This window comes from Zophobas morio, unplaced genomic scaffold (genome assembly GCF_036711695.1).
Source record: "Zophobas morio isolate AGI-343-1 ecotype UQ-CSIRO unplaced genomic scaffold, CSIRO_AGI_Zmor_V1 ptg000031l, whole genome shotgun sequence".
Lineage (NCBI taxonomy): Eukaryota > Metazoa > Arthropoda > Insecta > Coleoptera > Tenebrionidae > Zophobas > Zophobas morio.
In genome coordinates, this window is record NW_026972136.1 from 4,586,736 (window position 1) to 4,658,824 (window position 72,089).

At 31.3% G+C, this 72,089-nt stretch overlaps 3 protein-coding genes across 6 annotated transcripts; 1 reads left to right on the plus strand and 2 right to left on the minus strand.

Annotated features, from left to right (window-relative positions):
• Positions 1-2,649: 2,649 nt before the first annotated feature.
• Positions 2,650-46,161, minus strand: LOC135139246 (F-box/WD repeat-containing protein 7-like). Of its 4 annotated transcripts, XM_064069404.1 has the most exons (11): positions 45,667-45,992; positions 45,486-45,604; positions 45,265-45,435; positions 45,011-45,219; positions 44,848-44,958; positions 33,458-33,584; positions 18,774-19,378; positions 18,541-18,722; positions 11,196-11,421; positions 10,759-10,969; positions 2,650-3,886 (listed from the first exon to the last, which is right to left on the minus strand). In XM_064069404.1, exons 3-11 carry the CDS (start codon positions 45,416-45,418, stop codon positions 3,597-3,599), a joined length of 2,115 nt encoding a protein of 704 aa, XP_063925474.1. In that variant the 5' UTR covers positions 45,419-45,435; positions 45,486-45,604; positions 45,667-45,992; the 3' UTR covers positions 2,650-3,596. The 4 variants fall into 4 exon arrangements, with proteins under 4 accessions (XP_063925474.1, XP_063925473.1, XP_063925476.1 ...); XM_064069403.1 differs by lacking the exons at positions 45,486-45,604; positions 45,667-45,992 and adding an exon at positions 46,061-46,161; XM_064069406.1 differs by lacking the exon at positions 45,486-45,604 and having other exon boundaries at positions 45,850-45,992.
• A 10-nt stretch (positions 46,162-46,171) lies between these two features.
• On the plus strand, positions 46,172-47,392 carry LOC135139248 (methylosome protein WDR77-like). Its single transcript, XM_064069407.1, has 4 exons — positions 46,172-46,545; positions 46,585-46,796; positions 46,842-46,966; positions 47,016-47,392. Exons 1-4 carry the CDS (start codon positions 46,267-46,269, stop codon positions 47,375-47,377), a joined length of 978 nt encoding a protein of 325 aa, XP_063925477.1. The 5' UTR covers positions 46,172-46,266; the 3' UTR covers positions 47,378-47,392.
• A 5,346-nt stretch (positions 47,393-52,738) lies between these two features.
• Positions 52,739-66,487, minus strand: LOC135139318 (exosome complex exonuclease RRP44). The gene is made up of 9 exons (XM_064069514.1): positions 66,301-66,487; positions 66,089-66,253; positions 65,876-66,033; positions 65,006-65,822; positions 60,113-60,259; positions 59,562-60,058; positions 59,257-59,500; positions 53,237-53,626; positions 52,739-53,186 (listed from the first exon to the last, which is right to left on the minus strand). Exons 1-9 carry the CDS (start codon positions 66,352-66,354, stop codon positions 52,803-52,805), a joined length of 2,856 nt encoding a protein of 951 aa, XP_063925584.1. The 5' UTR covers positions 66,355-66,487; the 3' UTR covers positions 52,739-52,802.
• Between the last annotated feature and the right edge of the window lie 5,602 nt (positions 66,488-72,089).

Here is a 72,089-nt window from a genome sequence, read left to right on the forward strand (position 1 = left end):
TTTCAACTTTTCCATTGTCCAGTTTTTCGACTTTTCAATTTTTTGTTTTCTCGAGTTCCCGATTCATCGAATCGGGATCTCTTATTTTAGCAGGTGCTAGCCCCGCCCACCCGCCCTCTATTTTCTTAGAAGGATCTCATTTGCCAAAATCAGTCTTATCTTACCAAGTAATAGCCCCGCCCACTCACACTTTTTTTCTTAGAGGATATCTAATTTGCCAAAATCGGTATTATTTTAGCAGGTACTAGCCCCGCCCACCCACCCTGTTTTGTTAGAAGGATCTCATTTGCCAAAATCAGTCTTAAGTTAGCAGGTACTAGCCCCGCCCACCCACCCTCTCTTTTCTTAGAGGATATCTCAGTAGTTGTCAAAATCAATCTTATTTTAGCAATAACCTGAATTTTTGATTTTTCGATATTTCGAATTTTCAATATTTTAGTTTTCAATTCTTTCAATTCCTCTATTTTTCCGTTTTTCGACTTTTCGAATATAAAATATTTGATTTTTCGGTTTTGCGATTTTTAGATTTTCGAATTTTCGGTTTTCCGATTTGCCGATTTTTCAATTCTTTCTATTCTTCAGTTTTTCGATTTTTCAAGTTTTTTACTTTTCGGTTTTTTAATTTCGGGAGTTTTTAATTTTCGTTACACGAATTTTCAATCTTGTCATTTTTCGAATTTTCAGTTTTTGAAATTTCGATTTTTCGATATTCTAATTTTCAATTTTTTAAATTTCAGTTTCTCGATTTTTTCATTTTACATTTCGATTTTCAAATTTTTAATTTTCGGTTTTTAGATTTTAGAATTTTCGGTTTTCCGATTTTCGCTTTTGGAATATTTTATTCATCGAATTTTCAATTTTTCCAATCTTCAGTTTTTCGATTTTTCCATTTTTTTACTTTTCGATTTTTTGATTTTCCGGGTTTTCGATTTTCCTTACTCGAATTTTCAATCTCAATTTTTCAATTTTTTACATTTCTAATTTTCGATTTTTCAAATTTTCAGTTTCAGTTTCTCGATTTTTCAATTTTTCCATTTTTAGAATTTTCGATTGCATATGTATTCGAATTCTCGATTTTCGAATTTTTAATATTCGGTTTTTCGCTTTTCGAATTTTCGATATTTGAATTTTCAATTTGTTTCCTTTTCGATATCCCGATTTTTAATTTTCTATTTTTCAGTTCTTAGACTTTTCAATTTTCAATTTTTCCATTCATTTTTTGGATTTTTTACTTTTCGATTTCTTGAATTTTCGACTTTTCCATTGTCCACTTTTTCGACTTTCACTTTTTTTGATTTCTCGAGTTCTCCACTCATGGAATCGGGATCCCTCATTTGCCAAAATCAATCTTATTTTACTAGATACTAGCCCCACCCACCCACCCTCTCTTTTCTTAGAATGTTTGCCAAAATCGGTCTATTTTAGCAGGTAAGAACCCGAATTTTTGACTTTTCGATAGTTAGAATTTTGGGGATTTCTCATTTTCAATTTCCGAAATTTCGATATTCTAGTTTTCTATTTTTTCAATTTCTTTATTTTTCATTTTTTCGGTTTCTCGACTTTTCGATTTTGGGATTTTTCATTTTCCAGTTTTTCGATTTTCGATTCTTCGATATTCGAAAATGTGTCCTTTCCGATTTGCCGATTTTTCCATTCTTCAGTTTTTGGATTTTTTACTTTTCGATTTTTTGATTTCTCGAGTTTCCGATTTTGCAATGACATTCTTCAATTTTTAGACTTTTCAGTTTTTTTACTTTTCGATGTCTTGAATTTTCAGCACTTCCATTGTCCAGTTTTTCGACTTTCAATTTTTTGATTTCTCGAGTTTTCGATTCATGGAATCGGGATCCCTCATTTGCCAAAATCGATCTTATTTTATGTAGGTAATAGCCCGAATTTTCGAAATTTCGATATTTTAGTTTCCAATTTTTTCAATTTTTATGTCTCAATTTTTCACTTTCGGTTTCCCGCCTTTTCAATTTAGGGATTTTTCATTTTCCGGTTTTCCGATTCCCGATTTTTAGATTTTCGGTTATCCGATTTTTCTAAATTCGAAAATGTGTCCTTTCCGATTTGCTGATTTTTTCATTCTTCAGTTTTTTTTTTTTGTATTTCAACTTTTTTACTTTTCGATTTTCGTTATTCGAATTTTCAATGTTTGTACTTTTCGATTTGTGATTTTATCGATTTCACAATGACATTTTTAAATTTTTAGACCTTTCAGTTTTTTTTACTTTTCGATTTCTTGAATTTTCAACTTTTCTTTTGTCCAGTTTTTTGAGTTTTATTTTAGTAAGTACTAGTCCCGCCCACCCGCCCTCTCTTTTGTTAGAGGGTATCCCATTTGCCAAAATCAGTCTTATCTTAGCAGATACTAGCCCCGCCCACCCACCTTGTCTTTTCATAGAGGGTACGTCATTGCCAAAATTAGTTTTATCTCAGCAAGTACTGATGACCAACTTTTACAAAATATGATCAAAATTTGGAAACATGACAATTTTGACCATATTCTCTAGGGTTGGTTATGCTTCAAAGAATTTTGGTTTATAGGGTATTAATATAAAAAGACGGAGACATCGTAAGAGTAATTGTTTTATAAAATAAATACAACAAATACAGATAAGAAAATTATAACATTAACAACACCAGACTTCAAAATGATTACATTAAAACTTCACCAACTGAAAATGCAGAATTCTGTTAATTTGAATGAAACCGAAAACTCAGATAATTCTAAGCGTTTCTTCCGTAATTAGATACTATTTTTGCATATAAAACATGAATTCCTAAAGTCGTTAAAATTTCGATTGCCGACTAAACTATGATCGTAAACATTTTGACAATTGCTAATTAAAAATACTTAACTTGAGTAAATAAACTGAGAAAATACTAATTTAATTAAACTAGTGATGTATGATGAAACAGATTATGTTTGACTATTTACAATTATGTTGAGCTATGACAAGAATCTTGAGCATGACCACATCTTAGTTTGTCACTTAGATACACTCACGATTCGCAGTAGATGACACTCTACGACGCCATCTACCGCGAATCCAAGAAACGAAACTAATGTGGTTATTTTACTTAAAATGCCATTAACTTAAAACTTACGATCAGTCTCTCTGGTGCAAATCATGTCATCTTAAATTAATATAGGAACAGAAACATAGTTAACACAGACTGTCCTACAGGAATTTTACAAAACAATAATAACAAACATGGAAAATATTGCAAATCGGTGCTCCCGCACCAGTACGACGACAAACTTACAACAATATTTTGTACTTAAACAAAAGAAACTTCCGGATACAAAACGTAACAGCACCAGATTTGAATTAAAAGTCCTCACAGGAAAATCTTAATCTTCAACAAGTTCACATACTGTTGATGTTACCCTAATTAAACGTAATATCACAGAATTACGCAACAGTGAACTGAATGAGTTTTGCCCAGGTAACTTAAAACTAACGGCACTAATCTCAAAGTAGTGAATTTCTGCGTATGCAGCAACATCAGTAGTATGCTTTGTTCGGTTGTTCAAACGTTGTTCTACAAAAACACGCGCACTCATACAATTTTTTGGAGTCTGTAAATTACCTAGAGATTATGGTACTAGAGTTAGAATCGACGTCAAAGTCTAGCACTAGCAGTTTTGTTTCTTCGGTGCCGTTGCGACTGCCGACCGCGCACACTAGCTTCGTGTCGTTGGCGCGGATGCGCCAAACCACACCACCCGAGCCTCCGCTCTCGAGTGCCACGAGGTTCCGTATGAACTCACCCGTGCGTACGTCCCACAGTTTCACAGTCCCATCGTCGGAGGAAGTTATCACAAAACGATTGTTGAATTGGAGGCAAGTAACGGCTGACTGATGTTTGTATGGTCCTAAAGGAGATCACAAACGAAAATTAATTAATACGGTCGAACTTCCATCAAGCGACAACATAATACCATTATTTAAGGATATTATAGTTGGGCAACAATACGAATTTTACTTCGCCTAAATAATACGCCAACGTATTACGTTTATTTTACTCAGATTATGTATAAATTAGCAAAAAAAAGACAAATAAACGCAGAATTAAATTTAATTTGACAAAATAACTGAAACAACGGAATTGTTTTCGCGTGAAAACATCTATTAATTGCCAAACTTATAACCAAATGATGAAAAACACTGTTTACAACAACAGCCTCCTTTGTTTTTTTTTTTTTAAGAAAATATCGTACTTGGTCTGTTTCTGTTATTGTTAAATTAAATTTAATTTTGCGTTTATTTGTCTTCTTTTTTTTTGCTAATTTGTACATCATGTATCAATAAAATAACGATCACTAGTTAAATTAATCATTTTTAAAGTGGTTTTGCGAAATTTTTCCGGGTGGCCGGTTTTTTTGCCGGTCAGTGTAGTATCAGTATTTTAAATATATACTAATATATCGGGTTTTTATAAACTACAGTTTAAATGACAAAGTAGTACTTACCGTTGTACTACTGTCCGTCTCGTTATCGTCAATAAAATTTTATAGGGTAGAATGAAATTTCCAAAACTATAGAAGTAATTTAAATTTTATATCCTCCGTTTACGGTTTATGCATCCGTGTTGAGTTTTCACCTTAGACTTCAAGATTTTTGGAAAAAAATTAACATTTTTCAATTTATAATGTTATTTAAATGTTAAAAAGTAGCATAGTCCTGAACTTATGATTTATAAATACGCGATTGAGATTTTTGGGCTTCTCGATTTTTCAACTTTAGATGTCTCAATTTTTCAATATTTGAATTTTGAGCGTTCTTAATTTTTCCATTCCTCAAATTTTCGATTTCTCGACTTTTTTATTTTTCGATTTCTCAATTTTTTGATGTTTCAATGATACGATTCCTCAATTTTTGTCTCTCTTCAATTTTGCAGGTTTTAAATATTCCGATTGTTCAATTTTTAAAATTTTTACATTTCTAAACTTTCAGTTTTCCGATTTCTGAAGTTTTTTTTTTCCATTTCTCGACTTCCTAAAGTTTCTATTTTTCACTCCTTCAATTCTTCAATTTTTTGATTTTTTAAGCTTACGATTTTTCGATTTTGTTTTTTTTTAGTTTTTCTATTTCTCAATTTTCCAATTTTTAACTTTTCTTTTCGGCTTCCGACTCCTCAGTTTTTCGATCCTCTGATTTTTCGATTTCTCGGTTTTTCGATTTTTTACTTTTGGGCTTTTCAATTTCTCGATTTTCCAATTTTTCAATGTTCCGATTTTTTAGTTATCTCGATTCTTCTTCGATTTTGCGATATTTTAATTGTTCAATGTTTTAAATTTTAGATTTTTGAATTGTTCAAATTTTGATGTTCCTAAATTTTCAGTTTTCCGATTTCCCAATTAATCTATTTTTGATTTTCCCACATCTCAAAGTTTCGATTTTTCAGTTCTTCAATTCTTCGATTTTTCGACTTTGCTTAACTGGTTTTTCGACTTCTCAATTTTCCAATTTTTTAATTCCTCAATCTTCGGATTTTCGATTTTCAGTTTTTCGTTTTTTAAACTTTAGATTTTTCAATTTTTCAACGTTTCCACATTTTAATTTTTCAATTTTCCGAATTTTTAATTTTCGATTTTTCAATTTTTTGAGATCTCGATTTATCGAGATTCGGATATTTCGATTGTTCAGTCTCTCGATTTATCAATTTGTCGATATTTCGATTTTTTAATTATCCGATTTTTCAATTTTCCAATTTTTTTAATTTTCGAATTTCGATTTCTCGATTCGTTGATTTTTCAGTTTTTCGATTTTTAAATTTTTATTTTTATTTTGATGTTTGGATTTCTCCATTTTTCAATTTTACGATATTTTAGATTTTTCGATTGTGCTTTTTTAGTTTTTCGATTTTTCGACTTTTCGATTTTTGGATTGTTTTCTTTTATTTCTCGGTTTTTTACTTTTTTGATTTTTAATCTATTGTTACTTTTCGGATTTTTGAGTTACTGTTAAACTTGGATTTTTCAATTTTTCGACTCTTTTATACTGCGATTTCTCAATTTTTCAACTTTTCGATGTTTTAATATTTCAATGTTTAAAATTCTGGGTTTTTCGGTATCTCGAGTTTTCAGTTCTTCTATATTTCATTTTCCAATTTTTCAAATTTTGAAATTTTCGATTTTCCAGTTTTTCTTTTTTGAAATTTTTCGATTTTTCAATTTTTAACTTTTCTTTTCGGCTTCCGACTCTTCGGTTTCTCGATCCTCTGATTTTTCGATTTCTCGATGTCTCAGTTTTTGAATTTTTCGATCTTTCGATTTTTGGATTTCTCGGTTTTTCGATTTTTTAGTTATCCGATTTTTCAATTTTTTAAATTCTGAAATTTCGAATTCTCGATTTTTCAGTTTTTTGATTTTTAAATTTTCAAATTTTTATTTTTTGATTTTTTGATGTTTGGAAAAATTGGGATCCATTTTTCAATTTTGGGATATTTTAATTGTCCAATGTTTTAAATTTTAGATTTTTCGATTTCTCGATTTTTTGATTTTTCAGTTTTCCGATTTCCCAATTAATCTATTTTTGATGTTCTCACTTCTCAAAGTTTCGATTTTTCAGTTCTTCAATTCTTCGATTTTTCGACTTTGCTTAATTGGTTTTTCAACTTCTCAATTTTCCAATTTTTTAATTCTTCAATCTTTGGATTTTCTTTCAGTTTTGAGATTTTTCAATATTTCGATTCTTCGAATTTTCGATTTTTTGACTTCTGGATTTTTCGATTTTCAGTTTTTCGTTTTTTAAACTTTAGATTTTTCAATTTTTGAATTTCTAGATGTTTCGATTTCTCGAGTTTCCAGTTCTATATTTTCATTGTTCAATTTTCCGAATTTTTAAATTTTCGATTTTTCAATTTTGGCCTATTTCGGTTTCACAATTTTTCGACTCCTCGATTTTTCGATTTTTGAATTATCCGACTTTTCAATTTCTCAATTTTTGATTTTTTGATGTTTGGATTTCTCGATTCTTCAATTTTGTGATATTTTAATTGTTCATGTTTTAAATTTTTGATTTTTTAATTCTCGACTTTTGATTTTTCAGTTCTTCAGTATTTCTATTTTTCAATTTTTCGAATTTTGATGTTGCTAAATTTTCAGTTTTCCGATTTCCCAATTAATCTATTTTTGATTTTCCCACTTCTCAAGGTTTCGATTTTTCAGTTTTTCAATTCTTCGATTTTTCGATTTTCAATTTTTCGTTTTTTAAATTTTAGATTTTTAAATTTTTCGATTGGTTTATATTTATATTTATCAATTTTTCAACTATTTCATATTTTAATTTTCAATTTTCCGAATTTTTAAATTTTCGATTTTTCAATTTTTTGAAATCTTCTATTTATCGAAATTCGGATGTTTCGATGTTTTGATTGTTCTCTCTCTCGATTTATCAATTTTTCCATTTTTAACTTTTCGATTTTTCGTGTTTGGCCTATTTCGGTTTCTCGATCTCAGTTTTTGAATTTTACGATGTTTCGATTTTTCGATCTGTCGGTTTTTCGATTTTTGAATTATCCGATTTTTCAATTTTCCAATTCTTCAATTGTTGATTTCTCGGTTTTTTTATTTTTCGGTTTCTTAATTTTCCCATGTTTCAATGATGCGATTTCTCAATTTTTGTCCTCTTCAATTTTACGGTTTTTAAATATTCCGATTTTTCAATTTTTCAAATTTTCACGTTTCTAAATTTCCAGTTTTCCGATTTCTGAAGTAATTTTTTTTATTTTTCCATTTCTCGACTTCCTAAAGTTTCGATTTTTTTATTCTTCAATTGTTCGATTTTTTAAGCTTCCGATTTTTCGATTTTTCTTTTTCAGTTTTTCGATTTCTCATTTTCCAATTTTTTAATTTGTCAATTTTATAGTATTTCGATTTTTCGACTTTTCGATTTATGGATTGCTGGAATTTTTTTGATTTCCCGATTTTTTACTTTCTGGATTTTTAATTCATTGTTAAACTTTAGATTTTTCAATTTTTTGACTGTTTTATACTTCGATTTCTCAATTTTTCAACTTTTCGATGTTTTAATATTTCAATTTTTCGATTTTTTAATTTTTTGATTTCTCGGTGTATCGATTTTTCTTTCAATTTTTAAATTTTGTCCTCAGTTTCTGAATCCTCTGATTTTTCAATTTTTTACTTTTGGGCTTTTTAATTTCTCGATTTTCCAGTTTTTCAATGTTTCGATTTTTTAGTTATCCGATTTTTAAATTTTAAATTTTCGATTTTTTGTTGTTTGGATTTCTGGATCCTTCAATTTTGCGATATTTTAATTGTTCAATGTTTAAAATTTTTGATTTTTCGATTTCTCGATTTTTTGATTTTTCAGTCTTTAGTATTTCTATTTTTCTACTTTTCAATTTTGATGTTAAATTTTCAGTTTTCCGATTTCCCAATTAATCTATTTTTGATGTGCCCACTACTCAAAGTGTCGATTATTCAATTTTCCAATTTTTAAATTCCTCAATCTTTGGATATTTCTTTCAGTTTTGAGATTATTCAATATTTCGATTCTTCGACTTTTCGACGTCTGGATTTTTCGATTGGTTTATATTTATATTTCTGAATTTTCCAACTTTTCCATATTTTAATTTTTCAATTTTCGGAATTTTTAAATTTTGGATTTTTCAATTTTGGCATATTGCGCTTTCTCAATTTTTCGACTCCTCGATTTTTCGATGTCGCAGTTTTTGAATTTTACGATGTTTCGATTTTTCGATTTGTCGGTTTTTCGAATTTTTGCTTTAAGATTTCTCAATTTTCCAATTTTTTAATTTCTCAATTTTATAATATGTATTTCGATTTTTTACTTTTTGGATTTTTAATTTATTGTTAAGGTTTAGATTTTTCCATTTTTCGACTGTTTTATACTTCGATTTCTCAATTTTTCGATTTTTAATGTTTCATTTAATTAGTAAAATTCTAGGTTTTTCGATATCTCGAGTTTTCAGTTCTATATTTCAGTTCTTCGAATTTTGAAATTTTCGATTTTCCAGTTTTTCTTTTTTAAAATTTTTGGATTTTTCAATTTTTTGATTTCTCGATTTATCGAATTCAGATTTTTCGTTGTGTTGATTGTTCAAACTTCTCGACTTATAACTTTTCTTTTCGGCTTCCGACTCCTCAGTTTCTCGAGCCTCTGATTTTTTGATTTCTCAATGTCCCATTTTTTGAATTTTTCGATTTTTGAATGTCTCGGTTTTTCTATTTTTTACTTTTGGGCTTTTCAATTTCTGGATTTTCCAATTTTAAAAATCCTGGACTTTCGAATTCTCGATTTGTCGATTTTTCAGTTTTCCGATTTTTAAATTTTTAAATTTTTATTTTTTGATGTTTGCATTTCTCGATTCTTCAATTGTACGATATTTTAATTGTTCAATGCTTTAAATTTTAGATTTTTCGATTTCTCGATTTTTTGATTTTTCAGTTCTTCAGTATTTCTATTTTTCAATTTTTCAAATTTTGATGTTGTTAAATTTTCAGTTTTCCGATTTCCCAATTAATATATTTTTGATGTTCCCACTTCTCAATTTTCCAATTTTTTAATTCCTCAATCTTTGGATATTTCTTTTAGTTTTGAGATTTTTCGATCTTTTGATTTTTCGATTTTTCGTTGGTTCGATTTTTGAATTTTAGATTTTCGAATTTTTGTTTTTTTGATGTTTGGATTTCTCCATTTTTCAATTTTACGATATTTTAATTTTGCAATGTTCTAAATTTTAGATTTTTCGATTTTTCAGTTGTTCAATATTTTTTAATTTTTCAAATTTTGACGTTTCTGAATTTTCAGTTTTCGGAATTCTCAATTAATCTATTTTTTTATTTTCCCATTTCTCCACTTCCCAAAGTTTCGATCTTTCAGTTCTTCAATTTTTCGATTTTTTAGGTTTGCGACTTCGCTTTTTTGACTTTTCGGTTTCTCAATTTTGTAATTTCCTAATTTTTGGAAATTTCGTTAAATTGTGTGATTTTTCAGTTTTTCGATTCTTCGAGTTCTGGATTTTTCGATTTCTCGACGTTCTACTTCTTGGATTTTCAATTTCCCGTTTCTTAAAATTTAGATTTTTCAATTTTTTAACTGCTTTTGCTTCGATTTCTCAATTTTTCAACTTTTCGATATTTTAACTTCTCAATTTTTAAAATTTTAGATTTTTCGATTTCTCGAGTTTTCAGTTTTTCTATATTTCAATTTTTCAATTTTCGGAATTTTTAAATTTTCGATATTCCAATTTTTCAATGTTTCGATTTTTCAATTAACCCATTTGTTTAATTTCTCGATTTATTAAATTTTAGATTTTCCAATTTTAATTTTTAGACAATTTTCCTAAATTTGAATTTTTCAATGTTTTAAATTTTCGATTTCGAGGATTGTCATCAAGAACGATTGTTGCTGTGCCTTAAAATGCCTACTGATAAGCACGTACACACAAGACGCATTTAAGGCTGTTGTAAGCCTGCTGCATTTAATTTTTGCAATTTTAAATTTATTTCTTGATGTCTAAATCATATATCTTTAAATGGTGGTAAATATTTTACGATAAAATATATTTTAGTTTCCAAGATAATAATTATTTAATGATTTAACTACTGTTAATAAAAAAATCACCATCACAACGAGGCGGCAAAATTCACGAAATTTCGAAGGCCAACTTGATGTACACTTGCTAAATCGTTACACAGCGTAACTCAATTATTTAGGCGAGGTTAGAAACGAAATATAAACGTGGAAAAATCCTTACCTGAAAGGGTTTGTAGGCACTGACCAGTCACTATGTCCCAAACTTTGACGGTGGAATCGGCATTACCGGAAACCAGAATGTTATTCCGTAATTCCATACCGGACGTAAGGGACTGGTGACCCATAAGCGTATGTTTGCAAGCTCCCGTTTCTACCTCCCAAACTCTTATGCTTGTGTCTAAGGAGCCACTGACTACGTAAACACCATCAAACTGCAATTTTAACCATTATTTACTCACACGTAAACCACACCACACAGAGTTTTCAAACACGTGTTAATGTATGGATCCTCATTTAAATTTGACGTCATATGGTTTACGGGAGCTCAACGTGACTTAACACGGAACTCGACACAAAACCTCAGACCTTTTACTACGTAATCATGGGTAATACACGTATACACTGATCACTGTTTTTGTAGAAAATATTTTTTTTTACCTGTAATGAATACACACGGTTTGTATGCCCCTGTAACGTGTGTAAACACTCTTCCCGTTCCGGATTCCACACTTTTACCATGTAGTCGTAAGCTCCGGACACCACTAACCGCCCGTCGTATTGAACACATCGTACGGCTGCTAAATGTCCAACGAGAACATGAAGACACGCTCCGGTTTCGATGTCCCACACTCGTAAAGTGGCATCTCGGGAACCACTAACGACCCTTGAAAAAATACACTCGATTAGATTACCCCCAAAGAATTTATGTTGCGTTGTCCATAACCACCACACATTTTTTGTTCAACTTAGCCAAAGCAGGAATAAGTTGATTAACGATCCAATATGACACTGCATCTATCCAAATTGATATACGTGTTCCTGCTACATACATACATATCTTTATTTTAATTCAAGGGTTATCATAAAAATTTAAATTCGCACAATCAAATCTTACAATTTTTTGAAAAATCTGGATTTATTTACCTTTGACTAATTTTTTCATTCACAATTTTACGATTTTCCTTTTTCTTAGGTATAACGGTTTTTTGATATCACAATTTTCCGTTTTTTCATTTTCTTTACATTTTTCAAATTTTTCGTATTACGGTTTTTCATTTTTTGGATTTTTCAATTTTTCAATTTTTTAACTTTTCGATTTTTCAATTTTTCGTTTCCTTGGTTTTTCAACTTGTGGATTTTTAATTTTTTCCCGACTCTTTAATTTCCATTTTCTCTCTATTCTTTCGATTTTTAAGTTTCTCAATTTTTATTCTTCCGATTTTACAATTTTGAAGTTTCTCCATTTTTTATTTGGAAAATTCCAAAATCGAAAAAAGTGGAAAATAAAAAATTGCAAATCGAAGAACTGAAGGAACGAAAAAAATTAATAAATCGAAAAATTGTAAAATCAAAGAATTATAGAATCGTGAAAGTTCTGAAGTCGAAAAACTGTAACAGTGAATGATAGAAAAATTGAAAAATGAAATATCGAGAAATCCAAAAATTAAAAATGGAGAAAATAAAAAACGAAAAATTGAAAAACCGAATAAATGAAAACATTTAAAATCCAGTATGTAATTAAAAAATGAAAAAACTCTAAAATTGTAAATTTGAAAAAGTGAAAGATTAAAAATATTATAATTATTATTATTACAACATATTTCAACTGAAAACTAGAAAAACTGAAAATTCTAAAATTAAAAAAATTCAAAAATTTCACATTGAACAGAAGAAAAAACGGATCGAATAGAAAAAATGCAAAGCCGAAAAACTGTAACATTGAAAGATAGAAAAATTGAAAGATGGAATATTGAGAAATTTTCAAACTGTGTACTTTTCGATTTGTGATTTTTTCGATTTTGCAATGACATTCTTCAATTTTTCTATTTTTCAATGGTTGGATTTTATGATTATTCGTTCTTTCAACTTCCTGTTGTTTCGATTTGCAATTTTTCAATTTCTCAATTTTTTAACTTTTCGATTTTTCAATTTTTCGTTTCCTTAGTTTTTCAAAGTGTTGATTTTTAATTTTTTCTCGACTCTTTAATTTCCATTTTCTCTCTATTCTTTCGATTTTTAAGTTTCTCAATTTTTATTCCTTCGATTTTTAGATTTTTCAAAGTTTTCTTTTTTTATACTTTTTCGTTTTTACATTTTTGATTTTTCAATTTTACAATTTTTAAGTTTTTCCATTTTTTATTCGGAAAATTGAAAAATCAAAAAACTGAAAAAACGGAAAGTTCCAAAATCGAAAAAAGTGGAAAATCAAAAATTGCAAATCGAAGAACTGAAGGAACGAAAAATCGAAACATTGCAAAGCTAAAAATCGGGAAACTTAAAAATCGAAAAAAATTAATAAATCGAAAAATTGGAAAGAAAAAACGAATCGAATCGAAAAATTGGAAAATCCAAAAATTGTAAAATCGAAGAATTATAGAATCGTGAAAATTCTGAAGTCGAAAAACTGTAACAGTGAAAGATAGAAAAATTGAAAAATTAAATATCGAGAAATCCAAAAATTAAAAATGAAAATAAAAAACGAAAAATTGAAAAATCGAATAAATGAAAACATTTAAAATCCAATATGTAATTCAAAAATTAAAAAATTCTAAAATTGTAAATTTGAACATATTTCAACTGAAAACTAGAAAATCTGCAAATCAAAAATTGAAGAAATGAAAAATTGAAAAATCGAGAAACTGAAAAATCTAAAATTAAAAAAATCCAAAAATCCAAAAATTTCACATTGAACAGAAAAAAAAACGAATCGAATACAAAAAATTGCAAAGTCGAAAAACTGTAAAATTGAAAAATGGAATATTGAGAAATTTTCAAACTTTGTACTTTTTGATTTGCAATTTTTTCGATTTTGCAATGACATTCTTCAATTTTTAAAATTTTCCGTTTTTTTACTTTTCGCTTTCTTGAATTTTCAACTTTTCGTCCACTTTCGCCTTTTCAATTTTTTTTACTTTTCAATTTTTCTGATTTCTCGAGTTCTCGATTGATCGAATCGGGATCTCTCATTTGCCAAAATGGGTCGTATATTAGCATATACTAGCCCCGGCCACCCACCCTCTCTTTTCTTAGAGGATATGTCATTTGCCAAAATCAGTCTTATCTCAGCAAATACTGATGACTAACTTTTACAAAAAATGAAAATTACCTAAAGCCATTTTTTCGTTGATTTGTTTTTTCAGAAGTCATTTTTCGCACCTAAATAAAATAGACCATTTTTGGGATATCCTAAAAAGTTTATTAATCATAGACCGAAAATTTCGAAAATATTGGTCTAGCACCATCAATAGACTATTTTTTGAATTAGCTCGTCGATATCTGGATCTCAAGATTTTTTTGTGGACTTTCACGCAACTTTGCCAAAAGTTCAAATTTTCAAACTTTTGAAATTCTTTATCTTTTCTTTTGCACCTTCGAAAATTACCTAAAGCCATTTTTTTCGTTGATTTCGATTTTTTTTAATTTCGACCCGTTTTCGACCAATTTCGAAAACGACTTGGAGAATTTTTTTGTGGTGTTCGACCTCCAGAAATTACTTTAGGCCTCATTTCTTCAAAAACTCCCAACATTTTTCCAGAATCGTCTAATAAAATACCTCAATTTTCAAGATTTTTAAAAAAATGATTTTCAGTACCGAAGTAGCTGCCAAGGTAAGACTGATTTTGGCCAATGAGATACCCTCTAGGAGAAGAGAGGGCGGGTGGGCGGGGCTAGTAGCTGCTAAGATAAAACTGATTTTGGCAAATGAGATACCCTCTAAGAAAAGAGAGGATGAGTGGGCGTCATTAGTACCTCCTAAAATAAGATCGATTTTGGCTAATAACATACCCGCTTAGGAAGGAAAGGGTGGGTGGGTGGGGTTAGTTCCTGCTAAGATAAAACTGATTGTAGCAAATGAGAGATTTCGATGAATCGAAAAAATTGAAAAACTGAAGAATGGAAACATTGAAAATTGGGACATCGAAAAGGAAACAAATTGAAAATTCGAATCTCGAAAACTCGATGAATCAAATAAATATTCGAAAGCGAAAATCGGAAAATCGAAATTTCGAAAACTGAAGATTGGAAAAATTGAAATATCGAAGAATTGAAAAATGAAAAATCGGGAAATGGAAAAAGAAACAAACTAAAAAGTCGAATAACGAAAATTTGATGAATAAAATATTCGAAAAGCGAAAATCGGAAAACCGAAAATTAAAAATTTGAAAGTACAAAAATGAAAAAATCGAGAAATTAAAATTAAAATAATTGAAAACTAAAATATCCAAAATTAAAAATTAAAAGATTGAAAATTCGAGTAACGAAAATCGAAAACTCGGGAAATCAAAAAATCGGAAAGTAAAAAAGTTGAAAAATCGAAAAACTGAAGCATGGAAGGATTGAAGAATTGAAAAATTGGCAAATCGGAAAGGACACATTTGAAAATTCGAATATCGAAAAAATGGAAAATCTAAAAATTGGAAATCGAAAAACCGAAAATCTAAAAACCCGAAAATCAAAAATTCTAAAATCGAAAAGTCGAAAAACGGGAAAAATGAAAAATAGAGGAATTGAAATTGAAAAAATTTAAAACATCTAGTTTTCGATAATCTATATCGAAAATTGGAAATGAGAAAAATGGAACATTCAAAATATTGAAAAATCAAAAATTCGGGTGATTAACTGCTAAAATAAGATCGATTTTGGCAAATGACATACACTCTAAGAAAAGAGAGCGCGGGTGGGTGGGGCTAGTACCTGTTAACATAAGACTGATTTTGGCAAATGAGATCCCTCTAAGAAAAGAGAGGGTGGGTGGGCGGGGTTACTACCTGCTAAAAATAAGATTTTAGCAAATAACGTAACCTTTAAGAAATTTAATTAAATTATTTTAGAAAAGACACTAGAGGCTCCAAGTATTTTCAAAATCTTTCCAACCAGGAAAACCTAGAACTTCAAAATTGTTTTAAATTTTCAAAAAAAAAAAAAAGAAACGGGGTCCCAAAATTAACTCAAAAACAGATCAGGTCACAATTTTCCAAAAATACATCAAACTCCCCCAAAATTGTTTTAAATAAGTTACAAAAAAAATCTCCATGGGCTCCTAAAGCAAGTTTTTCAAAACTTCTCCTTTACGAAGATTTCGACCTTCGACTACCTTCAAAAATTACCTAAAGGGATTTTTTTGTGAATTTGAACCTACAAAATTAGCTTTCAGTCTCATTTCTTCCACAAAAAAAAAATAGAATCTCCCAATAAAATATGGCGGTTTTTTGGATTTCAAAAATTGTTTTTCAGACCGATTATTTCAAAAATCTTGTCCTATAACTTTAATTACGCAATATTTTCCGAATCAGCACGCCGAGATTTCTATCCTAGAATTTTTTGTGAATTTTTAAACAAAGTTTCAAAAGCTCGACTTTTTAAAATTTGTGTTTTACGAAAATTTCGACATTATCCGACCACCTTCGAAAATTACCTAAAGAGATTGTTTGTGAATTTGCACCTACAAAATTAGCTTTCAGTCTCATTTCTTCAAAAAAAAAAAGTTTAGAATCTCCCATTAAAATATGGCGATTTTTAGGATTTCAAAAATTGTTTTTCAGACCGATTATTTCAAAAATCTTGTCCTATAACCTTCATTGCGCAATATTTTCTGAATCAGCACGCCGAGATTTCTATCCTAGAATTTTTGTGGATTTTTAAACAGTTTCAGAAACTCGACTTTTCAAAATTTGTGTTATACGAAAATTTAGACTTTATCTGACCACTTTCGAAAATTACCGAAAGAGATTTTTTTGTGAATTTGAACCTACAAAATTAGCTTTCAGCCTCATTTCTTCCACAAAAAAAAAAAAAATAGAATCTCCCAATAAAATATGGCGATGTTTTGGATTTCAAAAATTGTTGTTCAGACCGATGATTTCAAAAATCTTGTCCTATAACCTTTATTACGCAATACTTTCCGAATCACGAGATTTCTATCCTACAATTTTTTGTGGATTTTTAAACAAAGTTTCAAAAGCTCGACTTTTCAAAATTTGTGTTTTGTGAAAATTTCGACTTTATCCGACCACCTCCAAAAATTACCTAAAGAGATTCGTTTGTGAATTTGCACCTACAAAATTAGCTTTCAGTTTCATTTCTTCAAAAAAAAATTTTTAGAATCTCCCAATAAAATATGGCGATTTTTTGGTTTTCAAAAATCTTGTCCTGTGACTTTCATGACCTTCATTACGCAATATTTTCTGAATCAGCACGCCGAGATTTCTATCCTAGAATTTTTGTGGATTTTTAAACAAAGTTTCAAAAGCTCGACTTTTCAAAATTTGTGTTTTATGAAAATTTCGACTTTATCCGACCACCTTCGAAAATTACCGAAAGAGATATGTTTGTGAATTGAACCTACAAAATTAGCTTTCAGTCTCATTTCTTCCACAAAAAAATTTTTAGAATCTCCCAATAAAATATGGCGGTTTTTTGGTTTTCAAAAATCTTGTCCTGTGACTTTCATGACCTTCATTACGCAATATTTTCTGAATCAGCACGCCGAGAGTTCTATCCTAGAATTTTTTGTGGATTTTTAAATAAGGTTTCAAAAGCTCGACTTCCTAAAATTTGTGTTCTACGAAAACTTCCACTTTATCCGACCACTTTCGAAAATTACCGAGAGATTTTTTGTTGAATTGGTCTCATTTTCCGAAAACTGCTGCTAATTTTTCAGAAGGGCATAATGAAATATTGCAAATTTTAGCATTAAAAAAAATGCTTTTCAGACCGATTATTTTTAAAATCTTGTGCTGGAACTATAAACAGGCAATATTTTTCGAAGCAGCAAATCGAGATTTATATCCCAGAATTTTTTTAATTAAAGACATTTTTTTCCTAATTTCGACCTCCCAACATTACTAAGAATTGCCTAATGAAATATGTCGACTTTTACGATTTCTTTTTTTAATTGATATTAATAGGAAATTTTTCTAAAATCTTGCCCTAGCACTTGCTAAGATAATACTGATTTTGGCAGATGACATACATTCCAAGAAAATAAAGGGTGGGTGGGTGGGGCTAGTATTTGTTAAGATAAGAGTTATTTTGAAAAATGATATATCCTCTGAGAAAACAACGGGTGGACAGGTGGAGCTAACACTAACTAGGATATATCATTTGCTAAAATCAGTTTTATCTTAGCAAGTACTAGCCCCGCCCACCCGCCCTTTACTTTCTTAGAAGATATATCATTTGCCAAAATTAGTACATCTTAGCAAGTACTTTTTTTGCACTTTAGTCGCAATTTTTCAGAATCAGTACGTTGAAATCTAGATCCTACCATTTTTTGTGGATTCTTAAGCAACGTTTTCATAAACTCGATTTTTCAAAATTTCCCCTTTACGGAAATTTCGAATTACCTAAAGAGATTTGTTTGTAAATTTGAACCTCCATAATTTACAGCACGTCGAGATTTATATCCTAGAATTTTTTTCTGGATTTGTAATCAACTTTTTGAAAAACTCAAATTTTCAATATTCCTCGTTACAAAAATTTCGACTTTTGTTCGACCACCTTCAAAAATTACCTATAGTTCAGTTAATTTTACTGTCGTTATTATATTCAACTAAACCTTAACTGCTGCAACTGATGACAAAGAAAATAATAATTTTAAAACACGTAAAAATATTTTTTGATTATTATTTTGTTTTTCTTAAATCTTATATTGTTATGAAAGATTATCATATAATTTGGATTTTTCTTTAGAAAGTCGGAATGTCTAGAGCTAAAAATCAAGGCGGATTCATAAACCACAAATACAGGAGTGTTATTTTAGTTGACATTACAAAAAACTCACTTTTTCCCGTGAAGATGCATACAACGCACTGTCGAAGTATGACCGTTTAACGTATGAATACAATCCCCCGTTTCGGCGTCCCACACCTTCAGCGTCCTATCAGTGCTGCCGCTGATTATAGTAGCCCCCGACATCTGCGACGACCAGACGCCCCCAGTGTGGCCAACCAAAGTCCGCAAACACTGAAAATTCCAACATAAACCTCACCCGCCTCACCACCTCCCCCCACTCACCTTCCCCGTGATCGCCGACCACACCTTCAGCGTGTTGTCGTCCGACCCGCTCACGATCCGGTTGCCGCAGAACTGCAGGCACGTGATCACGTGATCGTCGTGCCCCTTCAGCATCTTCGGTGGCCTGATCGGCTTGCTCCGCCAGTTCATCTCGATGGCGTGCTGCCGCATATAGGCCGCCTTCCACGGCGACATCTGCGTGCCGGGCGAGCGCGGCGAGCACCGCCTCTTGGGGATCTCCTCGATGCCGGCCTGGCGGCACTTCTCCTTCCACAGCAGGTTGTCGTCGGCGAGGAAGCGCCAGCTGCGGCACGTCTGCGCCGCCCGCAGCAGGTCCTTCGGCTCGAGGAAGGACAGCACGTTGAGGGCCAGCTCGCGCGGCAGCAGCGAGATGAAGTCGCGCTGGAACTGCGGCTCGATCACCTGCATCATGTGCCGCACCTGCGTCGGCTCGCACCGGGCTATCAGTTCGTTGATGGCGAGGATGCGTTCGGCGTTGGACCATTTCTGGAACTGGGTCAGCCAGTCGGACATCTCCGGCGGCGGATTGTCTTTGGTGGGTATTACGAGGCGGGACTTCTTGTCGCTGGCGCTGGGAGTGGTTCCTGGAACGGAATCGGAGAGTTATTTTATGCTAATGTTTAGTGACCTGGGAGGTTAAAGGCTGTGATAACGGTTGAACCTGACCTTATATACCATTGTAAGAAAAATGCAAAAAATGTATGCAGAAGTAGTGGTGTGTGTATTAAAAACGAAACGGAAAATGATAATCAAAAGAAATGTATAAAGAAAGAAAAAATTGGTCTAAAGAGTTTAGACAGTACTTCCCTCGCTGTCGGAAACTTGACGACTGCATGCCTATTGTGTTTTTTTTCTCATTACATTTTTGTAGTGGGAATTTAAAAAAAAAATTGCGATGACGTCATCAACATTTTTGCAAGGACACGTATATCAGTTGGGATAGATGTAGTGTAATACTAAGAATAAAATTATTATATTCTCAAATTTTCGGGAAAATGAATTGGGTCGTTTTGAATATTGATTTGTAATAATCAATAAAATAACGAAACAATTTACTCACGTATACGTATCAGAGGCAAATGAAAATCGTGTATGTATAAACATTCTTAATTTAAGATGACAGGCGTAACAGCATACGTGAGAGTCAAACAGAGAAACTGTAAACAAAACGACCATCGGTTTTATTGCTTCGACTTCCGCTTATTACATAAAACATTGGGTTTTATTTTAATTCTTGACGGTGAAATTCACAATTGGTTGATTATAAACATGTCTATTTCACATTCGCGGAACCAAGTGAGCGCATAAAACAAATGCAGGTCTGTAATGTTAAAGTCGATGTAAATAAGCGTGCTACCCTTATGTTTCAACCGAGTTTTTCCTTTAACAAATTTTGTGTCTACCAAATTGGGTTGGTTGGGGTGTAATACTAATAATAAGTGTTGCCTTTAATTTAATCAATAAAATAAATTGACTTCATTAATTTTTTTGAACCACCTCTTAAGAAAATCTAAAAAATATGAATGGAATGATAAATCACAAGTACAAACTCATCATATTTTTTGCATTTTAGATAGGATTTATTCAGCAAAATTTAAGGGTGACGTCAATTTTTTTAGGAGGGATGAACAAATACATTTTGAACAAAAGTTTACCATGCTTATAATAACTTTAAAATATTCCCAAGATTTCAAAGCATTCGGTTTTGTAATTCTTGATTAAATCGATAAAATAAATTCACGCCTTCATTAATTTTTTTGAGTCACCCTGCATATGCAAATCCAAAAATATGAATGGAATGATAAATCACAAGTACAGACTCATCATATTTTGTACATTTTAGATACGATTTATTCGGCAAACTTTTGAGCTGACATCATCAGTTTTTTGTAGAAGATAACCAAATATATTTTGACTAAAAATTTATTATGCTCTTTATAACCTTAAAACATCTGCAAGATTTCAAAGCATTCGGTTTTGTAGTTCCTGAGTAAATCAGTAAAATAAATTTACGCTTTCATTTATTTTCTTGAATCACCCTGTATATGCAAATCCAAAAAATATGAATGGAGTGATAGATCACAAGTACAGACTGATCATATTTTGTACATTTTAGATATGATTTATTCGGCAAACTTTCGAGCTGACGTCATCAAGTTTTTGGAGGGGATAAGCAAATATATTTTGACTAAACATTTATTATGCTCTTTATGACCTTAAAACATCTGCAAGATTTCAGAGCATTCGGTTTTGTAGTTCCTGATTAAATCAATAAAATATATTTACGCATTCATTAATTTTTTTGAGTCACCCTGTATATGCAAATCCAAAAAATATGAATGGAGTGATAGATCACAAGTACAGACTCATCATATTTTGTACATTTTAGATATGATTTATTCCACAAACTTTTGAGCTGACGTCATCAAGTTTTTGGAGGGGATAAGCAAATATTTTTTGACTAAAGATTTATGATGCTCTTTATAGCCTTAAAACATCTGCAACATTTCAAAGCATTCTGGTTAGCAGATTAAAAATTAAATTTCAAAATGTTGTTTCATAATTTTGATTTTTTTTCCAAAAATCTGGACGTTTCGGGTGAAAAGTCGATTCAGAGTTGTAAACTACATGTGTAGGACTATGTTATTTTATACAATTGATAACCCATTTACTATGTACAATTTTGAAGTGACGTCATCGCATTAGTGGTGGGGATGATTAGACAAATTTTGGTTAGCGTTTTACCATCTACATGATATTCTTAATATAAGTACAAAATTTCACAACAATCGGTCGAGTACTTTCGGAGATTATCTGTCTAATAAAAATCCGGGACAACAGACGGACAGACGGACAGACGGACGGACAGACGGACAGACAGACGGAAATGGGAGACCTATTTCTTCGTCTTCTAGGGGTCATGAAAGATCGAGAAAACGTAAAAGTAGAGAGTCGGCCGACGGACTCGATTACAATACTTCCTTTGCTTACGCTCGGGAAGTAATAAATGCGTTGGGATTCTCAGAGCTGATTCTTACCCCAAAATTACGGATCAAATTTGCCGACTTCCCTACCTACATTTTTTGTTTTATTACCTACACGAACTCCTAGTAGTTTGACAATATCCTCATATGAAGATAAATCATTATTATAGATTAAAAAGAGTACTGGGTCTATGACTGAACCTTGTGTAAACATTTCATTGTTATTGTTATTACATATTATTAATTGAACCGTTCATTGTGAAATTCTAAGTGTAGATTAAGAATGTCATGTTGGTGATAAAAGGGTAATTAATCAAAATATCCCCCAGTAAAAATTTAATATTTAATAACAAATTAATATTTTAACCTCAAACAAACAGGTTATCGCAAAAAAAATGTAGGATGGAATTTTTACAGTTTGTCTTGGAACTTATACAAATTTATTTACCCCTCTTGGAAAGCTATGATGTAATTTAAAAATTTATTAAATAAGTGCATGTTAAAAATATACCCGGAGAAGAGTAATAAATGAAGCAATTTACATCAGTGATTAAACCAAATTATGTGTCTTATATAATTTTCTGCAATTCTGGAGACACAGTGTTATTAGTGTTACAGTGGATCTATTAAAATTAAGATATTTGTCCCTAATAAAAATCTGACGACATTACATTTTTTAGTGATTGAATAACTTAATTTTGTTTACTTATTTTACTTATCTTCCGCAAAAAACTGATTACGTCATCTCAAAAACTAGCCATTCATCGGATGGGCTCTATTACAACACTTCCTTCGCTGAATTCCTTTAAAATTTTGTAAGTTACCGGTATTTTTTTAGTTTATTAGACAACATTAATACAATAAACATTAATACAAAAATCGGCTTTGTGGTTGCCCTGAGATTCGCGAAACGTTAAATAATAAAATTGAAACATTATTTCAACAATTAAAAAAATATGTTATTTAAAAAAATAAAATGTGCAAAATCGAATTTCGTAATTTTCCTGAAAAAACTTAATTTATTTAAAATTTCGTAAATCACTACTACTTTATAGTGATAACAAAATGTCGGGTGACCATTAATAATTGAAGCAAATTTATATGTTGGCAATTCTGAATTATTGGCATCCATGCTAGTACGTCAGTTCACAGTTGTCAATTTTGACATGAGCACCACTAATAAATGTGTTAGTCGAGACGACAACACGATACTCAAAAATGTTTTTTATTTCTTGTAGAGAAATAAGGAGATAGGGCGGGTGGGCGGGGCTTATTTTTGCCTTTTTTGTCTAAATATACATATCCATCTTTTCACAACAAGAAACTTAAAACATGGTTAAATTGGTACATTTCTGCAATTATGGGGCGGAGCCTAATAGCTAGCGAAATCGATATTTCCTTATACAAATTTTCCATTTTGAACATGTTTTAAGTTTCTTGTTGTGAAAAAAGTCTACACACATTAAAACAAAAAAGCAAAGTGTAAGCCCGCCCACCCGCCCTATCTCAAATGTGATGATTTTTTTTATTCCAAGAACCAAGAGGGCGGAGCTTAACTGCACAATACCTATTTCTTTAGAAGAAATTAAAAACATGTTTTTCAGTATCGTGTTGTTCAAAGAATACTATGTATATTAAGAAAAAAAGGTAAAATATAAACCCCGCCCACCCACCCCGTCTCAATTGTGATGATTTTTTTTATTTTTGGAAACTTAAAACACGTTTAAAAGGGCAAATTTTTGTAAGAAAATATGGATTTTGCATTTAGGCTCTACTCTGAAAAAACAGTATGTCGAGAAATCGAAAATTTCAAAAATTAAAAAATCGTAAAAATGAAAAATTGAAAAATTCCAAAAATGAAATCTCGAAAAAATGGGAGATCAAAAAATTGAAAAATCTAAACTTACAAAAATCGTAAACCGAAAAATTGAAGCATTAAAAGATCGAGAAATCGAGATGGCCCAAAATCGAAAAATTTAAATGAAAAAAAAATCGATAAATCGAAAAATTAAAAATCCAAAGATCGAAACGTCGAAAAATGTAATTTTTCAAAATAGAAAAATTGAGAACTCGGAACACCAAAAAACGAAAAATAAAAAAAACGAAAAATCGAAAAAACGAAAGATTGAAAAATCCCCAAAATGAAATGTCAAAAAACGGGCAATCAAAAAATTGAAAAAACAAGAAATCGAAACATCAAAAGCTCGGGATATCGAAATGGTCCAAAATCGAAAAAGTAAAAATGAAAAGCTGAAAAATTAAAATTTAACAAAAAAAAAAAAAACAATAAATTGTAAAATCACAAAATTGGAAAATCGGAAAATATAAAAATTGAAAAGCCTAAACGTCGAACATTTGAAAACAACAAAACCGAGATTCTAAATATCAAACGGTCGAGAAATCGAAATATGTAGTTCAAAATCAAAAAATTAAAATTTAAAAAATAATCGATAAATCAAAAAATTGAAAATCGGGAAACTGAACAGTAAAAAAAATTGGTCTAAAGAGTTTAGACAGTACTTCCCTCGCTGTCGGAAACTTGACGACTGCATGCTTATTGTGTTTTTTTTCTCATTACATTTTTGTAGTGGGAATTTAAAAAAAAATTGCGATGACGTCATCAACATTTTTGCAAGGACACGTATATCAGTTGGGATAGATGTAGTGTAATACTAAGAATAAAATTATTATATTCTCAAATTTTCGGGAAAATGAATTGGGTCGTTTTGAATATTGATTTGTAATAATCAATAAAATAACGAAACAATTTACTCACGTATACATATCAGAGGCAACTGAAAATCGTGTATGTATAAACATTCTTAATTTAAGATGACAGGCGTAACAGCATACGTGAGAGTCAAACAAAGAAACTGTAAACAAAACGACAATCGGTTTTATTGCGTCGACTTCCGCTTATTATATAAAACATTGGATTTTATTTTAATTTTTGACGGTGGAATTCACAATTGGTTGATTTAAAACATGTCTATACCACATTCGCGGAACCTAGTCAGCTATGTTTCAACCGAGTTTTAACTTTAAAAAATTTTGTGTCTACCAAATTGGGTTGGTCCAATGTAATACTAATAATAAGTGTTGCCTTTAATTTGATCAATAAAATAAATTAACTTCATTAATTTTTTTGAGCCACCCTTTAAGAAAATCTAAAAAATATGAATGGAATGATAAATCACAAGTACAAACTCATCATATTTTCTGCATTTTAGATAGGATTTATTTAGCAAAATTTAAGGGTGACGTCACCAATTTTTTTAGAAGGGATGAATAAATACATTTTGAACAAAAGTTTACCATGCTTATAATAACTTTAAAATATCTCCAAGATTTCAAAGCATTCGGTTTTGTAATTCCTGATTAAATCGATCAAATAAATTCACGCATTGATTAATTTTTTTGAGTCAGCCTGTAGATGCAAATCCAAAAATATGAATGGAATGATAAACCACAAGTACAGACTCATCATATTTTGTACATTTTAGATAGGATTTATTCAGCAAACTTTTGGGGTGACGTCATCAATTTTTTAGGGGGGATGAGCAAATACATTTTGATAAAAAATTTACCATGCTTATAATAACTTTAAAACATCTCCAAGATTTCAAAGCATTCGGTTCTGTAAATCCTGATTAAATCAATAAAATCAATTGACGCATTCAATAATTTTTTTCAGTCACCCTATATATATGCAAATCGAAAAAATATGAACGGAGTGATAAATCACAAGTACAGACTCATCATATTTTTCACATTTTAGATAGGATTTATTCACCAAATTTTAGGGTGACGTCATCGATTTTTTTAGGGGGGAAGAGCAAATACATTTTGATAAAAAAATTACCATGCTTATGGTAACTTTAAAACATCTCCAAGATTTCAAAGCATTCGATTATGTAATTCCTGATTAAATCAATAAAATAAATTGACGCATTCATTAATTTTTTTCAGTCACCCTGTATATGCAAATCGAAAAAATTTGAATGGAATGATAAATCACAAGAAGAGACTCACCATATTTTGTACATTTTAGATAGGATTTATTCGGCAAAATTTTGTGGTGACGTCATAAATTTTTTAGGAGGGACGACCAAATACATTTTGATAAAAAATTTACCATGCTTATGATAACTTTAAAACATCTTCAAGATTTCGAAGCATTCGGTTTTGTAGTTAATGAGTAAATCAGTAAATAAATTTTGCGCATTCATTAATTTTTTTGAGTCACCCTGTATATGCAAATCCAAAAAATATGAATGGAGTGATATATCACAAGCACAGACGCATCATATTTTGTACATTTTAGATAGGATTTATTTGGCAAACTTTTGAGCTGACGTCATCAAGTTTTTGGAGGGGATAACCAAATATATTTTGACTAAAGATTTATGATGCTCTTTAGAGCCTTAAAACATCTGCAACATTTCAAAACATTCGGGTTAGCAGATTCAAAATTAAATTGCAAAATGTTGTTTTATAATTTTGATTTTTTTTCCAAAAATCTGGACGTTTCGGGTAAAAACTGAATTCGGAGTCGTAAACTACATGTGTAGGACTATGGTATTTTATACAATTTAAGACCTATTTACTATGTACAATTTTGAAGTGACGTCATCGCATTAGTGGTGGGGATGATTAGACAAATTTTGGTTAGCGTTTTACCATCTACATGATATTCTTAATATAAGTACAAAATTTCACAACAATCGGTCGAGTACTTTCGGAGATTATCTGTCTAATAAAAATCCGGGACAACAGACGGACAGACGGACGGACAGACAGACGGAAATGGGAGACCTATTTCTTCGTCTTCTAGGGGTCATGAAAGATCGAGAAAACGTAAAAGCAGAGGGTCGGCCGACGGACTCGATTACAATACTTCCTTTGCTTACGCTCGGGAAGTAAAAATCGAAACATCGAAATCTCGATAAATCGAGAAATCGAAAAATTGAAAAACCGAGATTTTTAAAATTAAACATTCATCACAATATGGGTGGGGCTTAATTTTTGGCTTGATTTTTTCTTAACATACATGGTATTTTTTGAACACCACGATATTCCAAAAAACATGTTTTTTATTTCTTGTAGAGAAGTAAGGATTTCGCAATTAAGCTCCGCCCCTCGGCTCACGAGGAATAAAAAAAAATCATCAGAATTGAGACAGGGCGGGTGGGCGGGGCTTATATTTTGCCAAGAAACTTAAAACATGGTTAAGGTGATACATTTTTGCAAGGAAATATAGATTTTTCAATTACGAAAAATCGATATTTTCATATACAAATTTTCCATATTAAACATGTTTTAAGTTTCTTGTTATGAAAAGAACTCTACACATATTAAAACAAAAAAGCAAAGCGTAAGCCCGCCCACCCGCCCTATCGCAATTGTGATGATTTTTACTTCCCGAGCGTAAGCAAAGGAAGTATTGTAATCGAGTCCGTCGGCCGACTCTCTACTTTTACGTTTTCTCGATCTTTCATGACCCCTAGAAGACGAAGAAATAGGTCTCCCATTTCCGTCTGTCTGTCCGTCTGTCCGTCTGTCCGTCCGTCTGTCCGTCTGTCCGTCCGTCTGTCCGTCTGTCCGTCCGTCTGTCCGTCTGTTGTCCCGGATTTTTATTAGACAGATAATCTCCGAAAGTACTCGACCGATTGTTGTGAAATTTTGTACTTATATTAAGAATATCATGTAGATGGTAAAACGCTAACCAAAATTTGTCTAATCATCCCCACCACTAATGCGATGACGTCACTTCAAAATTGTACATAGTAAATGGGTTTTCAATTGTATAAAATAACATAGTCCTACACATGTAGTTTACAACTCTGAATCGACTTTTCACCCGAAACGTCCAGATTTTTGGAAAAAAAATCAAAATTATAAAACAACATTTTGAAATTTAATTTTTAATCTGCTAACCAGAATGCTTTGAAATGTTGCAGATGTTTTAAGCCTATAAAGAGCATTATAAATCTTTAGTCAAAAAATATTTGCTTATCCCCTCCAAAAACTTGATGACGTCAGCTCAAAAGTTTGTGGAATAAATCATATCTAAAATGTACAAAATATGATGAGTCTGTACTTGTGATCTATCACTCCATTAATATTTTTTGGATTTGCATATACAGGGTGACTCAAAAAAATTAATGAATGCGTAAATATATTTTACTGATTTACTCAGAAACTACAAAACCGAATGCTTTGAAATCTTGCAGATGTTTTAAGGTTATAAAGAGCATAATAAATGTTTAGTCAAAATATATTTGCTTATCCCCTCCAAAAAATTGATGACGTCAGCTCGAAAGTTTGCCGAATAAATCCTATCTAAACTGTAAAAATATGATGAGTCTGTACTTGTAATTTATCACTCCATTCATATTTTTTGGATTTGCATATACAGGGTGACTCAAAAAAATTAATGAATGCGTAAATATATTTTATTGATTTAATCAGGAACTACAAAACCGAATGCTCTGAAATCTTGCAGATGTTTTAAGGTCATAAAGAGCATAATAAATGTTTAGTCAAAATATATTTGCTTATCCCCTCCTAAAACTTGATGACGTCAGCTCGAAAGTTTGCCGAATAAATCATATCTAAAATGTACAAAATATGATCAGTCTGTACTTGTGATCTATCACTCCATCCATATTTTTTGGATTTGCAAATACAGGGTGATTAAAAAAAATTAATGAAAGCGTAAATTTATTTTACTGATTTACTCAGGAACTACAAAACCGAATGCTTTGAAATCTTGAAGATGTTTTAAGGTTATAAAGAGCATAATAAGTGTTTAGTCAAAATACATTTGCTTATCCCCTCCAAAAAATTGATGACGTCAGCTCAAAAGTTTGCCGAATAAATCCTATCTAAACTGTACAAAATATGATGAGTCTGTACTTGTAATTTATCACTCCATTCATATTTTTAGGATTTGCATATACAGGGTGACTCAAAAAAATTAATGAATGCGTAAATTAATTTTATTGATTTACTCAGGAACTATAAAACCGAATTCTTTGAAATCCATTGCGAAAAAAAAACATAATAGGCATGCAGTCGTCACGTTTCCGACAGCGAGGGAAGTACTGTCTAAACTCTTTAGACCAATTTTTTATTCTTGGAAACTTAAAACAGGTTTAAAAGGGTACGTTTTTGTAAGGAAATATGGATTTTACAATTGGGCTCTGCTCTGAAAAAACAATACGTCGAGAAATCGAAAATTGGAAAAATTAAGAAATCGTAAAAATGAAAAATTGAAAAATTCCAAAAATGAAATCTCGAAAAAATGGGAAATTAAAAAATTTAAAAATCTTAATTCAGAAAAATCGAAATCGAAAAATTTAAATGAAAAAAAAATCGACAAATCGAAAAATTGAAAATCGAAAGATGGAAACGCCGAAAAAGTGAAAAATCAAAAAAACGAGAAATTGAAAAAACAAAAAATCGAAAGATTCCTAAAATGATATGTCAAAAAATTGGAAAATCGGAAAATCTAAAAATCGAGAAGCCTAAAATTCGAAAAATCGAAAAACCAATAAATCGAAACATCAAAAACTCTCGATATCAAAATGGCCCAAAGTTGAAAAACCCCCAACAATGAAATGTCGGAAAATTGGAAATAAAAAAATTGAGAAATCGAAAAATTGGAAAATCGGAAACCATAAAAATTGAAAAGCCTAAAAATCGAAAGATCGAAACGTCGAAAAATTGTAAAAATTGAAAAACCGAAATGTTGAGAAATGGAAAGTTTGAAAAATCGAAAAATGTAAATTTTTCAAAATAGAAAAATCGAGAACTCGGAACTCGAAAAAGTTAAAAATTAAAAAACGAGAAACCGAAAAAACAAAAACTTGAGAAAACCTCAAAATGAAATGTCAAAAAATGGGCAATCAAAAAATTGAAAAGTCGAAAATTCGAAATGGCTCATGGTCGAAAAAATAAATTGAAAAACTGAAAAATTTTAATTTAACAAAAAAATCGATAAATTGTAAAATCACAAAATTGAAAAACCGCCAAAAATGAAATGTCGGAAACTGGGAAACCAAAAAATTGAAAAATCGAAAAATTGGAAAACCGGAAAACATAAAAATTGAAAAGCCTAAAAGTCGAAAATTTGAAAACTCAACAAAACCGAGGCGTCTAAATATCAAAAGGTCGAGAAATCGAAGTAGTTCAAAATCGAAAAATTAAAATTTTAAAAATTATCGATAAATTAAAAAATCGAAAATCGAAAAATCTGGAGACTGAACAATAAAAAAAAATCGAAACATCGAAATTTCGATAAATTGAGAAATCGAAAAATTGATAAACCAAGAAATTTAAAATGAAACATTCATCACAATTGAGATTGGTATGGATATAGGTGGGGCTTAATTTTTGGCTTGTTTTTTTTTTAATATACATAGCATTCTTTGAACAACACAATACTCAAAAACATGTTTTTTATTTCTTGTAGAGAAATAAGGATTTTGCAATTAACCTCCGCCCCTCGGCTCACGACGAATAAAAAAATCATCAGAATTGAGATAGGGCGGGTGGTCGGGGCTTATATTTTGCCTTTTTTGTCTTAATATACATAGCCTTCTTTTCACAACAAGAAAATTTTAACCATGGTTAAAGTGGTACATTTTTCCAAGGAAATATAGATTTTGCAATTAGGCTCTGGTCTGAAAAAACAATATGTCGAGAAATCTAAAATTCGAAAAATTAAAAAATCGTAAAAATGAAATATTGAAAATCTAAAGTTAGAAAAATCGAAAACCGAGAAATCGAAACATTAAAAGATCGAGAAATCGAGATGGCCCAAAATCGAAAAATTTAAATGAAAAAAAAATCGATAAATCGAAAAATTAAAAATCGAAAGATCGAAACGTCGAAAAATTGTAAAAATTGAAAAACCGAAATGTTGAGAAATGGAAAGTTTGAAAAATCGAAAAATGTAAATATTTCAAAATAGAAAAATCGAGAACTCGGCACTCGAAAAAGTGAATAATCAGAAGAACGAAAAATCGAAAAAACAAAAAATTGAAAAATCGGAAAGTCTAAATACCGAAAAGCCGAAAAGCCCAAAATTCCAAAAATCGAAAAAACAAGAAATCGATCAAAAGCTCTGGACATCGAAATGACCCAAAGTCGAAAAAGAAAAAATTGAAAAACTGCAAAATTCAAATTTAACAAAAAACAAAATAATAAATTCAAAAATCGAAAAATTGGAATATCGGAAAATGTAAAAATTGATAAGCCTAAAAGTCGAAAATTAGAAAACCAACAAAACCGAGACGTCTAAGTATCAAAAGGTTGAGAAATCGAAAAATTTAAATTTAAAAAATAATCGATAAATCAAAAAATTGAAAATCGAAAAATCGAGAAACTAACCAATAAAAAAAATCGAAACATCGAAAAATTGAAAAACAACACGATACTCAAAAACATGTTTTTTATTTCTTGTAGAGAAATAAGGATTTTGCAATTAGTTCCGCCCCTCGGCTCACGACGAATAAAAAAATCATCAGAATTGAGACAGGGCGGGTGGGCGGGGCTTATATTTTGCCTTTTTTGTCTTAATATACATAGCCATCTGTTCACAACAAGAAAACTTAAACTATGGTTAAAGTGGTACATTTTTGCAAGGAAATATGGATTTTGCAATTAGGCTCTGGTCTGAAAAAACAATATGTCGAGAAATCTAAAATTCGAAAAATTAAAAAATCGTAAAAATGAGAAATTGAAAAATCTAAACTTAGAAAAATTGAAAACCGAGAAATCTAAAGATGGAAACGTCGAAAAATTTTAAAATTGAAAAACCGAAATGCTGAAAAATGGAAACTTTGAAAAATCGAAAAATGTAAATTTTTCAAAATAGAAAAATCGAGAACTCGGAACTCGAAAAAGTAAAAAATCAAAAAAACGAGAAACCGAAAAAACAAAAAATTGAAAAATCGGAAAATCCAAATATCGAAAAGCCGAAAAGTCCAAAATTCCAAAAAACGAAAAAATAAGAAATCGATCAAAAAAAACTCGGGACATCGAAATGACCCAAAGCCGAAAAAGAAAAAATTGAAAAACTGCAAAATTCAAATTAAACAAAAAAACAAAATAATAAATTGTAAAATCAAAAAATTCAAAAATCGAAAAATTGGAATATCGGAAAATGTAAAAATTGAAAAGCCTAAAAGTAGAAAATTTGAAAACTCAACAAAACCGAGACGTCTAAGTATCAAAAGGTCGAGAAATTGAAAAATTAAAATTTAAAAAATAATCGAAACATCGAAAAATTGAAAAACAACACGATACTCAAAAACATGTTTTTTATTTTTTGTAGAGAAATAAGGATTTTGCAATTAGCTCCGCCCCTCGGCTCACGACGAATACAAAAAGTCATCAGAATTGAGACAGGGCGGGCGGGCGGCGTTTATATTTTGCCTTTTTCGTTTTAATATACATAGCCATGTTTTCACAACAAGAAACTTAAAATATTGTTAAAATGGTGCATTTTGGCAAGGAAATATGGATTTTGCAATTATGGGGCGGAGCCTAATTGCAAAATCGATATTTTCCTTATGCAAATTTTCCATCATGTTTTAAGTTTTTTGTTGTGAAAAGAAGTCTACACATACTAAAACAAAAAAACAAAGTGAAAACCCGCCCACCCGCCCTATTTCAATTGTAATGATTTTTTTACTCCGAGAATTAAGGAGGCGGAGCTTAACTGCACAATACTTATTTCTTTACAAAAAATTAAAATATGTTTTTCAGTATCGTGATGTTCAAAGAATACTATGTATATTTAGAAAAAAAGGCATAATATAAACCCCGCCCACCCACCCCATCTCAATCGTGATGATTTTTTTTTTATTCTTAGAAACTTAAAATTGAGGACGTCATCTCAAGAAAATTATTGATTAAATTTTTATAAAAAAATTTGCTCAATTAATTAAAAAGAAAATTTTATTTAAGTAATTAAAAATATATTATTAAAAAATAATTAAAAAAATATTTTTATCGATTTTTCTGTGAAACTGAGTTTGTTTAAAATTTTGTATTTTTTTAGTTTATTAAAAAACATTACTACAATTTGATTTATTTATCCTCGAAAATTCATCCAACAATTGGCTCTGTGATTTCTCTGAAATTCATGAAACGTTGAATAATAAAATTAACATATTTCAACAATTAAAAAAATATATTATTTAAACAAATAAAATTCGCAAAAACGAATTTCTCAATGTTTCTAAAAAACTCAACTTACTTAAAATTTCGTAAGTCACTATTATCTTTTAGTTATAATAAAATGTTAATAGAATTTTAATTATTTATCCCTAAAAACTGAAGACATCCTGTGATTAAAAAAATTATGGAATAAATTTTTATAAAAAAATCTGCTTTGTAATTTTCCTGAAATCCCTTAAAACCAGTAATTTTACAACCGCGCTGAATAACATACATTAGAATTTTCCGCATTTTTTCTGAAAAAAACTCAACTTATTTAAAATTTCGTATGTCACTTCGAAAAAATAATAATAATTTTTATAAAAAATCTGCTTTGTTAATTTCTCCGAAATACGTGAAAGATCAAAATAAAAAAAAAAACTACATGTAAAAATTAAAACATTATTTAAGTAATTCTTAAAGTGCCTTATTTTTAAGAAAAAATCTTACCAGTGCTTTCGGCCGCTCCCGGCACTCGAGCAGAAGGCTCGGTGGGCATCGAAATGACGTCAGATTTCTTCTCCGGCAGCAGCTTCTTGCACGGAAACCCATTCTGCACGTCCAACTTTCGTTTCCTCTGCAAAACAAAAAAATATGAAACCCAAATCGCACCGATAAAATCAACAACAAAAACTCCCCGAATTCAGAGAGAAGATTAGACATCGATCATGCGTTAATCAACACGCGTCGTGTTACTAACTCAACACTCACTAGTATCATCATCATCATTGAGTTAACGAAAAAGAACGCCATAAATCATACCCAAAATAAATCGTCACCATAAAACCAAACACTTTCTTCGAAGTAAAACAGCGATAATTTTTTTCTGTTATCAACATGTTTTTTGTATCATATTCTTGACATTTCCGACTGGTGCTATCAAAACTAAAACTACAACCATTAAGGTGGAATTAGTGTTTCGACCGGAAAAAAACGACGAAAATTTCGTCCACAACTTGTATTTTTTCATGTACGGGTAATTATTGTCAACTACACTGTGTTCTAACAATGGCTTTATTGAAATTCTGTTCATTATCATGCAGAATTCGTTTATTGTTTATTGAATGCAAGCGCCTGTCAAAGACGTGAACTATGACAATTTCATAAATAAACAAATTCGCCGCGCTGTAAAATCGCTTTAAAATCCGCAGACTTCACATAAATTTCTCTACCAGCAACACAAAATCGTAAAAATAATACCTACACACAACCAGGGCCGGCTTAACACGGTAAGCGAAAGATGCACCGCATCGGGGCGCCCATGAGAAGGGGCGCCAGGCGGCGGGCGGCGCCTATGCTTCTCCATAGAAATAAATTAATAGGAGTATTAGATTTGCATTGAATTACTACGTACAAAATATTATAGCAGGAACAGACCAAGGCGCCCATCGAAACTTTGGGTTGGGTAATTGGACCTTTAGATCAATACCGACAAAAAATAACAGATTTATGACTGCCATTATCTGGGTAACAATTTGACGAGACAGCGGTATGACCAAAACCAGATGTTTTTCTAACATTTGTGATGTTTGTTGGTACCATAAAACTCCTTGTCGGCACAAACTTAAAAATTGTATTTTCCGAGTCTAGTCGGCTGGTTGTGGTGGTTGTTCAGTTTTGTTATATTTTAAATTTTAATTTCGAATAACACTGAGGTAAGTCTAAATTAAAAATAACTTTGAAATCGTATCAATTTTACAAAATTAAGAATTTAAAAATTTTTGTAATGTAAAGATTTTTAACATAAATCTTTACATTCCCCTATTTTGTCCAATTGGGGCGGAATTTCCAAAAATCCTTTCTCAGTGGGTGCTTATGGCACAAAAGGAATCTACTATCCAAATTTCATGTTTGTAGTTGCAGTAGTTCAGGCTTTGCGTTGATAGATCAGTTAGTCTGTCAGTCAGGACAAACACTTTTATATGTATATTAAGATTGATTCATCATAATTTTATGTATGCTTGTTAATTAAAAGTATCTCTCTACAAAAATATGTGATTACAACATTTTTTTTGTTTTTTTTTTACAAACAATTTTTAAAGGGCGTTGAACAGTAAGTTGCATCGGGGCGCCTGGTCCCTTAGAGCCGGCCCTGCACACAACCAATTCTGAATTGCAAAATACGTACCTTTGCACAAATTTTACAATGCATACATTTATTTTATCTCATTACGACGAACTTGTCCGTCATAAAATTTTCATTTTTATTGCCGTTCGCGCTTATTTTCGCGCAAATTTATTTTGTTTACACGTATTGGCCGACGCTCAAAATTTCGCCAAACTTTATTATTTACCGGGGTACGTTGACCACGAGAAATTTCGAAACACGCACTAAATTTCACTCCGGACCGGCCAAATAAACTTCTTGGAGAATACGCAGCTTCACGCACTTATTTCGGGCCGAATTGATGTCGATCTAATTGAAACGAAAACTTATGGGTAAATAATGAGGCTGAATTATTGAAAAGGTTTAATCGATTTATGAGGAATTTCGGTGTTTTTTATGCGGCGAAGACTTGGAAGCGTGTTTGGGCTCAAAAACGCACGGGAAGTCATGAAAGTTCGATTAAAAGAAACGCAAGCTTTTGGGTAAAAGGTTTGGGTGGTTAAAAATGTATTAGAAAAGGTAAACGGGGGTTTGTTATTTATACGGAGGGTAAACAACATTTTTATTTGTAAAATCTAGTCTTGTGTTGTCTTCGATGTGTTCAATGTTAATTTTAACCAAAACGTTAACACTGACTATTATTTAACTCGTTACGTGTTATAAAATTTCAAATAAAAGAACAATCACACTATAAATTTCAGGACAAATTTATTTAACAAAATTTTGTGATAATTGTTGTTTCTGTATTAGATTGCAAAATTTTGAAATTTTTCGTCAAAAATTTGCATCTACATATTTTAAATAGTGTTTACTTAGCAAAATTTTGCGTTGACGTCACCAAATTTCTGAAAGGGTTAAGCAGATGAAGTGCGATTAGCGAGTTATCAGATTTATAACAAATTTCAAGCGTATGCAAAATTTGAGAACAATCGGTTTTGTAGTTTCCAAGTTAATTAAATTGTAAAATTTTGTCGTAAAATTTTAATAGGATTTAGTTGGCAAAACTTTAAGATGAAACACGACATTTTTAAAATGCGTATAAAATTTCACAACCATCAGTACAGTAGTTTTGAAAATTATTTGTCTAATAAAATCACCAACAGACGGCAGACGGAAGCAGGAAAACTGAAAAATCGACATATCTAGAAATCGAACAATTGAAAGATTGTAAAAACCGAAAAATCAAAGATTGAAATCTCCATATCAAAAATCGAAAAACCGAAATGTTGAGAAGTGGAAAGTTCGAAAAATCGAAAAATGTAAATGTTACAAAATCGAAAAATTGAGAATTCGGAACTCGAAAAACTGAAAAATCAATAAAATAAACGAGAAAACCAAAGATCAAAAAATTGAAAAATTGGAAAATCTAAAAATATAAAAAATCGAAAAGCCAAAGTCGAAAATTCAAAAACTAGAACGTCCAAAGTTCCAGAAATCGAAATGGGCCAAAATCGAAAAAGTAAAAATTACAAAACTGAAAATTTTTAATTTAAAAATAAACGATAAATAAAAAAAAACATAAAAATTGAAAACCCCAAAAATGAAATGTCGAAAAATGGGAAATCAAAAAACTGAATCATGAAATCGAAACATTGAAAATCGAAATCTCGATTAATCAAGAAATTGAAAAAGTGAAAAGACGAAAAAATCAAAAAACTTAAAAACTTAAGAATTGAAAAATTAAAAATTAGAAAAATCGAAAACTGAGAAATCGAAACATCTAAAGATCGAATCGAAATGGCCCAAAATCGAAAATTTAAAAATTGAAAAAATTGATGAAATCTATAAATCGAAATATTGGGAAATTGAACCATCGACAAATCGAAACATCGAAATCTCGATATCGAAAATCTAGAACCTGAAAAATCGAAAAGTCTAAAAATTTTAAAAATCAAAAAACCGGAATGTTGAGAAATGGGATGTTCAAAGAACTCGAAAAACTGAAAAATCCAAAAAAAAACCCGAGTAATCCAAAGATCAAAAAATTTAAAAAAAAGAAAATCTAAAAATGTAAAAAAACGAAAAACTTAAAAAGTCGAAAATCGAAACATCAAAAGCTTGAGAAATCGAAATGGCCCAAAATGGAAAAAGTAAAAATTGAAAAACTGAAAATTTTAAATTGAAAAAGAACGATAAATCGAAAAATCATAAAAACTGAAAAATCCCAAAAATAAAATTCAGAAAACTTGGGAAATAAAAAAATGTAAACTTGAAAAATCGAGAAATCGAAAAATCAAAAGGTTGAAAACTTTTAAAAATTGAAAAAAATGATCGTCAAAAAGTGGAAAATTTGAAAAATGGAAAAATTAAAAAATCGTAAAAACAAAAAATTGGAAAATCTCAAAATTGAAAAATTAAAAATTCGAAAAATCTAAAAAAAAAGTATAAATCGAAAACTTGAAAATGGAAATATCGATATCAAAAATCGAAAAACCGAAATGTTGAGAAGTGGAAAGTTCGAAAAATCGAAAAATGTAAATGTTATAAAATCGAAAAATTGAGGCTTCGGAACTCGAAAAACTGAAAAATCAAAAAAAGCAAACGAGCAACCCAAAGATCAAAAAATTGAAAAATTGGAAAATCTAAAAATATAAAAAATCGAAAAGGCTAAAAGTCGAAAATTCAAAAACTCGAACATCAAAAAGCTCGAGAAATCGAAATGGGCCAAAATCGAAAAGGTAAAAATTACAAAACTAAAAATTTCAATTTAAAAAAAAAGATATATCAAAAAAATCATAAAAATTGAAAAACCCCAAAAATGAAATGTCGAAAAATGGGAAATCAAAAAACTGAATCAAGAAATTGAAAAAGTGAAAAACCGAAAAAATCGAAAAAAAATTGGTCTAAAGAGTTTAGACAGTACTTCCCTCGCTGTCGGAAACTTGACGACTGCATGCCTATTGTGTTTTTTTTCTCATTAGATTTTTGTAGTGGGAATTTAAAAAAAAATTGCGATGACGTCATCAACATTTTTGCAAGAACACGTATATCAGTTGGGATAGATGTAGTGTAATACTAAGAATAAAATTATTATATTCTCAAATTTTCGGGAAAATGAATTGGGTCGTTTTGAATATTGATTTGTAATAATCAATAAAATAACGAAACAATTTACTCACGTATACGTATCAGAGGCAAATGAAAATCGTGTATGTATAAACATTCTTAATTTAAGATGACAGGCGTAACAGCATACGTGAGAGTCAAACAGAGAAACTGTAAACAAAACGACCATCGGTTTTATTGCTTCGACTTCCGCTTATTATATAAAACATTGGGTTTTATTTTAATTCTTGACGGTGAAATTCACAATTGGTTGATTATAAACATGTCTATTTCACATTCGCGGAACCAAGTGAGCGCATAAAACAAATGCAGGTCTGTAATGTTAAAGTCGATGTAAATAAGCGTGCTACCCTTATGCTTCAACCGAGTTTTTCCTTTAACAAATTTTGTGTCTACCAAATTGGGTTGGTTGGGGTGTAATACTAATAATAAGTGTTGCCTTTAATTTAATCAATAAAATAAATTGACTTCATTAATTTTTTTGAACCACCTCTTAAGAAAATCTAAAAAATATGAATGGAATGATAAATCACAAGTACAAACTCATCATATTTTTTGCATTTTAGATAGGATTTATTCAGCAAAATTTAAGGGTGACGTCATCAATTTTTTTAGGAGGGATGAACAAATACATTTTGAACAAAAGTTTACCATGCTTATAATAACTTTAAAATATTCCCAAGATTTCAAAACATTCGGTTTTGTAATTCCTGATTAAATCGATAAAATAAATTCACGCCTTCATTAATTTTTTTGAGTCACCCTGCTTATTGTTGGTCTGTAATTGGGTTCACACCTGTTGGCCAACATAACCAATAATAATAATAATAATAATAATAATATGCAAATCCAAAAATATGAATGGAATGATAAATCACAAGTACAGACTCATCATATTTTGTACATTTTAGATACGATTTATTCGGCAAACTTTTGAGCTGACGTCATCAGTTTTTTGTAGAAGATAACCAAATATATTTTGACTAAAAATTTACTATGCTCTTTATAACCTTAAAACATCTGCAAGATTTCAAAGCATTCGGTTTTGTAGTTCCTGATTAAATCAATAAAATAAATTTAAGCATTCATTAATTTTTTTGAGTCACCCTGTATATGCAAATCGAAAAAATTTGAATGGAATGATAAATCACAAGAAGAGACTCACCATATTTTGTACATTTTAGATAGGATTTATTCAGCAAAATTTTGTGGTGACGTCATAATTTTTTTAGGGGGGACGACCAAATACGTTTTGATCAAAAATTTACCATGCTTATGATAATTTTAAAATATCTTCAAGATTTCGAAGCATTCGGTTTTGTAGTTCCTGAGTAAATCAGTAAAATAAATTTACGCTTTCATTTATTTTCTTGAATCACCCTGTATATGCAAATCCAAAAAATATGAATGGAGTGATAGATCACAAGTACAGACTGATCATATTTTGTACATTTTAGATATGATTTATTCGGCAAATTTTCGAGCTGACGTCATCAAGTTTTTGGAGGGGATAAGCAAATATATTTTGACTAAACATTTATTATGCTCTTTATAACCTTAAAACATCTGCAAGATGTCAGAGCATTCCGTTTTGTAGTTCCTGATTAAATCAATAAAATATATTTACGCATTCATTAATTTTTTTGAGTCCCTCTGTATATGCAAATCCAAAAAATATGAATGGAGTGATAAATGACAAGTACAGGCTCATCATATTTTGTACATTTTAGATATGATTTATTCGGCAAACTTTCGAGCTGACGTCATCAAGTTTTTGGAGGGGATAAGCAAATATATTTTGACTAAACATTTATTATGCTCTTTATGACCTTAAAACATCTGCAAGATTTCAGAGCATTCGGTTTTGTAGTTCCTGATTAAATCAATAAAATATATTTACGCATTCATTAATTTTTTTGAGTCACCCTGTATATGCAAATCCAAAAAATATGAATGGAGTGATAGATCACAAGTACAGACTCATCATATTTTGTACATTTTAGATATGATTTATTCCACAAACTTTTGAGCTGACGTCATCAAGTTTTTGGAGGGGATAAGCAAATATTTTTTGACTAAAGATTTATGATGCTCTTTATAGCCTTAAAACATCTGCAACATTTCAAAGCATTCTGGTTAGCAGATTAAAAATTAAATTTCAAAATGTTGTTTCATAATTTTGATTTTTTTTCCAAAAATCTGGACGTTTCGGGTGAAAAGTCGATTCAGAGTTGTAAACTACATGTGTAGGACTATGTTATTTTATACAATTGATAACCCATTTACTATGTACAATTTTGAAGTGACGTCATCGCATTAGTGGTGGGGATGATTAGACAAATTTTGGTTAGCGTTTTACCATCTACATGATATTCTTAATATAAGTACAAAATTTCACAACAATCGGTCGAGTACTTTCGGAGATTATCTGTCTAATAAAAATCCGGGACAACAGACGGACAGACGGACAGACGGACAGACGGACGGACAGACGGACAGACAGACGGAAATGGGAGACCTATTTCTTCGTCTTCTAGGGGTCATGAAAGATCGAGAAAACGTAAAAGTAGAGAGTCGGCCGACGGACTCGATTACAATACTTCCTTTGCTTACGCTCGGGAAGTAATAAAAAATGAAGAATTGAAAAATTAAAAATTAGAAAAATCGAAAACTGAGAAATCGAAACATCTAAAGATCGAATCGAAATGGCCCAAAATCGAAAATTTCAAAATTGAAAAAATTGATGAAATCTATAAATCGAAATATTGGGTAATTGAACCATCGACAAATCGATACATGGAAATCTCGATATCGAAAATCTAGAACTTGAAAAATCGAAGTCTAAAAATTTTAAAAATCAAAAAACCGGAATGTTGAGAAATGGGATGTTCGAAGAACTCGAAAAACTGAAAAATAAAAAAAAAACGAGAAATCCAAAGATCAAAAAATTGAAAAATATGAAAATCGAAAAACTTAAAAGTCGAAAATCGAAATATCAAAAACTCGAGAAATCGAAATGGCTCAAAATGGAAAAAGTAAAAATTGAAAAACTGAAAATTTTAAATTGAAAAAAGAACGATAAATCGAAAAATCATAAAAACTGAAACATCCCAAAAATAAAATTTAGAAAACTTGGGAAATCAAAAAATTGAAAAATGAAAAATTCGAAAAATCGAAAACCGAGAAATGGAAATGACTCGAAATCGAAAATTTTAAAATTGAAAAATTAGGAAACTGAACGATCGACAAATCGAAACATCTAAATTTCGATATCGAAAATCTAGATCGAAAAATTTTAAAAATCGAAAAACCGAAATGAGAAATGGGAAATTCGAAAAATTTAAAAATGAAAAAAAAAACGAGAAATCCAAAAATCAAAAACAAAATTGCAAAATTGCAGAATCTAAAAATATAAAAATCGAAAAGCCTAAATATCGAAAATTCAAAAAATCCAAATATCAAAAGCTCGAAATCAAAAAGTTAAAAACAGGAAAAAATCGAAAATCGAGAAATATAAAAATTGAAAAGCCTAAAAGTCGAAAATCCAAAAACTTGAAAAACCAAACATAAAAAGATCGAAAATTGAAAAACCGAAAAATCGTAAAATTTGAAAACTGAAGAATTGAAAAAAGTAAAATTTAAAAACTGAAATATCTAAAAACTGAAAAATCAAAAAACGAGAAATCGATATTCTAAAATTTAAACAGTAGGAAAATTAAAATATCAAAAAGTTGAATCCAAAAATTGAAAAACCCCAAAACTCAAATATCGAAAAATTGCAAAATCGAGAAATCAAAAACCCAGAATTCTAAAAATCGAAAAATCAAAAGCCTGAAAATCGAAATATCGAAAAATAGGAAAATCGAAAAATCTAGAAGTCGAGAGATCCGAAAATCGAAAAAACGAATGATCGAAAAATCGAAAATTTTGGAAATGAAAAAAATTAAAAAATTGAAAAACTGAAAAATCCCAAAAAAGAAATATGAAAAACTGAAAAATTTAAATTAAAAAAAAAAATCGATAAATCTGTAATCACAAAAATTGAAAAAGCCTAAAAACGAAATGTCGAAAATGGGAAAACAAAAGCTTGAAAAATCGAAAAATATACATATATGAAAAGTGAAAAGCCTAGAAGTCGAAAAACCGAGACTTCGAAACGTCAAGACCTTGAGAAATCGAAATAGCCCAAAAGCGAAAAATTGAAAATCCAAAATTCGGAAAACTGAACTATCAAAAAATCGCAACATCGAAATCTCGATAAATCGGGAAATTGAAAAATTGAAAAAACTTAAAACTTGAAAAATTTAAGAACTGGAAAATTGAAAAATGCAAACTTTAAAAAAATTGAAAAATTGAAATATCTAAAAGCTGAAAAATCAAAAAAACGAGAAATTGAAAAATATAAAATTAAAAAAATCGAAAAATTAAAATATCAAAAAATTTTATCCAAAAATTAAAAAACCTCAAAACTCAAATGTCGAAAAATTGCAAAATCGAGAAATCAAAAATCGAGAATTTTAAAAATCGAAAAATCAAAAGCCTGAAAAATCGAAATATCGAGAAATCGAAAAATATAAAATTTAACAAATCTAAAAATCAAATATCAAAGAATTGTAAAATCGAGAACACAAAAACCGAAAATTTAAAAAATCGAAAAGTTGAAAAATCAAAAGCTTAAAAAATCACAATATCGAGAAATCAGGAAGTCCAGAAACCGAAACATGGAAAAGTCAAGAAATCGAGAAATCGAATAGTCGAAAAATTGAAAATTTGGAAACAAAAATTAAAAATCGAAAAACTGAAAAGTTTAAATTAAAAAAAAATCGATAAATCGACAATCACAAAAATTTAAAAACTCCAAAAACAAAATGTCGAGAACGAAAAATCGAAAAATATACATGAAAATTTAAAAGCCTGAAAGTCGGAAACCTGAGACTTCGAAACATCAAGAGTTCGAGAAATCGAAATAGCCCAAAATCCAAAAATTGAAAATGGAAAATTCGGAAAATTGAACGATCAAAAAATCGAAAAAAACAAAATATCGAAAAATTTATAAACTGGAAAATTGAAAAGTGCAAAATCTATAAAAATTGAAATATATAAAAGCTGAAAAATAAAAAAAAAAACGAGAAATCGAAAACCGAAAATTTGAAAAATCGAAAAATTGAAAATCAAAAACCTAAAAAATCGAAATATGTATCGAGAAATCAGGAAGTCCGGAAACCGAGACATCGAAAAGTCGTGAAATAGGAAAACCGAAAAATCTAAAAGTCGAAAGATCGAAAAATCAAGAACTCGAATCATCGAAAGATCGAAAATTTAGAAATATCAAAAATTGAAAAAATCGAGATTTTAGAAAATCTCAAAACTGAAGTACCGAAAAATTAAGAAATCGAAACTTAAAAAATCGCGAAATCAAAACATCGAAAAGCCGAAAAATTGAAAACTCGAAAAACTGAGACAAACGAAAAATTGTACAATTTTGATTTTTTTTCCAAAAATTCCGATGTCCAAGACAATAATTCAACACGGATTCATAAACCACAACTTCAGGACTGTATTACTTTTTAACATTTAAATAAGTCACCCGATCGACTCGATTACAATACATCTTCGACATTTCGATTGGAAATTTTAATTTTTTTATATATAAAAAAAAAAAACGTTGAACGCACAAAAGTTCGCAATTTAAAATGAAATTTCAGAAAAAAAACGATTAAAATATTTTGTTATATTTTCTTGTAAAGCTTGCGTGGATTGCGTAAAAGTTAAGTATCTGTGCTAACAGATAGAGATATGACGTCATAATTAAGTTAATGATGTCATAAAAATATAAGCGCCACTAATAAGAAAACAAATCTGGCTGTTCGTGAGTTTTTTGCAACGGATTATTAGTTTTAACCGGTTTCCGGTAATTCCCTGTATACTATAGATTTGCAAAAAATCCCGACGTAATAACGAGTTAGTTTCATCTCGGAACACAAAAACTTTGCCATCTCTGTACCACAGAAACTATGAAAATCAAACAGGAAAGTTCAAAAAGTGTAATTTTTTAATTTGATTTTATTTCAAAAATCCACATATAAAAAACACTCAAACATCTGCAAACAAAGCACCAATTTCTGTTTACTCACCCAAATGTCAGAATTTATATTACTAATTATAGTTAGAAAATAAGGTCACGTGGATTGGGTTTTCACCAACTTATAAATCAACACGTTAATTATGAATCGTTAAAATTAGCATGACATTAACACATTTAAAATTCACTTTAGCTTAATTATGCGTACAATTTTCTGTCACATAATGAGAATATGATCTTCTTTCCACATTTACCTTGACATCCTTTAACGCGATTTTTAATAATAATGTATCGCTGAATGCGGTAAACAACTTTAAATCAAGATCAAACTAAGTGTATGTCAATACAAAAAACGTATTCGCCAGAAACCAAAAAGCACACAACTTGTCAGCACGTCGCCACCACTGTATTTTTTTCATCGTGTTCGTCTTTAACGCTAGAACCAGTGGCGACTCGCTAAATCAGGTCAATATCAAAATCAACAAGTGACACTACGTCAAGGGCTTGCAATCGCAGAAAACTCAATTTTGTGTTCATTGCATGGAAGTTCCACTGTATTTATTTATTAGAAGTGACCACACTCACCCAGTATCGATCAGTTGAATATGACCCACACCTCTTCAGAAATGAATTTTTCTGCGTGATTTGGTGGACGTCGGGGGGCGAATTTGAGGCAACTTCACTACTATCGTCGTCCTAAAGCAAATAAAACGCTCGTTACGGGTATAACTTGTGTGAAACACCGTACCTCGTCTAAGTCTTGATTGTCTTCAGACAAATCTCCTTCAGTGCAATCTTCCCAGTTTTCCTCTCTATCACAACTGTCCTCTTCATCACATTCTTCCAGGCCTAGTTCATTCAAAAAATTCGTTTTGTCTAGTTTCTCTTCAGAGTGACTGTTTCTGAATATTGCGTCCAATCTTTCGCTCAAAGGGGCTAGGTGATTTTGCGATGTACCTACAAGTGGCGTTATTGCGTGTCTTTGGTTCGGTTGACTCTTACCTGGTGCATTTTCAGTGGAGCACAACGAATCTAAACAGACAGTTTCAGTAGGGCTAGGGCTGGTGCAGTCTTGTTTCGGAAGTTCAGAATCTCGGTTAATACTTGATAATGCGTTTAAATTATTTCTGTTTCCTGACGGACATGATTCTGCCATTCTAAGTTATCTACAGTCTAGAAAAAAACGGGTTATACAGAATCATCGAATTGGTTTTTGTTATTACACATGAGGAGATAAAGTTATCAGTTAATTGCTGCAGCTGTGCAAAGAAGCGCCCGATTTGCATGAGAAAAAGCGTGCTGTGGTGTCTCAACAAGTGGACGAAACCTCCCAGGACACGTCCTGGTTAATTGCAAAATAATTACAGTGAAGAATGCGCGGTTAGGGTGCTGGGACTGACGTACCTACTGGTGGAACTTTTGGGGCATAGTTCGGAAAGTGCGAAACGGGACTAGGCGGTTACAGAAGAGCGAAAATTGGCCCGAGACTCCCAAAAGCTAGGCATCAAGGATAGCTGCTGGCTACTTCCTATCACTCTGAGGCACTTGCGAACCGAGCTTATTCGCACATTTCGTCGGGTGAAATACCTTTTTAAAAAACCACACTGACGGCCATTCTCAAAATCTAGGATTTATTGGCACCATTACAAATTTCTGGACGAACTTAGTAAATGAAGAATAAGAAATATCAGCAAAATCGCGTGGCTAAAGCGCCGCACCCATTCCCCAAATCAGGCTTTTCGCAAAAAAAAACATAAACAACCGAGTTTTTACTACGCAATTCGAGCGAAGCACTTACCAATCACAGGAAAATCCTCTGCGTATTTTTTCGCAAGACAATTTCATTGTAATTCGAGGTTTTGAACGATATTTTCGTGACGTTAGTTACAAGATGACAGACTAGGGGAATTTGAAGGCGCACATGTGATTTCGACAAAGTGACACTTTTGTCCCTAGAACGTAACCTCAAACAACCAAATTTAAATGTACTAACGAAAAACGACAATGTTGGAAGTGCAACAAAACACGGTTGTGTACCCACCGAATAAAGCGCTAGAGCGAAAAATCGAGCTTTCGACAACCCCAGTCGTCTACGACCATCTACTTTTTTTAGATTTTAACGAAAAAGGGGAGTCCATTTTGGGCTCGTCGAACCTCAACGGAACCTTATGGGAGGGAACCGTCCTCTTTTTTAATAACGAAGAGAACTTGCAGCTGCTTAAATACAACAGAAGCTTGATTGGGTCTACGGTATCCGACGGAAAATTTATCAACGACAACACTGTAAGTACCATTGGACACCCATACAACAACGTCGTATAGTTTGCTCTAGCCGAAGACACCGGACTTCTAAACATCCTGTCACTATCTCGCGAAAACTCGAAAGTCGAATCCGCCACTTATTTCCGAGAAAGCGACCGCATTCCTAAAATCGCCGTTTGGAAAAACAGCCCCCAAGTATTATCGTGCTCAAGCAAATCAGTGACCGTGTGGGACCTCAATAGCACCCTTAGAAAACCTCTGCACCAATTCCAGTAAGTTGGTCACCCTTCAAGACAAACATAACCTCAATCTTTCAGAGACTACCACACAGAACTGGTAAACTATGTTGATACTTTGAGAGCGGACCCCAACATCTTCGTATCGGCGTCTCTTGACCGAAAATGTTGTCTTTGGGACACCAGAAATCCGAATCCAGCGTCAGGTAACTCCCTCTCATCAATATTTATAACCCAACTAATTTTAATTTTCAGTGTTGTACAATAACGAGTTCTGCTCTATTACCAGCGTCGCCTGCAACCAACACAACTCCAACTACGTCGTCGCGGGGACCGAAGGGGGCGACATTTACCTTCTCGATAAGCGCGAGCCGAAAGAATTTATTTCCGTGGCCAGTTGCAACTGCTACATTTATAGAATAGTGTTCGACGATTCCAACAAATTGGCCGTCTGTGGCGACTTGAATAAGGTTTTAGTTTTTAAATGCGAAGACGAGATTCTTAATAATGCCTACTGTAATGATAAGCATTGTGGGATTGTGAGGGGCTTGGCCTGGTATAACGAAACTTTATACTCTTGTGGCTTTGACAAACAAGTCGTCAAACATTTATTATAAAAACATTCGTACAAATTAGTGTTTTTTCTTCTTCCTTTTCTTTTTGTCGGGTTCCGGCGATTTTCGTTTTTTGTCGTTGTCGTCGGTTTGGTCAATCCCGGGCACGCTGAAGTTGTCAACGAGCTCTTCAATTTTACGAGTTTGCTATTTTCAGTTTCAATTATGTTGTTTAATTTTTCAAAGTTTAGACTTATCAATTTTTGTATTTTTGAATTCCTCGGTTTTTAATTTTTCAACCTTTACCTACTAATTTTTCGAATTTTATTTAGTAATTTTACGTTTTTACAAATTCTACATTATCTTAATTTTTGACGTTTAAATTTTTCGACTTATAGTTTCCCCCTTTTTAATTTTTCAATTTCTCAATTTAAATTTTGAGATTTTTAAATATTATAAATTTTCTTAGATTTTTTAATTTTTCAGTTTTTCGATGTTTCAGTGTAACAATTTTTAGGATCTTCAGTTTTTTCGATTTTTATTTCCTCGTTTTAATATTTTTCAATTTTTAATTTTTTCAATTTTTCGTCTCTCAATCTTTAATTTTTCGGTTTTTCAATTTTTCGATCTTCAATTTCTCGAATTTCAATTCTCAAACTTTTCGATGGTTCATTGCTGTAATTTTTAAATCTTCGATTTTTCCGAAGTTATTTTTTCATTACTTTCTCGAATGCAAATTTCTCGTCGTTTTCATTTTCCCTCAAATTTTAATTTTCCGATGATTCAATTTATCAGTTTTTCGTTTCTTCAATTCTACGATTTTGCAAGTTTCAGATTTTTCAATTATGTGTATTTTTGAACTATTTTTGATTTTTCAATTTTTAGCGATTTTAATGTTTCGTTCTTTCAATTTTTACGATTTTGCAATTATTCGATTTTTCGATTTTCTGTTTCTCGAATTTTAATTATCAAACATTCATTGGTGCAATTTTTCAATTTTCCAATTTTTGAATTATTTTTCGATTTCCACTTTCTCGAATTCAAGTTACTCAATTTTTCCATTTTTTATTAATTGATATTTTGATTTTTCGTTGTTTTGAATTTTGGGAATTTTCGTTTTTCACTTGGTAATTTGTAAGTTTTTCAATTTTTCGATTTTTTTACTATTTTCGATTTTCAATTTCTCTAATTTCAATTCTTAAATTTTTCAAGTTTTCATGGTTACAATTTTTCAATTTTTAGAAATTTAAATTTTTCGGCTTTTCGTTTCAAGTTTACGATTTTGCAACTTTTAGATTTTTAAATTATATATGTTTATTTTGGAACTATTTTTGATTTTTCAATTTTTAGTGATTTTCATTTTTCGTCTCGCAAATTTTAATTTTTAGATTTTTCAATAATTAGAGTTTTACATTTTTCAATTTTTCGATTTTCTATTTCTCAAAATTCAATTCTTAAACTTTTCGATGTTTCATTGTTGCAATTTTTCGATTTTCCCATCTTTGATTTTTTTCGATTTTTACTTTCTCAAATTCAAATTTTAATTATTAAGTTTTTCCAATTTTCTTTACTAAATTTCTGGAATTCTTAAACATTTCGATGTTTCATTGTTGCAATTCTCCGATTTTTGAATGTTTAGATATTTTAATTTTTCGTTGTTTTCAATTTTACGATGTTTCGTCACTGAATTCTTAAACTTTTTGTGTTTCGTTGCTGTAATTTTTCGATTTTTTTCAATTATTATGTATATTTTTGAACTATTTTTCGATTTTTCAACGTTTAGTGATTTTAATTTCTCTCAAATTTTGATTTTTCGATTTTTCAATTTTTCGTTCCTTCAATTATTAAATTTTTATATTTCTAGAATTTCATTTCTTAAACATGTTTCATGGTTGCAATTTTTCAAATTTCCGATTTTTGCGATTTTTCGTCTCTCTCTTTGTAATTTTTAGCTTTTTCAATTTTTCTATATTAAATTTTTCAATTTTTCAATTCTTCATTATTTTAGATTTTTTTCAGATTTTTAAACAATTTTTCGATTTTTCAATTTTTAGTTTATTTTAATTTGTCTTTATTTTCGATTTTGCGATTTTCGTCTCAATTTTTAATTTTGCGGTTTTTCAATTTTTCGATTTTCAATTTCTCTAACTTCAGTTTTAAACTTTTAGGTTTCATTGTTGCAACTTTTACATTTTTCGATTTTACCGATTTTAAAATTTTTTCTCGATTTTTACTTTCTGGAATCCTAATTTCTCGTTTTCATTTTGCGATTTTTCGTCTCTCAAATTTTAATTTTTCGATTTTTCAAATTTTCTGTTTTTCGTTCCTCCAATTTCACGATTTTGCAACTTTTAAATTTTTTAATAATTATGTAAATTTTTGAACTGTTTTTGATTTTTCAATTTTTAGTGATTTCAATTTTGCGTGTTTTAATTTTTTTCGTTCTTTCAATTTTTAGATTTTCCAATTCAATTTTGATTTTTCGTCTCTCAAATTTTAATTTTTGGATTTTTCAATTATTAGATTTTTACATTTTTCGATTTTTCGTCTCCCAATTTGTAATTTTTAAGTTTTTCAATTTTTCTGCATTCGATTCTACGATTTTTAAATTTTTCATTTGTCGATTTTTTCCGATTTTTGAACTATTTTTCGATTTTTGGTTTATTTCAATTTGTCATTGTTTTCGATTTTGCGATTTTCGTCAAAATTTTTAATTTTGCGGTTTTTGAGTTTTTCGATTTTCAATTTCTCTAATTTCAATCCTTAAACTTTTCGATGTTTCGTTGTTATAATTTTTCTATTTTTGAATTTTTAGATTTTTAAATTATTATGTATATTTTGGAACTATTTTTACTTTTTGAATTTTTAGTGATTTTTATATTCCCTTGTTTTCAATTTTGATTTTTCGTCTCTCAAATTTTAATGATTAGATTTTTACATTTTTCTATTTTCCGATTTTCTGTTTCTCAAAATTCAATTCCTAAACTTTTCGATGTTTCCTTGTTGCAATTTTTCGATTTTTTTCAATTATTATGTATTTGAAATATTTTTGGATTTTTCAATGTTTAGTGATTTTAATTATTCGTTTTTTCAATTTTGCAATTTTTAGATTTTTCAATTATTAGATTTATACATTTTTCAATTATTTTTCGATTTTTACTTCCTCGAATTCAAATTATTTCATTTTTCAATATTTTGATATTTTGATTTTTCGTTGTTTTCAATTTTCCGATTTTTTCAGATTTTTGAACTACATATTTTTCGATTTTTCAATTTTTAGGTTATTTCAATTTGACATTATTTTCAATTTTGCCATTTTCGTCTAAAATTTTTAATTTTGCGGTTTTTCAATTTTTCGATTTTCACTCTCTCTAATTTCAATTCTTAAACTTTTCGTTGTTTCATTGTTACAGTTTTTTTATTTTTGAATTTTTCAGTCAGTTTTTTAATTATTGTTCGAATTAAAATTTTTCGATTTTTCAATTTTTAGATATTTTAATTTTTCGTTTCAATTTTACGATTTTGCAACTTTTAGCTTTTAAATTATTATGTACATTTTTGAACTATTTCTGATTTTTCAACTTTTAGTGACTTTTATTTTTCCTTGTTTTCAATTTTGATTTTTCGTCTCTCAAATTTTAATTTTCAGATTTTTCAATTATTAGATTTTTACATTTTTCAATTTTTCGTTTTTCTATTTGTCATAATTCAGTTCTTAAACTTTTCGATTTTTTCCATTTTTCCGATTTTTTAATTTTTTTGGATTTTTGCTTGAATTAAATTTTTTTAATTTTTTATGTATATTTTTGAAATATTTCTGGATTTCTCAATGTCTAGTGAATTTAATTTTGCGTTTTTTCAATGATTCATTGTTTACATTTTTCGATTTTCTGCTTCTCGAATTTCAATTCTTAAACATGTTTCATTGTTGTAATTTTTCAATTTTGCAATTTTTCGTCTCTCACTTTGTAATTTTTAAGGTTTTCAATTTTGCTACATTGAATTTTTCAATTGTTCATTTTTTCGATTTTCAATCTCAATTTTTAATTTTCTTAGTAATAAGGGTAATAACTCAAGATGGCTTCATAAATCACACATGCCGAAATGTGTTATTTTATAAAATTTAAATAACAGTGTAATGGGCTCGTAAACAGATAAATTTTGGTTAAAGATTTACCATGTTTCCGATAACCTCTTCCGAGAATTGGGGGGGACGTCGTGTTCGAGTAAGATTACTTCGTTTTCGGTGGATTGGTCGCCGATTTTGCACAAGGTCTCACAAAATGATCCTGGAAAAAATCCTTACTTTTGATTCTGAAGTGGCGTTTGAAATGAGAATACGAAATATGCGGCAAAAACCAAAAAAAAGCGTGGTACAAAAAAGAAAACTCAGCACGGATTCATAAACCACCAGGGCAGGAGTATTTTATTTTATAAATTGTAAATAATCACTAATGTAAATTTTGGAGATAATGTCATCCTAGTGTTGGTGGGGATGATTAGCCAAATTTCGGTTAGCGTGTTACCATCTATATCATATTTCTAATGTATATATAAAATTTGACTACAGTCGGTCAAGTAGTATCGGAGATTATCTCTAATAAAAATCCGGGCAGACGGCGCACAGATAGACGGATGGACGGAAACGGGAGACATATTTTTTCAAACCTTAGGGGACATGAAACGTCGAAAAAAACAAAAGTAACCAGTCGTCCAATGAACTCGATTACATACTTCCTTAGCTTACGCTCAGGAAGTAAAAAGGAGCTAAATAACACAACAAAAAAGGCCACAAAAAAGGAAGTCAAAAAACGCCAAAAAGGCGACCAAAAACACCAAAACAGGAACAAAAAAGTGGATAAAAAAAACAACATAAAAAAGGCTTTATTCCTAATAGATTTAAGGGTGAACAATGCCATTAAAAACCAAAAAAAAAGCAGCAAAAAAGTAAAAAAAAGGCATCGAAAAACAGGACATAAGGACAGGTGAATACAAAACAGTAAAAACGCTACATAAAGGGGAGCACAAAAAAGCGACAAAAATGTGACTAAAAATTGAGTTAAAATAATGACAAAACAAAAAAACGACGAGAAAAAACAAGACGGAAAAAAGGGCGATTAAAAAATAACAAAAAATATTACAAGAAAAAAAAGCAAAAAAGCGGACCAAAAAAAAGAAATGAAAAACATAATAAGGGGGCGACATTTACCTTCTCGATAAGCGCGAGCCGAAAGAATTTATTTCCGTGGCCAGTTGCAACTGCTACATTTATAGAATAGTCTTCGACGATTCCAACAAACTGGCGGTTTGTGGCGACTTGAATAAGGTTTTAGTTTTTAAATGCGAAGACGAGATTCTTAACAATGCCTACTGTAATGATAAGCATTGCGGGATTGTGAGGGGCTTGGCCTGGTATAACGAAACTTTATACTCTTGTGGCTTTGACAAACAAGTCGTCAAACATTTATTATAAAAACATTCGTACAAATTAGTGTTTTTTCTTCTTCCTTTTCTTTTTGTCGGGTTCCGGCGATTTTCGCTTTTTGTCGTTGTCGTCGGTTTGGTCAATCCCGGGCACGCTGAAGTTGTCAACGACGGGTTTTACGAGCTGGAGGACGAATTTTTCGTGCTGGATGTTGTTGGAGTCGAGGGTTAGGCGCACGACGACGGGGTCGAAGGCGTGTAAAACCACGTCTCCGGCTTTCTGGGTTTGGTCCTCTTCATTGTATTCAAAAATGTTTGAAGTCTCCCCTTTCCTGGCTAAAAACAAAGTGCACTCGAGTCCGTACCGAGGTATCAAGATTTGTAAGGCATTTTTTCGAACGTATAAAACGTAGCCTTCTTCATCTTGTAACTTTCCTTTGAAAAATAACTAAAAAAATATCAATTAATAGTTGCAAAATTTGTAAATGAAAATAATACGTGTGTATTGAAGGCTATGGACGCTCTTCCTGCATACTGCGCCATTCGGTTCCTATAGTTTAAATTTTGGCACAAATCTGTTGTTTTCTTTTTGTCTAATAAATCCGGGTAGGTGGCGTCTGAGCCACAAATTACAGCCAGTAGTCTGTGTACTATAATATCCGCGTATCTTCGAATGGGTGACGTAAAATGGGTGTACAATGGTACAGCTAGCCCATAATGGTAGTAATCCTCCTTCTGGAAGGCCCCACTAGCGAAATAAACCGCTTGTAACATGCAACGAGTGGCTAAAATCCTGAACATCGTGTTCAAATAGGGATTGTCTTTTTTGATGGCTTCGTCGAGCGATTTTGCTAGGTTTTTTCCCGAGTCGACTTTAATTTCAAATCCCTGTAACAAAAAAAAAAAATGATGATGATCCCTATGAGCTGGACTGTTAAAGTACAGGTAAAATTTGGGATGACGTTATCACACAATTTTGATTTTTTTTCTACAAGTGGAGGAAAACGTTATTTTTTTTAATCTAAATAACGTTTACCATTGTCAAAGTTGGAGATGACGTCATGTCATTACTGGTGGGGATGAGCAGACAAATTTTGGTTAGTGTTTGACCATCTACGCGGTGTTCCTAACGTACGTACAAAATTTGACAACACGGTGTGGTAGTTTCGGAGATCATTTGTCGAATAAATTTGTCCTTTCTTCAATTTTACGAGTTTGCTATTTTCACTATTAGTTTTTCGATTTTTATTTAGTAATTTTACGTTTTTATAAATTATACATTTTATCTTAATTTTTGGCGTTTTAATTTTTTGACTTTTAATTTGTCGATTTTTAATTTTTTCATTTTCTCGATTTTTAAATTTTCAATTTCTCCATTTAAATTTTTAGATTTTTAAATAACAATAATTTATGGAAAATGTTCATTACATAAATCAAACTAAACGAAATAATTAAATGTAAATGAAAGTTAATGAAATTAAATTAACTTTTCCATTTTTAAATATTTTAAATTTTCTCGATTAATTCTTTTTTTGATTTTCCCATTTCTCGATTTCTCGACTTTTGAATGTTTCGATTTTTCAGTTTTTCAATTTCTCGATTCTTCACAATTTTTCGATTTCTAAATTATCTGATGATTCAGTGTTATGATTTTTCATTTTTTAAATTAGATTTTTCAGTATTCAATTTTTGACGTTGCTAAATTTTCAAGTTTTGGATTTCACAATTTCTCGATTTTCAGGTTTTTCATGTTTTCAATTTCTCAATTTTCAGTTTTTCAATTATCTACTCAATTTTTCGATACTTCAGTACTGGAATTTTTCAAATTTTCGATTTTTCAATTTTTCGTTCCTCCAATTTTATGATTTTTCAATTTTTACATTTTTCGATTTTCTGTTTCTCGAATTTCAATTCTTAAACATGTTTCATTGTTGCAATTTTTCAAGTTTCCGATTTTTGAATTATTTTTCGATTTTTACTTTTTTCAATTCAAATTATTCGATTTTTCAATTTTTTGATATTTTGATTTTTCGTTGTTTTCATTTTTGGGATTTTTCGTCTCTCACTTTGTAATTTTTAAGTTTGTCAATTTTTCTATATTCAATTTTTCGATTTTTCAATTCTTAAACATTTCAATCTTTCATTGTTGCAATTTTTATTTTCGATTTTTCCGATTTTGAAAATTATTTCTCGAATTCTAGTTTCTCGTTGTTTTCATTTTGCGATTTTTCGTCTCTCAAATTTCAATTTTTCGTTTCTTCAATGTTACGATTTTGAACATTTGACATTTTTCAATTAAAATGTATATTTTTGAACTGGTTTTGATTTTTTCGTCTCTCAAATGTTAAATTTTAGATTTTTCAATTATTATTATTAGATTTTTACATTTTTCAACTTTTCGATTTTTTCAATTTTTCGTTTCTTCAATTTTACGATTTGCAATTTTCTGGTTTTTCAAATGTGTATTAGATTTTTTAATTTTTCAGTTTTTCGATGTTTCAGTATAACAATTTTTAAGTTTTACAATTTTTCTATATTTAATTTTTCGATTTTCCAGTTCTTCATTTTTTCGATTTTTCGATTTTCAGTTTATTTCAATTTGATATTGTTTTCGATTTTGAGATTTTCGTCTCAATTTTTAATTTTGCGGTTTTTCAATTTTTGATTTTCAACATTTCTTAACTTAAACTTGTCAATGTGTCATTGTTACAATTTTTCTATTTTAAAATTTTTCTATTTTTCAATTTTTAGTGATTTTATATTTCCTTATTTTCAATTTTGATTGTTCGTCTCTCAAATATTCATTTTTAGATTTTTCAATTATTGCATTTTTACATGTTTCAATTTTTCTCAAAGCTCAATTCTTAAACTCATGTTTCATTGTTGAAATTTTTCTATTTTTAGATATTTTAGTTTTTCGTTGTTTTCAATTTTGCGATGTTTCGTCTCCGAATTTTTTTCAATTTTTTTATACTCAATTTCTCAAATTCTTAAACTTTTCGATGTTTCGTTGTTGCAATTTTTCGATTTTTTTCAATTATTATGTATATTTTTGAGATATTTTTGGATTTTTCAATGTTCAGTGATTTTAATTTTTGGTTTTTTCAATTTTTCGATTTTGCGTTTTTAGATTTTTCAATTATTAGATTTTTACATTTTTCGAATTTCAATTCTTACACTTGTTTCATTGTTGGAATTTTTCGATTTCCGATTTTTGAATTACTTTTCGATTTTTCTTTCTCCAATTGAAATTATTTGATTTTTCAATTGTTTGATATTTTGTTTTTTGTTGTTTTCAATTTTCCGATTTTTGGTCTCTCACTTTGTAATTTTTAAGTTTTTCAATTTTTCTTTATTCAAATTTTCGAGTTCTCAATTCATTTTTTCGATTTTTTGCGATTTTTGAACTATTTTTCGATTTTTTAATTATTTTTCGTTTTCAATTTTAATTTTTCGTCTCTCAAATTTTAATTATTAGATTTTTTACATTTTTAAATTTTTCGATTTTCTGTTTCGCAAAATTCAATTCTTAAACTTTTACATGTTTCCTTGTTCCAATTTTTCGATTTTTTCAATCATTATGTATATTTTTGAAATATTTTTGGATTTTTCAATGTTTAGTGATTTTAAGTATCGGTTTTTGAATTTTTCGATTTTGCAATTTTTAGATTTTTCAATTATTAGATTTTTACATTTCAATCAATCCATAAATACTTTATTGGTTTTAAAAACTTACAAATACAGTTTTACACAATATTTTTTTACATTTTTCGATGTTTCATTGTTGCAATATTTCAATTTTCCGATTTTTGAATTATTTTTCGATTTTTACTTCCTGGAATTTATTTCATTTTTCAATATTTTGGTATTTTGATTTTTCGTTGTTTTCAATTTTGCGATTTTTTCTTCTGTCACTTTGTAAATTTTAAGTTTTTGAGTTTTTCGATTTTTCAATTCTAATTTTTAGATATTGTAATTTTTCGTTTCAATTTTACAATTTTGCAACTTTTAGATTTGTAAATTATTATGTATATTTTTGAACTATTTTTGATTTTTCAATTTTTAGTGAGTTTTATTTTTCCTTGTTTTCAATTTTGATTTTTCGTTTCTCAAATTTTAATTTTTAGATTTTTCAATGGTTAGATTTTTACATTTTTCAATTTTCCATTTCTCAAAATTAAATTCTTCAACTTTTCGATGTTTCCTCAAATTATTATTATTTTTTATTTTTAGATATTTTACTTTTTCGTTGACTTCAATTTTGCGATGTTTCGTCTACCTAATTTTTAATTATTAACTTTTTCAATTTTCCAATACTCAATTTCTCAAATTCTTAAACTTTTCGATGTTTCGTTGTTGCAATTTTTTATTTTTTCAATTATTGTGTATATTTTTGGATTTGTCAATGTTCAGTGATTTTAATTTTTCGTTTTTACAATTTTTCGTTCTTTCAATTTTATGATTTTGCAATTTTAGATGTTTCAATTATTAGATTTTTGTTTCTCGAATATCAATTCTTAAACATGTTTCATTGTTGCAATTTTTCAATTTTCCGATTTTTGAATTATTTTTCGATTTTTACTTCCTGGAATTTATTTCATTTTTCAATATTTTGGTATTTTGATTTTTCGTTGTTTTCAATTTTGCGATTTTTTCTTCTGTCACTTTGTAAATTTTAAGTTTTTGAGTTTTTCGATTTTTCAATTCTAATTTTTAGATATTTTAATTTTTCGTTTCAATTTTACAATTTTGCAACTTTTAGATTTGTAAATTATTATGTATATTTTTGAACTATTTTTGATTTTTCAATTTTTAGTGAGTTTTATTTTTCCTTGTTTTCAATTTTGATTTTTCGTTTCTCAAATTTTAATTTTTAGATTTTTCAATGGTTAGATTTTTACATTTTTCAATTTTCCATTTCTCAAAATTAAATTCTTCAACTTTTCGATGTTTTCTCAAATTATTATTATTTTTTATTTTTAGATATTTTAATTTTTCGTTGACTTCAATTTTGCGATGTTTCGTCTACCTAATTTTTAATTATTAACTTTTTCAATTTTCCAATACTCAATTTCTCAAATTCTTAAACTTTTCGATGTTTCGTTGTTGCAATTTTTTATTTTTTCAATTATTGTGTATATTTTTGGATTTGTCAATGTTCAGTGATTTTAATTTTTCGTTTTTACAATTTTTCGTTCTTTCAATTTTATGATTTTGCAATTTTAGATGTTTCAATTATTAGATTTTTGTTTCTCGAATATCAATTCTTAAACATGTTTCATTGTTGCAATTTTTCAATTTTCTGATTTTTCCGATTTTTATTTTCTCAAATTATTCTATTTTTCAATTTTGCAATTGTTCGTCCGTCACTTTGTAATTTTTAAGTTTTTCAGTTTTTCGATTTTTCAATTCTTTATTTTTTCGATTTTTTCCCGATTTTTGAACTATTTTTCGATTATTCAATTTTAGTTTATTCAATTTGTCATTATTTTCGATTTTGCGATTTTCGTTTAAATTTTTAATTTTGCGGTTTTTCAATTTGTCGATTTTCAATTTCTCTAAATCAATTCTTAAACTTTTCGATGTTTCATTGTTACAAGGTTTCCATTTTTGAGTTTTTCGATTTTTAAATTATTGTTCGAATTAAAATTTTCCGATTTTTCAATTTTTAGTGACTTTTATTTTTCCTTGTTTTCAATTTTGATTTTCCGTGCCTCAAATTTTAACTTTTAGATTTTTCAGTGATTAGATTTTACATTTTTCGATCTTCTATTTCTTAAAATTCACTTCTTACACTTGTCAATGTTTTATTCTTGCAATTTTTGAAATTTTCGATCTTTCAATTTTGCGATGTTTCGTCGATAAATTTTTAAGTATTAACTTTTTCAATTTTTCAATTCCTCAAATTCTTAAACTTTTCGATCTTTTGTTGTTGCAATTTTTCGATTTTTTCAATTACATATTATGTATATTTTTTAAATATTTTTGGATTTTTCAATGTTTAGTAATTTTAATTTTCCGTTCTTTCAATTTTATGATTTCGCAATTTTTAGATTTTTCAATTATTAGATTTTTACATTTTTCGATTTTCTGTTTCTCGAATTTCAATTCTTAACATATTTCATTGTTGTAATTTTTCCATTTTCCGATTTTTGAATTATTTTTCAATTTTTAATTTTCTTAGTAATAATGCCGAAATGTGTTACTTTATAAAATTTAAATAACAGGTATTCGTCAAAATTGTAAGATGACGTCATCAGTTTTTAGGGGGCTCGTAATTAAAGATTTACCATGTCTCCGACAACCTTAAAACGTCTGCAAGGTTTCAGAACATTCGGTTTTGAAATTTCATAGTTAAATTGTACAATTTTGGGAGTAAAAACTCTAGAGGTCATAAAACATCGAAAAAACATTGAAGGATCCAGTCGCCCGATGGACTCGATTGCAATACTTCCTTAGCTTACGCTCATGAAGTAAAAATAATAATAACAAGAGTGATAGGAAAAAATGGATCTTACAAGATGTCTTCCAGCCTTTACTAGAGGGTCGAAATTCAAACTAGGAGGAACTGGATGCCTTCTTAACATAGCACAATCTGGAAACACTTCTAGGATCTTTTCAGCCACACTTATGTTTGCTTGTAACATAAATTCTTCAATCATTGAATTAGTTTCAAAGAGTTTTTTCACTTCAACGTCTAAGGGTTCCATTGTTTCTGAATCCATTTGAATTTTGACTTCTGGTGAAGCTAAGACTAATGCTCTATGGGAGAAAAGAACAATAATAATAAAAAAAAATAGAGTATTATATGTAAGTGACTTACCCATTGGCTAATCTGCGCTGCTTCATAATCTTAGCCAACTTATTCAAATTCCTCAGCGACTCAGCCACCGAATCCTGCTTAGTTTTATCGTCAATAATCAACTGTGCCTCCTCATAAGTCATTGCTTTTCTCGATTTAATTATACTTTTGTGAAACCGCACGTTCAAAATATTCGCGTTGTGGTCCATCTCCCAAATACACGAAAACGCGAACCTTTCTTCGCCCCCTCTCAGCGAACACAGATTCGAACTGAGAAGTTCCGGAACCATGTCGATGCGGTTGTTCACTAGGTACACCGTGGTGGCTCTGGAGGCGGCTTCCCGATCCAGTGGTGTCCCGGGTCGAATGAAGTGGGAGACGTCGGCGATGTGGACGCCCACTTCTAGTTTTTCCGGGTCGATGGGGCGGCAGTGGAGGGCGTCGTCGATGTCGGTGCAGCCTGGGGGGTCCACGGAGCAGATGTCTAGGTGGCGCAAGTCCACTCGTTTGGTGACGTCCTTTAAAATAAGTGGGTTAGAAGAAGAGGGTGTAGATTAGAGTATGAGGTTTACGTCGTCGGTGATGATCCAGGGCATTTTCGGGAGGCAGGCGAGGACTTCTTCCGAGAATTGGCTGTGGGGGACGTCGTGTTCGAGTAAAATTACTTCGTTTTCGGTGGATTGGTCGCCGATTTTGCCCAAAGCTCTGACGAAATGACCCTGGAAAAAATCCTTACTTTTGATTCTGAAGTGGCGTTTGAAATGAGAATACGAAAAATGCGACAAAAACCGAAAAATGGCTAGAAAAGCGTGGTAGAAAAAAGAAAACTACGCACGGATTCATAAACCACAAGGGCAGGAGTATTTTATTTTATAAATTGTAAATAATCACTAATGTAAATTTTGGAGATAATGTCATCCTATTGTTGGTGGGGATGCTTAGAAAAAATTTGGTTAGCGTGTTACCATCTACATCACATTTCTAATGCATATATAAAATTTGACTACAGTCGGTCAAGTAGTTTCGGAGATTATCTCTAACAAAAATCTGGAAAGACGGCACACAGATAGACGGACGGATGGAAACGGGAGACATATTTTTTCGTACTTTAGGAACCAAAAAAAAGCCAAAAAAGTGACCAAAAACACCAAAACCAGAAGAAAAAAGTGGTTAAAAAACAACATAACAAAGGGGTGAACAATGTCATTAAAAACCAAAAAAAAAAAAAAAAATGGGAGACCTATTTCTTCGTCTTCTAGGGGTCATGAAAGATCGAGAAAACATAAAAGTAGAGAGTCGGCCGACGGACTCGATTACAATACTTCCTTTGCTTACGCTCGGGAAGTAAAAAAACCAAAAAATCAAAAAAAGGCATCGAAAAACCAAACCAAAAAAAAAAGTAAGAAAAGAAGCCAAAAGAAAACAACGAAAGCTCAAAAAAAAACAGTAAAAAACACGACATAAAGGGGAGCACAAAAAAAGCGACAAAAATGTAACTTAAAAAGAGAGTAAAAAAATTACAAAACACCAAAAAACGACGAGAAAAAAAGACGGAAAAAATTATGACAAAAAAAGGCGATTAAAAAATAACAAAAAATATTACAAGAAAAAAAGGAACTGAAAAACAAAATAACAAAAAAAGACAGCAAAGATGTCGGAAAAAAGGCAACAAGGAAAAGCGAAAGAAAAGAAAAGGAACCAAGAAAAAATGCGACTAAAAAAACACAAGAAACAACACCAAAAAACAAGGGGATCTATAAAAATGGCGACAAAAAAATCAACAAAAAAAGGGACCTGAGAAAAGAGTGAAAAAAATGCAACAAAAAAAAATTGGGGGACAAAGAGGAAAAAAAATCGGGACAAAGAAAAACAACAAAAAAGACGAGATGTCCGCAAAAAAACGGACCAAAAAATTTGACAAGAACGAAGGCACCAAAAGATGGGAAAAATACATAAAAAAGCTATTAAAGAAACGATTAAAAACACAATATTTTATGAGAAAAAGCCATAAAAATGCAAAAAACGCGATAAAAACGAAAATAAACGAGACCACAAAAAATGTGACAAAATAAAAGAGGCCACAAAAAAGTGAACAAAAAACGGCAGAGGAAATAGAGGAATGAAAACGCAAACAAAAAACGACGAAAAAAAAGATTAAAAAAAAGGGAACTTTAAGCTGACAAAAAAGGCGAGAAGTCCACAAGAATGCGACTAAAGTACAACAATATAACAATGAAAAACGAATAACAAAGATGGCAAAAATCACACGAAAAAAGATAAAAAAGGACGACTAAAAATCACAGTAACAAAAAACGCCAAAAAAACAGGCAACAAAAAGAACACAAAAAAGCAAAAAAAAGCGAGACAAAGATAGAAAACTAAAAAAAGGCTATAAGTCAAAGCGACCAAAAAAACTAAAAAAAAAAGACAAAAAAATAAAAATAGGGTAAAAAAAGTCATAAAAATGTTACTAGAAGGAGGCAACCTACAAATCTACAAATATACACGACAAAAAAAAGGAAAAAGCCATATAAAAAGGACCAAAAATTTAGGCAAAAAAAATGAAAACAATGACAATTTAAAAAAAAAGGGAAAAAAAACGAAAACGCAATATTTTTAGCAAAAAAGACGACAAAAAAACGAAAAAGGTCAAAAAACAAAACAGAACCACGAAAAAAAGCAACAAAAAAAAAAACGCGCCTGAAGGGAAAGGCGACAAAAAAAAAGAAAAAGGACAAAAAAACGGTAAAGGAAATAGAGAGTAGAAAACGGAAACAAAAAACGACGAAAAAAAAGTTCAAAAAAGGGAGAAGTCTACAGCAAAAAATATAAGAAGGAAAAAAAAAAGACAACAAAAATGGCAAACGATAAAAAAGGACGACAAAAAACCATAGTAACAAAAAAGGAGGAGAAAAAAACCAAAAAACGAGACAAAAATATACATAGGAAACCACAAAAACTCTATAAGAAAAAAAGACAATAAGAGGTGACCAAAAAATGTGATTAAAAAAAGGAAGTAAAAAATGAGCGATTAAAAAAGCCTACAAAAAAAATCAACAAAAAACTACTATAGAGGAAAAAGAAACTGGGTCAAAAAACGAAAAAAAAGCGACCAAAAAACTTAAAAAAAAGGCGAACAAAGTCCACAAAAATCCAACAAAAAAAGAACGAAAAATTAAAAAATGGGGTAAACAAGTCATAAAAATGCTACTAAAAGCAGCGAACCGACAAATTGACAAAAATACCCGACGACATAAAGGGCAAAAAGCCATATAAAAAGGTTAAAAAAATTAGGCAAAAACAGACGATTAAAAAGGAAGACCAAAAACACAACATTTTTATGGTAAAAGTCATAAAAACGAAAAAAAAAGGCGATAAAAAACGAAAAAAGACCAAAAACAAAACAAAATCACGAAAAGAAAACAACAAAAAAATCGACAGAAGGAAAAAGAGGCGACTAAAAAAAAAAGAGAAACAAAAAAAAAGACAAAAAAAAAACGGTGAAGGAAATAGAGGACAGAAAACGGAAACAAAAAAGAACGAAAAAAAAAGTCAAAAAAACGGAACTTTGAGTTCACAAAAAAGGCGAGAAGTTCACAAGAATGCGACTAAAAAACAACGATAATTACAGCAAGGAAAAAATGACAACAAAAATGGGAAAAATCAAACGAAAAACAATAAAAAGGACGACTTGAAAACAGCAACAAAAAACGACAAAAACGCAAAAAAAGACAATCATTTTATGTCACTTTTTTAAAGGCGAAAAAAAAAGGCAACAAAAAAGGCACAAAAAAACAATAAAAGGTGACCAAAAAATGCGATCAAAAAAAGGGGAGTCAAAAAATGAGCCCACAAAAAAATCAACAAAAATCCTATAAAGTAAAAAAAAAACGGAAAACAAGGTGACCAAAAAAACTAAAAAAAAACGAATAAAGTCCACAAAAATGCAACAAAAAAAGGACGACTAAAAAACGCAAAAAAGGACTAAAAATCGACAGAAGGAAAAAGAATCACAAAAGAGGTAACTAAAAAAAAAAAGAGAAACAAAAAAAACGGTGAAGGACATAGATGACAGAAAAACGGAAACAAAAAAGAACGAAAAAAAAAATCAAAAAAAGGGAACTTTGACCTCACAAAAAAGGCGAGAAGTCCACAAGAATGCGACTAAAAAACAACGATAATTACAACAAGGAAAAAGGACGACTACAAAACAGCAACAAAAAAAACGACAAAAACGCAAAAAAGGAACATAACTTTTTATATCCCTTTTTCAAGAGAGAAAAAAAAGGCAACAAAAAAAAGACGACAAAAAAATGCAAAAAAAAAAACAATAAAAGATGACCAAAAAAATGCGATTGAAAAAGGGGAGTCAAAAATGAGTGATTAAAAAAGCCCACAAAATCAACAAAAAAACTATAAAGGAAAAAAAACCGCGTTTAAAAAAACGGAAAACAAGGCGCCAAAAAAATCTAAAAAAACAAAAATGCGATTAAAAACGCAAAAAGGACAAAAAAAGCCAAAAATTAAAAAATGTGGTAAAAGAGTCATAAAAATGCTACTAAAAGTACGGAACCGACAAATCGACAAAATAAAGGGGGAAAGGCCACATAAAAAGGGCAAAAAATTAGACCAAGAAAAACACAAAAATGCGACAAGAAAACCGAAGAAAGACAACAAAAATAATACTAGAAAAGCCCACAAATATAAAACAAAACAAAAAAAACAAGAAGAACAAAACGCAACAAAATGACGTCTAAAAAAGGCAAAATTTGTATTAGCGTTTACCATTTTGAGATAACCTTAAAACATTTACAAGATATCAAAGCTGTCGATTTTATAGTTTCAAAGTTAAATCGTAAAATGGACGGACTCATAAACCATAAACAGAAGCATGTTATTTTATAAAATTTCAATAGAATTGACTCCATAAAATTTTGAAACAACGTTACAAATTATTGATGAGGATGATCAGACAAATTTTGGTCTACATGATATTTCAAAAATATACCTAAATTTTCATAGCAGAGGACTAACGACAGAAACAGAAATGGGGTACCTACTTTTTCACATTCTAGAGAATATAAAACTTCGAAAAAAGCCTAAATTATCCATTTATGAAATGGACCCTATTACATACAATACTTCCCTAGTGCACGCTTGAGAAGTAAAAAAGTAAAATGAGATTCCCAATTTCAACCCTCCCTTACAAAAGCAAAAAAAAAAATGGTTTTCAAAAAAGAAAAAATAGAAAGTATGGAATAACTTTGTCTACAAGGTGACTCTTAATTATAATTTTAAGTCAGATCAAAAAAGCGTCGTCCAATGACAATATTGGGCAGCCTTCTGGAAAAAAAAAAATAAAAGTATGCAACCAACATTACACGCCAGACAAGATCTCGCTCGTACAAACAAAATTTTATCTTCGTTCACATCATGTTATCCCCTACGGATTATGCAACACTTACGTGCGGGTACCGCGAATGCTTGGGCCACGAATCAATCGTCACAATCAGCTTCTGCGTCCTCAAAAACTCCGCCTGCCTCGTCTCCACCCTAATCTTCGGAATACTCTTATCCGCCGGCACAAACAACTGATAAACCCCATCAATACCCCCCTGCAAAATCCCGCAATACTGCCGCCACTTCCTCCGAATAATCCCCACGACGCGCCCCGTAGGCTTCGCTCCCCTCTTCTTCTTCGTCTCCCTCTTCAACTCATTCTCCTTACTTATAACATCGTCGACATTCTCGTCCTCCACCCCCTCATCTTCCAGCACGATCTCGCTAGGACAGACCCAGTCGTCCTCCCTGAACAGCTCCAGGGCGACCGTGTCGCCATCTACCGCACGATTGAGACCAGCGCGACCTTGCACGATAATCTGGTCTTCGTACGAGTCAACACTGACGAAGCCCTCCAGGAAATTGTCGCGGGAGGCCCGAAACGTGCCCTGCAACAATCGCCCTTCGCGGATGCCGGTTAGAAGCTCCACGTTGGTCAAGTGGTTGGGGAAAACGTCTTTAGCGGCGTCTTTTGCGTGGTAGTCTTTCCTGGAGAGTTTGTCAGTGAGGGAGGAGTTGTTATTTAGGTTAGTTATGTAGTCTGAAACGGAAAGGGATTGGATGTTTTCTTGGAGGGCTTTGGCACGATTGGCGGAGTCATCTGTTAAAAAAATGAAGCGGCATTTGGGGGCGTGGTTGATGTACCAGGAGCAAGCGGCACGAATGCATCTGTCATTATAATCGTTAACAAGCTCAGCTTCTTTTTGTTGTAAGTAGGTGCCCCTACAATTAAAAATTAGTTATGACTTGTGAGAATTTGTTACAAATAAAATTACTTGTGGTGGTCATTAATGAATACGTAAAAATGCCGACTGGGGTTGTCTATTATGTTGTACAAACGTTTATACATTGGTAGGCTTCGGTGCTTGACTTCTTTTAAAACTGTGTGTAAAATTATAACATTGCCAAGGATTGACTCTTCTAGGATATCCATCTACAACCAAATTTAATTTTTTCACTGTGTTCAACTGTGTTATTGTTAGTTTTACCTGATCTAGGATCACATTAGTATCTAGTATGAGGTAATGGTTAAATTCAAACAAGGCGCATTTATTTTCATGGTCTGGTGACAAAAAAGACTCCACTGGTAAGCAGCTTTCACACTCTTGGAGACCGCAGGCGATGTCGTCACGTATGTAGTGCTCCCTTACGTGCTAAAAACGAAAAAATAAGACCGCGGGAAGCCCCCTTACGTACTAACCTTCAAATAATTGCCGACTTTGTTCTTTTTAATAAAAGACTTTGTGGTAAACATTTTGTGGTTTTGTTGCTGCTGCACTGATGTTAACGTTCCAAATTTGTTTATTCAGCTTTTAATTTGATAAACATGCTGCTAACATTTTGGAGGTTATGTTGTGTGGGGAATTTCTTGGGTTAGGGTTGCATGACAGTTGACATAAGTCGCATGAGGAGAAGAAAGTTTCGGGGTTAGAGTAGGCCACAGAAACATTTTTCGCATGTGATTAAAACTGCCAATGTCACAAATGCAAACTTATCTGAAATAAAATTGGAATAAATACTTTATCCTTTAAAACTTACTTAAGGCCTGTTTTTCGATATCAGACATTGAATTTTTTTTATTAAGATACAAATGTGATATTGTTATTTAACTTTCCAGAGAGCGTCTGGATTCTGGATTCTTAATTTATGGGGGCTGACCGTGGCCAGCCGGCACTTAGGCCTCGCCTTTGGGCCCATTGTACCTTCCCCAAGTCCATATCAGGGTGTTTTCCCGCTCCTCTACTCGTCAAGCCACCCAACTGCTTGAATGTACTTGAGTAATGCAGAGGGTGGAAACTCCCTGATATTTGCCATACTAGGCCAGATGTCCCCTAGTATGGATTCCCTGTAGGAGGCTAGGGCTGGACACTCACGAAGAATGTGCTCAGCTGTTTCCTCTTCTTCATTGCATCCACGACAGATTGGGTCTGTTACCACCCCTATCGTATATAGATGTTTGTTAAACTGGTAATGCTAATGTCCCGTAAGGAATCCTACCAGTTTACGCAGTTTGTCCCTTGAAAGTGAGAGATAAAATTTCGTCAACTTACGGTCTGGTGTCGCCATACAAGCTCTACTATGCCGACAGCTGCTCAACTTCACCCATATCTGCTCATGGCGTCTCTGGGTATATTGCTTCACGAGTTCGTTCGAGAGGGCGACCGAAGGCGTGATTGCCGGTTCGGGTCCCCAGAAGGGCATACGCGCGGCTCGCTTCGCCACCTCATCTGCCCTCTCGTTTCCTTTGTTGCCACTGTGTCCTTTGATCCAACAAAGTTCCACACTATTCCTCTGCGTTACATACTTTAGCGTTTGTCTGCACTCCCAAACCAGCCCGGATCGAACCATACAGCTGTCCAGGGCTAGTAGTGCAGACTTGCTGTCAGTATGTATGCATATTGATTTGTTGCCGATTTCACGTTCAGCAATGATTCTAGCTCCCAGCATTATTCCCATCAGTTCTGTTTGTAAGACAGACGTGTGGGTGCCGAGAGGTACACTAATTTGTGCGTTCAGTTGTTCGGAGTAGATGCCGGCTCCTGAACCACTATCTGTTTTGGCACCATCGACATAGATATCTATGTCGGCTCGTCCTTCTGAATTATCATTCATTGATATTCTATATGTCTTCTCATATATTAATTTTGTGCCCATTCGGTCACAGCACATCCTTAACAAGGGTATTCTGTTGAACGCCTCCGTTAAGATCCGAGTGTGCTTCGTTGTGCGGCCTTGTTTGTTCCATACTCCCAGAGAGTGAAGTCTTAGAGACGTCGTCATTGCCGCTTCCTCTATATAAAGGTTAAGAGGTGCTAAGCAAAGAAGAGTCTCCAGAGCCGCTGTGGGAGTGGTCCTCATTGCTCCTGTAACACTGAGACACGCCATTCTCTGAACGTGTTCAAGTTGCAGGGCTGTTGTTTTTTGTCTGGCTCTGGGCCACCAAACTAAAGCTCCATAGCACAGCATCGGTCTGACTATTGCCGTGTAGATCCAGAGGGTGATCTTGGGATTTAAACCCCACGACCTTCCCACCACCCTACGACATTGCCAAAGAGCCGAGCGTGCCTTTTCTACTTTATCATCTACATGCTTCTTCCAATTCAGTCGCCAGTCCAATACAACTCCCAGGTATTTGACTTCGTCCGAAAGTTGAAGCGTTGTGTTAAATATTTTTGGCATCTGTAGTGTGCCAATTTTCCTTTTCCTGGTGAACAGGATTAGTTTCGTCTTTTCTCCATTAACGGAGAGGGTATGTCTGCTGCACCATTCCTCGACTATTTTTACTGCAGCTTGCATTATCTCACATAATGTATCTGCGTTTTTTCCTGTTAGCAGAATGACTAGATCGTCCGCGTATCCAATTGTGTGGTAGCCAAGATCATTGAGGCGTCGTATCAGGCTGTCAACGACAGTATCCCACAGTACAGGAGAGAGAACTCCTCCCTGAGGACATCCCCTGTCTACAACAGCCTCGATCTCAGTGCCACCTACATTAATCATTACTTCCCTGTTCCTCAGCATACCGGCCACCCACCTACTCAGGGTGGGGTCCACGTCGTGCTCTCGTAGGGCTAGCTCTATGCTTTTGAAAGTCGTTTTATCAAACGCTCCTTCAATATCCAAAAACATTCCTAAGGTGAAGAGTTTGTTCTCCATCGCCCACTCTATACGGTTTACAACTGTGTGTAGGGCCGTATCGGTGGATATTCCTTGGATGTAGGCATGTTGGTTCGGATGTAGAGGTTGCTTGCTCAAAGCAGTCTCCCGAATCTCTTTTTCGCTTAGTCTTTCTAGCGTTTTCAGCAAGAATGATGTTAAGCTAATTGGTCTGTAGGATTTAGCCAAGGTGTAATCTTGTCCAGAGAGCGTCATTGTATAGTAAAATTATTATTAGTATTATTAATAATTAATAATTAAAATAATTAAACGTTTTATTTACTTTTGAGTTTTCTTTTTCAGAGAAATGGAACTTCCACAGTGAGAAAATACATACTATAACTCATAATACAAGAATTAAAGTGGCACGCTAGACTCCAGACAAGTTTAAATGAGGCGCCGTTTGTTGTCCTAAATGCAACCAGCAATTCTTCCTAAAATCTACCTAAGCTGAGATGAGTACAAAAGACACATCAATGAAGTCAGTTTCTGTATTGAATAAAAAAATTGGTCGAAAGTTATTTCTACAGAACTTTCCTCGCTTCTGAAGTACAGTCCAACAAATACTACTTCTCTGAAAAAGTATATCTAAAATTTGATTTTGCGGAATTTTACTTTTTTCTGATAACCTCTATGGAGTAAAAAAATATAGAAGGTATTAGTCACAGTGTAATATAAAAAAAGAAGGTTTCACCTTCTTAAAAAAGACAGTTGGGAACCCCGAGAAGATTTAATATTCTTAAAAAAGACACTTGGGGTCCCCGAGAAGGTTTCGCTTTCTTTAAATAAGAACAGTTGGGACCCCTCAGAAGGTTTCACATTCTTAAAAAAAAAGACATTTGGGACCTCCAAGAAGGTTTCACATTCTTAAAAAAAGACAGTTAGGACTCCCGAGAAGATTTCACATTCTTAATAAAAGATATTTGGCGCCCCTGAGAAGGTTTTACATTTATAAAAAAGACAATTGGGATCCCAGAGAAAGTTCTATTTTAAAAAAATACATTTGGCGCCCACGGAAAGGTTTTACATTTTAAAAAAGGTTTCAGATTAAAAAAAAAGACATTTGGAGTCCTCGAGAAGGTTTTACATTTTTAAAAATACAATTGGGATCCTTTTTCTTTCTTCCTGTCTCTCTTTCTGTCTCTGTTCTGCATCTCTTTTGGTTTGTCTTTCTATCATGCTCTTCTTCTTTCTACCTCCCAACATCCCAACATTAGGTCCCTCATAATTACGAAATGGTTTCAGAGCTAAATTCTACCATACATCTAAAAATATGAAAATTTCTTTGGTTTTGTTCTTCGGTCTTTTTGTCCATCTATTCTTCTCTCGCCCTCTTCCTCTGTCCTTAAGTTCTTCTACCCTTCTGTCCATCGATCCTTCTGTCTTTCTATCCTTCTGTCCTTCTGTCTTTTCACTTTTCAGCCTTTCTGGCCTTCAACCTTGCTAACTTTCTGTCTTTTTCCTGAGACTCCTTCTGTTCTTTTGCCCTTCTATCCTTCAGTAATTCGGTCTTTTGGTTCTGCCTATCAGGCTTTCAGCATTTTAGCCTTTTTGCATTTCAGCATTAGGGCCTTTCAGCTTTTCTGGCTTCTGTCTTTTTATTTGTCTTATTGTCTACCTCTCATTGCGTCTGTTTTTCTTTCTTTTTTCTGCCGTTCAACCTAAAGTCGCTTATAAAATTTTTCCCGAACTAATTTTTACCATATAACAAAAATAATAAAAATGTAAAAATTTACTTAATTTTGTCTTTCTCACTTTCTCTCTGTTTTTTAATCTTTCTGTCATTTTGATTTTCTGTCTTTCTGAGTCTATCTTTCAATATTTCAGCTTTTTCCGTCCTTCAGTTTTCAATGTTAGAATTTTCGAATCTTTCTCCCTTCCTGTCGTTCATTCTTTCAGTCTGTCAGTCTTTCTGTCTTTCAGTCATCTATCGTTCTGACTTTCTATCATTCTGTCTGTCCTTCTAGCTGCCTTTATGTATCTTTTTCTGTATTCTTTTCTGTGTCTCTTTTTGTTTGTCTTTCTGCCTTTCTGTCTTTCTATTTTTCTCATATTCTATTTTCAAAATATATTACAGAACTAATTTCTAACATACATTAAAAAATGTAAAAATTTATTTGATTTTGTCTTTCTCACTTTCTGTCTTTCTGCCTTTTTTTCCTTCTGTTCTTCCATCCTTGAGTCCTCCGTTCTTTCGGTCCTTCGGTCCTTCGCCCCTTCTACCCTTCTGCCCTTCTGCCCTTCTATCCCTCTATGTTTCAGAATTTTAGAATTTCATCCGTTTAGCCTTCCTGGCTTACTGTCCTTCCTTTCGGCATCTTGGCCTTTTAGCCTTTCAGATTTTCTGCATTTCTGTCTTTCTTTCTGTACTTCTGTCCATCTACCCTTCTGTCCTTGAGCCTTTCAGCGTTTCAGCCTTACAGAATTGCTGGCTTTCTACCTTCCTGTCTTTTTTTCTGTATTTCCGTTCTTCTTTCTTTCTGCCCTTCTATCCTTCTGTCCTTGTGCCCATCTGCCCTTGCGTTCTCCAACGTTTTAGTCTTTTTGGCTTTCTATATTTCTGCCTTGCCGCCTTTCTGTCTTTCTGTCTTCCTGTCGCTCAGTCTTTCAGTCCGTCAATCTTTCTGTCTTTTTGTCATCTGTCGTTCTGACTTTCTATCATTCTGTCTGTCTTTATGTACATTTTTCTGTGTTCCTTTCTGTCTTTATATCTTTCTCTCCTTCTACTTTTCTACCTTCCTAGCTAAAATCTTCTATTTTCATTATATACATATTACAGAACTAATTTCTAACATACATTAAAAAATGTAAAAATTTCTTTGATTTTGTCTTTCTCACTTTCTGTCTTTATGCCTTTCTATCCTTCTGTCCTTCCATCCTTGAGTCTTCCGTTCTTTCGGTTTTTTGGCCTTCTGGCCTTATGTCCTTCTATCCTTCTATGTTTTAGAATTTTAGCATTTCATCCTTTCAGCTTTCCTGGCTTTCTGTCCTTCTGTCCTTCTGTCTTTCTGTCCTTCCTTTCAGCATCTCAGCCTTTTAGCCTTTCAGATTTTCTGCATTTCTGTCTTTCTTTCTGTCTTTCTGTCCTTCTGTCTTTCTGCCCGTCTATCATTCTCTCCTTGTACCCATCTGTCCTTCTGTTCTTCAACCTTTTACTATTTTCGACTTTCTGTATTTCTGCCTTGCTGCCTTTTTAACTTTCTGTCTTTCTGTCTTCCTGTAGTTCTGTCTTTCAATCTGTCAATCTTCCTGTCTTTTTGTCATGTGTCGTTCTGCCTTTCTATCATTCTGTCTGTCCATCTGTCTGTCTTTATGTATATTTTTCTGTATTCC

Excerpts from the sequence above, each read along its gene's own strand:
- LOC135139248 (XM_064069407.1), top strand. The coding sequence starts at position 46,267 with ATGTTGGAAGTGCAACAAAACACGGTTGTGTACCCACCGAATAAAGCG. Across the intron at positions 46,546-46,584 it reads AATTTATCAACGACAACACT|TTTGCTCTAGCCGAAGACAC; the intron begins GTAAGTACCATT and ends AACGTCGTATAG. Across the intron at positions 46,797-46,841 it reads AAACCTCTGCACCAATTCCA|AGACTACCACACAGAACTGG; the intron begins GTAAGTTGGTCA and ends TCAATCTTTCAG.
- LOC135139318 (XM_064069514.1), bottom strand. The coding sequence starts at position 66,354 with ATGTTTACCACAAAGTCTTTTATTAAAAAGAACAAAGTCGGCAATTAT. Across the intron at positions 60,260-65,005 it reads AGCATTCGCGGTACCCGCAC|GGTCATTTCGTCAGAGCTTT; the intron begins GTAAGTGTTGCA and ends GATTTTTTCCAG. Across the intron at positions 60,059-60,112 it reads CCTGGATCATCACCGACGAC|GACGTCACCAAACGAGTGGA; the intron begins GTAAACCTCATA and ends CTTATTTTAAAG.
- LOC135139246 (XM_064069403.1), bottom strand. The coding sequence starts at position 45,418 with ATGGCAGAATCATGTCCGTCAGGAAACAGAAATAATTTAAACGCATTA. Across the intron at positions 33,585-44,847 it reads ATTCAACTGATCGATACTGG|AGGAAACGAAAGTTGGACGT; the intron begins GTGAGTGTGGTC and ends TTTGTTTTGCAG. Across the intron at positions 19,379-33,457 it reads GGGAGCGGCCGAAAGCACTG|GAACCACTCCCAGCGCCAGC; the intron begins GTAAGATTTTTT and ends ATTCCGTTCCAG.